At 39.5% G+C, this 72,089-nt stretch overlaps 3 non-coding genes across 3 annotated transcripts; 2 read left to right on the top strand and 1 right to left on the bottom strand.

The window, feature by feature from the left end:
* The first annotated feature begins 5,837 nt into the window (after nucleotides 1–5,837).
* LOC130953738 (small nucleolar RNA R71) lies at nucleotides 5,838–5,945 on the top strand. Its single transcript, XR_009075900.1, has one exon. It is a non-coding gene; the product is annotated as a small nucleolar RNA R71 (small nucleolar RNA).
* A 16,793-nt stretch (nucleotides 5,946–22,738) lies between these two features.
* Nucleotides 22,739–22,846, top strand: LOC130952742 (small nucleolar RNA R71). Its single transcript, XR_009074919.1, has one exon. It is a non-coding gene; the product is annotated as a small nucleolar RNA R71 (small nucleolar RNA).
* An 11,878-nt stretch (nucleotides 22,847–34,724) lies between these two features.
* LOC130953209 (small nucleolar RNA R71) lies at nucleotides 34,725–34,832 on the bottom strand. The gene has a single exon (XR_009075381.1). It is a non-coding gene; the product is annotated as a small nucleolar RNA R71 (small nucleolar RNA).
* Between the last annotated feature and the right edge of the window lie 37,257 nt (nucleotides 34,833–72,089).

A 72,089-nucleotide genomic window follows, 5' to 3' on the forward strand; every position in this document is an offset into this window, starting at 1 on the left:
TCTTTTTTTTTCATGAAGGATCAATTGTGTCCCTAAATCGGTGCATCAAGGTTTGATGAACACCAAACTTGTTTCCTGTTAAGGGGTAAATGTGAGATGCTAGCAATTAATCACAATTGATGCCTTCATCACAGAATATGATTTTTTTCATTTGTAAAGTTTTAGAAAATAACAATCGTATGATCATTGATGCATGAATTTTTAAATTTTCATGAGGAGAAAAGAAATGAATTGAATCCTCTGATAGTGTCCACCCTTGCAGACACCAAACTTAGTGTTTGGCCGTATGCTTTATCAAGACACTTAAGCATATAGCACAAAATTGTTTGTAACACTGGTTTAGTGTGCTTGAAGGCACACCAAACTCAGAATTCTCAGCATATGTTTCAAAACAGTGCATGCATTCAATAGGTATATTCATGAAAAGAAAAAAAAATTCATGCTCAAATGATCATAGCTTATTGAATTTAAAATGACATGAATCTTAAATCATGGGTTGCCTCCTGGTGCACGAAATTGTGATCAATACTTTTACACAAAACAATCCCCGGTAATGAATCCCAAAAACTTGGTGCTCAATACCATGGCATAACACAACTTCGCACAACTAACCAGCAAGTCCACTGTGTCGTCCAAGTAATACCTTACGTGAGTAAGGGTCGATCCCACGGAGATTGGTGGTATGAAGCAAGCTATGGTCACCTTGTAAATCTCAGTCAGGCAGACTCAAATGGATATGGTGATGAACGAAAATAACATAAAAGATAAAGATAGAGATACTTATGTATATCATAGGTGTAAGAGCTTCAGACAAGCGTATGAAGATGCCTTCCCTTCCGTCTCTCTGCTTTCCTACTGCCTTCATCCAATCCTTCTTACTCCTTTCCATGGCAGCTCGTGTAGGGTTCACTGTTGTCAGCAGCTACCTCCCATCCTCTCAGTGAAAGCAATTGCATATGCTCCGTCACAGCATAGCGGAATTCATCTGTCGGTTCTCAATCAGACCGGAATAGAATCCATTGATTCTTTTGGCGTCTGTCACTAACGCCCCGCCCTCAGGAGTTTGAAGCACGTCGCAGTCATTCAGTCATTGAATCCTACTCAGAATACCACAGACAAGGTTAGACCTTCCGGATTCTCTTGAATGCCGCCATCAGGTCCTGCCTATACCACGAAGATTCTGATTAAAGAATCCAAGAGATATTCACTAGAGCCTTGGTTGCTTATAGAACAAAAGTGGTTGTCAGTCACCTTGTTCATGAGTGAGAATGATGATGAGTGTCAATCATCACCTTCATCAAGTTGAAGAACAAGTGATATCTTGGAACAAGAACAAGCGGAATTGAATGGAAGAACAATAGTAATTGCATTAATACTCGAGGTACAGCAGAGCTCCACACCTTAATCTATGGTGTGTAGAAACTCCACCGTTGAAAATACATAAGAACAAAAGTGATCATTGGTTTCGGCCCCAGAGAGGGAACCAGAAGAACCAAGATCTGATCTAAGAACTAGATGTCCGAAGATAGATAATACAATAGTAAAGGTCCTACTTATAGAAAACTAGTAGCCTAGGGTGTACAAAGATGAGTAAATGACATAAAAATCCACTTCCGGGCCCACTTGGTGTGTGCTTGGGCTGAGCAATGAAGCATTTTCGTGTAGAGACTCTTCTTGGAGTTAAACGCCAGCTTTTATGCCAGTTTGGGCGTTTAACTCCCAATTAGGTGCCAGTTCCGGCGTTTAACGCTGGAATTTCTGTAGGTGACTTTGAACGCCGGTTTGGGCCATCAAATCTTGGGCAAAGTATGGACTATCATATATTGCTGGAAAGCCCAGGATGTCTACTTTCCAACGCCGTTGAGAGCGCGCCAATTGGGCTTCTGTAGCTCCAGAAAATCCACTTCGAGTGCAGGGAGGTCAGAATCCAACAGCATCTGCAGTCCTTTTCAGTCTCTGGATCAGATTTTTGCTCAGATCCCTCAATTTCAGCCAGAAAATACCTGAAATCACAGAAAAACACACAAACTCATAGTAAAGTCCAGAAAAGTGAATTTTAATTAAAAACTAATAAAAATATAATAAAAACTAACTAAAAGATACTAAAAACATACTAAAAACAATGCCAAAAAGCGTATAAATTATCCGCTCATCACAACACCAAACTTAAATTGTTGCTTGTCCCCAAGCAACTGAAAATCCAATAAGATAAAAAGAAGAGAATATACTATAGACTCCAAATTATCAATGAAACATAGCTCCAAATTAGATGAGCGGGACTAGTAGCTTTTTGCCTCCAAACAGTTTTGGCATCTCACTTTATCCTTTGAAATTCAGAATGATTGGCTTCTTTAGGAACTCAGAATCCAGATAGTGTTATTGATTCTCCTAGTTAAGTATGATGATTCTTGAACACAGCTACTTATTGAGTCCTGGCCGTGGCCCAAAGCATTCTGTCTTCCAGTATTACCACCGGATACATACATGCCACAGACACATAATTGGGTGAACCTTTTCAGATTGTGACCCAGCTTTGCTAGAGTCCCCAATTAGAGGTGTCCAGGGTTCTTAAGCACACTCTTTTTGCCTTGGATCACAACTTTATTTCTTTCTTTTTCTTTCTTTTTCTCTTTCTTCTCTTTTTTTTTCGTTTTCTCTCCTTTTTTTTTTGTATTCACTGCTTTTTCTTGCTTCAAGAATCATTTTTATGATTTTTCAGATCCTCAGTAACATGTCTCCTTTTTCATCATTCTTTCAAGAGCCAACAATTTTAACATTTATGAACCACAAATTCAAAAGACATATGCACTGTTCAAGCATACATTCAGAAAACAAAAAGTATTGTCACCACATCAAACTAATTAAGCTAGTTTTAAAGATGAATTTGAAATCCTGTACTTCTTGTTCTTTTGTGATAAAAACAGTTTTCATTTAAGAAAGGTGATGGATTTCATAGGATATTCATAACTTTAAGGCATAGACACTAAGACACTAATGATCATAAGACACAAACATGGATAAACATAAAGCATAATTTTCGAAAAACAGAAAAATAAAGAACAAGGAGATTAAAGAACGGGTCCACCTTAGTGATGGCGGCTTGTTCTTCCTCTTGAAGGTCTTATGGAGTGCTTGAGCTCCTCAATGTCTCTTCCTTGTCTTTGTTGCTCCACTCTCATGATTCTTTGATCTTCTCTAATTTCAGACAGGAGGATGGCATGTTCTTGGTGCTCCACCCTTAGTTGTCCCATGTTGGAACTCAATTCTCCTAGGGAGGTGTTCAGTTGCTCCCAATAGTCTTGTGGAGGAAAGTGCATCCCTTGAGGTATCTCAGGGATCTCATGATGAGAGGGGTCTCTTGTTTGCTCCATCTTCTTCTTAGTGATGGGCTTGAGGTTATGCCTTCTCAGTTGAACCGGCTTTGGATGCCATAAATGGTTATGGAAAAACAAAAAGCAATGCTTTTACCACACCAAACTTAAAAGGTTTGCTCGTCCTCGAGCAAAAGAAGAAAGAAGAGAGTAGAAGAAGAAGAAATGGAGGAGAGGGAGATGGCTTTGTGGTTCGGCCAAAAGTGGAAGAAGTGGTGTTTTATGAAGGATGGATGTGAGCGGTGAAGAGAAAGAGATGTTGAGGTGATTGGTGAATGGGTGAAGAAGAAGGGAGAGAGTGTTGGGGTTGGTGGGGATCCTGTGGGGTCCACAGATCCTGAGGTGTCAAGGAAAAGTCATCCCTGCACCAATTGGCACTCAAAATCACGTTTTGAGGCATTTCTGGCGTTAAACGCCGGGCTGGTGCCCATTCCTGGCGTTTAACGCCAGGTTCTTGCCCTTTTCTGGCGTTTAATGCCAGTCTGGTGCCCCTTTCTGGCGTTAAACGCCCAGAATGGTGCCAGACTGGGCGTTAAACGCCCATCTGCTAGGCTTACTGGCGTTTGAACGCCAGCAGCATCTTCCTCCAGGGTGTGCTGTTTTTCTTCCTGTTTTTCATTCTGTTTTTGCTTTTTCAATGGATTTTGTGACTTCTTATGATCATCAACCTACAAAAAACATAAAATAACAAAAGAAACTATATAAAATATAATCATTGGGTTGCCTCCCAACAAGCGCTTCTTTAATGTCAGTAGCTTGACAGAGGGCTCTCAATGAGCCTCACAGATACTCAGAGCAATGTTGGAACCTCCCAACACCAAACTTAGAGTTTGAATGTGGGGGTTCAACACCAAACTTAGAGTTTGGTTGTGGCCTCCCAACACCAAACTTAGAGTTTGACTGTGGGGGCTCTGTTTGTCTCTGATTTGAGAGAAGCTCTTCATGCTTCCTCTCCATGATGACAGAGGGATATCCTTGAGCCTTAAACCCATAGGATTTTTCATTCACTTGAATGATCAGTTCACCTCTATCAACTTCAATCACAGCCCTTGCTGTGGCTAGGAAGGGTCTGCCAAGGATGATGGATTCATCCATGCACTTCCCAGTCTCTAGGACTATGAAATCAGTAGGGATGTAATGGTCTTCAACTTTTACCAAAACATTCTCTACAAGTCCATGAGCTTGTTTTCTTGAGTTGTCTGCCATCTCTAGTGAGATTCTTGCAGCTTGTACCTCAAAGATCCCTAGCTTCTCCATTATAGAGAGAGGCATGAGGTTTACACTTGACCCTAAGTCACACAGAGCCTTCTTGAAGGTCATGGTGCCTATGGTACAAGGTATGGAAAACTTCCCAGGATCTTGTCTCTTTTGAGGTAATTTCTGCCTAGACAAGTCATCCAGTTCTTTGGTGAGTACAGGAGGTTCATTCTCCCAAGTCTCATTTCCAAATAACTTGTCATTTAGCTTCATGATTGCTCCAAGGTATTTAGCAACTTGCTCTTCAGTGACATACTCATCCTCTTCAGAGGAAGAATACTCATCAGAGCTCATGAGTGGCAGAAGTAATTCCAATGGAATCTCTATGGTCTCATTTTGAGCCTCAGATTCCCATGGTTCCTCATTGGGGAACTCATTGGAGGTCAGTGCACGCCCATTGAGGTTTTCCTCAGTGGCGTTCACTGCCTCTTCTTCCTCCCAGAATTCGGCCATGTTAATGGCTTTGCACTCTCCTTTTGGATTTTCTTCTGTGTTGCTTGGGAGAGTACTAAGAGGGAGTTCAGTAACTTTCTTGCTCAGCTGTCCCACTTGTCCTTCCAAATTCCTAATGGAGGACCTTGTTTCATTCATGAAACTTTGAGTGGTTTTAATTAGATCAGAGACCATGGTTGCTAAGTCAGAGGGGTTCTGCTTAGGATTCTCTGTCTGTTGCTGAGAAGATGATGGAAAAGGTTTGCTATTGTTAAACCTGTTTCTTCCACCATTATTATTGAAACCTTGTTGAGGTCTCTCTTGATTCTTCCATGAGAGATTTGGGTGATTTCTCCATGAAGAATTATAGGTGTTACCATAGGGTTCTCCTAGGTAATTCACCTCTTCCATTGAAGGGTTCTCAGGATCATAAGCTTCTTCCTCAGATGAAGCCTCCTTAGTACTGTTTGGTGCATTTTGCATTCCAGACAGACTTTGAGAAATCAAATTGACTTGTTGAGTCAATATTTTATTCTGAGCCAAAATGGCGTTCAGAGTGTCAATCTCAAGAACTCCTTTCTTCTGACTAGTCCCATTGTTCACAGGATTCCTTTCAGAAGTGTACATGAATTGGTTGTTTGCAACCATTTCAATTAGCTCTTGAGCTTCTGTAGGCGTCTTCTTCAGATGAAGAGATCCTCCAGCAGAGCTATCCAAAGACATCTTGGATAGTTCAGAGAGACCATCATAGAAAATACCTATGATGCTCCATTCAGAAAGCATGTCAGAAGGACATTTTCTGATTAATTGTTTGTATCTTTCCCAAGCTTCATAGAGGGATTCTCCATCCTTCTGTCTGAAGGTTTGGACTTCCACTCTAAGCTTACTCAATTTTTGAGGTGGAAAGAACTTTGCCAAGAAGGCATTGACTAGCTTTTCCCAAGAGTCCAGGCTTTCTTTAGGTTGAGAGTCCAACCATATTCTAGCTCTGTCTCTTATAGCAAAAGGGAATAGCATCAGTCTGTAGACCTCAGGGTCAACCCCATTAGTCTTGACTGTGTCACAGATTTGCAAGAACTCAGCTAAAAACTGATGAGGATCTTTCATTGGAAGTCCATGGAACTTGCAATTCTGTTGCATTAGAGAAACTAATTGAGGCTTAAGCTCAAAGTTGTTTGCTCCAATGGCAGGGATAGAGATGCTTCTCCCATAGAAGTCAGGAGTAGGTGCAGTAAAGTCACCCAGCACCTTCCTTGCATTGTTTGCATTGTTGTTATTTTCGGCTGCCATGAGTTCTTCTTCTTTGAAGAATTCGGTTAGGTCCTCTAAAGAGAGTTGTGCTTTGGCTTCTCTTAGCTTTCTCTTCAAGGTCCTTTCGGGTTCAGGGTTAGCTTCAACAAGAATGCCTTTGTCTTTATTCCTGCTCATATGAGAGACAAGAAAATATGGAATCCTCTATGTCACAGTATAGAGATTCCTTGAGGTGTCAGAGGAAAAGAAAAGTAGAAGATAGAAGTAGAAAATTCGAACTTATCAAAGAAGATGGAGTTCGAATTTTGCATTAAGGAATAGTGTTAGTCCAAAAATAGAAGGATGTGAGAAGGAGGGAAGTAATTTTCAAAAATTAAGTAAAAGATTTTGAAAACATTTTGAAAAACACTAATTGATTCTCAAAAACTAAGAATAGAAAAAGAATCAAGTGATTTTTGAAAAAGATTTGAAATTAGAAATCAAAAAGATATGATTGAAAACTTATTTTGAAAAAGATGTGATTAAAAAGATATGATTTGAAAACAATTTTTAAAAGATATGATTTGAAAACAATTTTAAAAGATATGGTTTGAAAACAATTTTAAAAGATATGATTTTAAAAATTAATGACTTGCCTAACAAGAAAAGATATGATTTAAACATAAAACCTTCCTCAACAGAAAAGGCAAAAAATGTTCAATCAAATCATTAATTGTTAGTAAGTATCTTTGAAAAAGGAAAGAAATTGATTTTGAAAACATTTGATTGAAAATATATGATTTGAAAAAGATTTGATTTTGAAAAACTTTGAAAACTTGAAAAAAATTGATTTTGAAAACAAAATCTTCCCCCTTTGCCATCCTGGCGTTAAACGCCCAGAATGGTGCACATTCTGGCGTTTAACGCCCAAACTACTACCCTTTTGGGCGTTAAACGCCCAGCCAGGCACCCTGGCTGGCGTTTAAACGCCAGTCTGTCTTCTTCACTGGGCATTTTCGAATGCTCAGTTTTTTTCTGTATAATTCCTCTGCTGTATGTTCTGAATCTTCAATTCTCTGTATTATTGACTTGAAAAGACACAAATTAAAAATATTTTTGGATTTTTAATAATGAGGAATAATAAAAATGCAATTAAAATCAAATAACAATGCATGCAAGACACCAAACTTAGCAGTTTGTATATATGGGAAACAACAAAACACTCAAGTCAATAGAATTCAAAGATCAAAACAAGAAAATCATCAAGAACAACTTGAAGATTAATGAAGACACATGCATGAATGCAGTAAGAACAGAAACATGCAATTGACACTAAACTTAAGATGAGACTCTAGACTCAAACAAGAAATATTTTTGGATTTTATGCTTTTGTAATTTTTTTTTTGTTATTTTTCGAAAATTAGGTGAAAAGGAAAATAAAGGTATCAAAATTCTTAATGAGAATTCCAGGAATCATGCAATGTTAGTCTAAAGCTTTAGTCTAAAGGAATTAGACATAGCTAGCTAAGCTTCAGCAGAACATTGCATTCAAGAGCTAAATTGATGATGATCAATCAGCTTTGGTGATGATAAGAACATCACCTTTAAACACTAGAATTCATTCTTAAGAACTCTGAAGAAAAATACCTAATCTAAGCAACAAGATGAACTGTCAGTTGTCCATACACAAGAACAATCCCCGGCAACGGCGCCAAAAACTTGGTGCACGAAATTGTGATCAATACTTTTACACAAAACAATCCCCGGTAATGAATCCCAAAAACTTGGTGCTCAATACCATGGCATAACACAACTTCGCACAACTAACCAGCAAGTGCACTGGGTCGTCCAAGTAATACCTTACGTGAGTAAGGGTCGATCCCACGGAGATTGGTGGTATGAAGCAAGCTATGGTCACCTTGTAAATCTCAGTCAGGCAGACTCAAATGGATATGGTGATGAACGAAAATAACATAAAAGATAAAGATAGAGATACTTATGTATATCATAGGTGTAAGAGCTTCAGACAAGCGTATGAAGATGCCTTCCCTTCCGTCTCTCTGCTTTCCTACTGCCTTCATCCAATCCTTCTTACTCCTTTCCATGGCAAGCTCGTGTAGGGTTTCACTGTTGTCAGCAGCTACCTCCCATCCTCTCAGTGAAAGCAATTGCATATGCTCCGTCACAGCATAGCGGAATTCATCTGTCGGTTCTCAATCAGACCGGAATAGAATCCATTGATTCTTTTGGCGTCTGTCACTAACGCCCCGCCTCAGGAGTTGAAGCACGTCGCAGTCATTCAGTCATTGAATCCTACTCAGAATACCACAGACAAGGTTAGACCTTCCGGATTCTCTTGAATGCCGCCATCAAGTCCTGCCTATACCACGAAGATTCTGATTAAATAATCCAAGAGATATTCACTAGAGCCTTGGTTGCTTATAGAACAAAAGTGGTTGTCAGTCACCTTGTTCATGAGTGAGAATGATGATGAGTGTCAATCATCACCTTCATCAAGTTGAAGAACAAGTGATATCTTGGAACAAGAACAAGCGGAATTGAATGGAAGAACAATAGTAATTGCATTAATACTCGAGGTACAGCAGAGCTCCACACCTTAATCTATGGTGTGTAGAAACTCCACCGTTGAAAATACATAAGAACAAAAGTGATCATTGGTTTCGGCCCCAGAGAGGGAACCAGAAGAACCAAGATCTGATCTAAGAACTAGATGTCCGAAGATAGATAATACAATAGTAAAAGGTCCTACTTATAGAAAACTAGTAGCCTAGGGTGTACAAAGATGAGTAAATGACATAAAAATCCACTTCCGGGCCCACTTGGTGTGTGCTTGGGCTGAGCAATGAAGCATTTTCGTGTAGAGACTCTTCTTGGAGTTAAACGCCAGCTTTTATGCCAGTTTGGGCGTTTAACTCCCAATTAGGTGCCAGTTCCGGCGTTTAACGCTGGAATTTCTGTAGGTGACTTTGAACGCCGGTTTGGGCCATCAAATCTTGGGCAAAGTATGGACTATCATATAATGCTGGAAAGCCCAGGATGTCTACTTTCCAACGCCGTTGAGAGCGCGCCAATTGGGCTTCTGTAGCTCCAGAAAAGCCACTTCGAGTGCAGGGAGGTCAGAATCCAACAGCATCTGCAGTCCTTTTCAGTCTCTGGATCAGATTTTTGCTCAGATCCCTCAATCTCAGCCAGAAAATACCTGAAATCACAGAAAAACACACAAACTCATAGTAAAGTCCAGAAAAGTGAATTTTAATTAAAAACTAATAAAAATATAATAAAAACTAACTAAAAGATACTAAAAACATACTAAAAACAATGCCAAAAAGCGTATAAATTATCCGCTCATCACCTCCCATGGAGCGCTCTTTTATTGTCACTAGCTTGACATTGGGGATTTCTTTCATGGTGGTTGGTGCTTGTAGTGCCTCAACTTGTCTCCCCTGACTGTGATCCTCCTCTTTGTTCTCTGGTGTTCAATTTCAGCGTGCTCTAATGAGAGTATGTTGCTAACAGTGTAATAGTCATCAGTCTGTTGGCTTGCTCCCAGCTGTTGATATATCAGTTGCACTTTGTCACCTTTGGAATCTTCCTGTTCTTCCAACCCCTTTTTGTTTTGTTTCTGCGTTTCATCCTTTCTTTTGTTGATCTTTCTTCTCTGGCCATAGGCTTACCTTGGGAATCTCTATTCTCAGTGGCTAATACTCCAATATTCTCTTGGACTTCTTCATCAGTCTGCACAATCTTTTGCCTTGGGATGTTGCTGTAAATCACCTTGTCACTCTCTTCCTTTAACTGTGATTCTTCCTTGTCAAGTTCCATATAGTCTCTCTTCTCATTACTAAACTGTGCTTCTGGTAACACCTTCAGAGTGACACTCTTATCATGCATTCTGAGAGTTAATTCTCCTTCCTCCATGTCTATGATAGCCCTAGCAGTGGCCAAGAATGGCCTTCCCAGTATAATAGAGTCACCATCATCCTCATCTGAATCTAGAACCACAAAATCAGCAGTGTATATGAAATTGTCCACCTTGACCAAAAGGTTTTCAATCACACCCGTGGGGTATACCATTGACTTATCTACCAGTTCTAGAGACATCTGTACCGGTTTAACTTCCTCTATACGCAGTTTTCTCACCAAGGAAGACGGTATTAAGTTAATACTTTCTCCTAGATCGCACATTGCTTTAGTGATGGTCAATCCCCCAAAGGTGCAAGGCAACAAGAAGCTCCTTGGGTCCTCAAGCTTAGGAGGAAGCCCTTTTTGAATCAAGGCCCTGCATTCCTCAGTAAGCAGTATGGTTTCTTTCTCATCCCAACTTCTTTTCTTATTGATAAGCTCCTTCAAGAACTTGGCATACAGAGGCATTTGCTCAAGTGCTTCAGCCAAGGGAATATTGATCTCCAGCTTCTTGAAGATTTCCAAGAATTTGTGAAAATATTGGTCCTTAGTTTTTTTGTTGAACCTTTGGGGATATGGCAGTGGAGGTGTGATGCTCTTTTCTACTTGCTGCTGTCCCTGAGTCACTTCTTTTAAACTGTGTGGTTGGTTGTCCTTCTCTTTGAGTTTCTCAGTGCTCTTGCTTGGCATCACTTCTTAATCCTTGGCTTCATCTGCCTTTGTTTGCTCCTCCTCTTCTGTTGGCCTCTTACTGCTTGCTGCTTGCTTCTTTGTAGTGTCATTGTTGCTCATCAATGTTCTCCTGCTTCTTAATTGTATTGCCTTGCATTCCTCCTTAGGATTTGGGATTGTGTTACTGGGCAGTGAGCTTGAAGGTCTCTCAGTAGAAATTTGCTTGGAGATTTGCCCGATCTGCCTCTCTAGGCTCTTCATGGAAGCTTCATGGTTTTTGGTTGTCATTTCCTGGTGTTTCAACATTTTGTCTATCAAGGTCTCCAAGTTAGTGAGTCTTTGGGATTCAGGTGGTGCTTGTGGTGGGTTGTGAGATGTGAGTGGTGGATGGTAGGCATTTTGGTTGGTGGGTTGGTTATTGGATTGGTACTGGTTGAGGTTGGGGTGGTTGTTTTGAGATTTTCTGTAAGTGTTTTGGTTAGTTTGCTACTGGTTATAGTTTTGATTGTTTCTTGAATTATTTTGGTTTGAGTTCCTCTGCCATGTTTGTTGGTTTTGGTTGTGACTATCTCTCCATCTGAGGTTGGGGTGATTCTTCCATGAGGGGTTGTAAGTATCACCATAGACTTCATTTGGACTAGAATGCATGTACTGGACTTGTTCTTGCTGTTGCTCCTCTTGAATTTCTTCATTCTGCCCCAATGTGTTTGATGGTTGGCTAGTGTTAATTGCTGCAACTTGGAGGCTATCAATCCTCTTAGTCATTTGCTCAAATTGTTGTTGAATTTGCTGCTGCATTATTTTGTTTTGAGCCAAGATTGAATCCACTCCTTCTAGCTCCATTACTCCTCTCCTTTGTGATGGTTGGCGGTTTCTTTGATGAGCGAAGAAATATTGGTTGTTAACCACCATATCAATGAGATTTTGAGCCTCCTCTGCAGTTTTCATGAGTTGCAAAGAACCTCCAGCTGAATGATCCAAAGCTTCCTGGGATTTCAATGTTAAGCCCTCATAGAAATTCTACAGCTTATCCCACTCAGTGAACATTTCAGGAGGACATTTCCTCGTTAGAGCCTTGTATCTCTCCCATGCCTCATGGATGGGTTCAGCCTCCATTTGTGTAAATATTTGTACCTCTGTCTTCAACCTTATGATCCTTTGAGGTGGATAAAATTTGGCAAGGAACTTGGTTACCAAATCATCCCAATTGTTGATGCTGTCTCTTGGAAAAGATTCCAACCATTGAGTGGCCTTGTCCCTGAGAGAAAATGGGAATAGCAATAGCTTGTAGCTGTCAGGAGGCACACCATTAGTTTTGACAGTGTTACAAATCCTCAAGAAAATGGACAAGTGTTGGTTGGGGTCTTCAAGTGGTCCTCCACCAAAAGAGCAATTATTTTGAACCAAAGTGATGAGTTGTGGCTTTAGTTTAAAATTGTTTGCATTGACATTTGGAGCTAAGATGCTGCTTCCACAGTGTCTGGGATTTGCAAAAGTATAGGAGGCCAAAACTCTCCTCTGGGGTGGGTTGTTATTGTTGTTGTCTGCTCCACCTGGTGGATTGGTTGAATGTTCCTCCATATCTTGGAATTCTTCTTCGGATTCCTCTTCTCCAACAATATTTTTCCCCCTTTCAGCTCTTCTTAACCTCCTAAGAGTTCTTTCGTCTTGTTCATGAAAGGTGGGTGTGGTTCTCCTTGTACCTGACATACAAGCAGAACATAAGAAACGCACAAACCAGTGATACTTCAATCTACTGCTAGAATGAAGTTTTAGTTAGCTTAAGCAAAAATTCAAACAGTTAGTGGGTTAATAAAAAATTAAAGAAAAAGTGCTTGATCTTGATCTCCACTTCACTTAATCATTGTCAATCTAATCAATCCCTGGCAACGACGCCAAAAACTTGATGTGCGGAAAATGTTCCGACACAAAACTCACCGGCAAGTGCACCGGGTCGCATCAAGTAATAATAACTCACGGGAGTGAGGTCGATCCCACAGGGATTGAAGGATTGAGCAATTTTAGTTTAGTGGTTGGTTTAGTCAAGCGAATCAAGAATTGGTTGAGAGATTTGTGATTAACAGAATTTAAATTGCATGGAAAGTAAAGGGAATGGGTAAATTGCATGAAATTAAAGAGAACTGAAATTTAAAGTGCTGAATCTTAAAGAACAGGAAATTAAATGGCAGAAACTTAGAACGCAAGAAATGTAAATTGCAGAATCTTAAATTGCATGAAATGTAAATGGCTTGAATTATAAAGGGAATTGGGAATTGGATTTACAGAAATTAAACAAGGAAAAGTAAATTGTCACAAACAGAGAAGTAGAAGATAACTTGGATTGAATCGGATCTAAAAACAGAAATGTAAATGAGATTGAAAAGCATTAAACAGAGAATGTAAAATTGGAATTCAGATCTCAGGACCCAAGAGACTAGATAACCAAGTCTAGATCTCAATGCCTTCCTAGATCCACCAAGAACAATTTCAAAGGAAATGAAGATTGCAGAGAAAGTAGATGAAGAAACAATTAACCGAAACAGAAATTCAATTGTGCAGTAAAATTAAACAAGATCCCAAGGTGAGATTGAAACAGAAGTTCTTCAATTCTCCATCCAAGATCCGAAGCAAGAAAAGTAAAGAGTATTCAAGCAAGAACAAGGAAGAAGAGAGATCAATTCTCTTCCCAAATTCCCTTGAATTAAAACAACAATGCTAAAATGTAAAGTGAGCTCTCTACTAAGTGTACTACGAATTCTCCAAGGGAAAACTCTCTATGAAAACTAAAAAGAAAAGCTCTCCTTAAAACTTAAATCCTAAGCTATTTATACACTTTCTTCAAATGGTCTTCAAGCCTTGAATTGGGCCTTTGCTCTTGATGGAATTGGGTTGATAGAGGCCTTGGTTGATTGCTCTTGGAGTTGGGGAGAGAACCAAAGTGAACCGGGTTTGGAATCATGAAAGCTTGAGTAAAAGTTTGAGTAAAAGTTTGAGGCAAACTTTTACTCAAACTTTTTACATCAGCCACCCCATCCTTGCTGCTACCAACGTTTGAGCCAAAGTTTGGGGTCAAACTTTTGCTCAAACGTTGGCCCCCTTATGCACACTCATGGCGCCAACGTTTGCCAAAAAGTTTGAGGCAAACGTTGGCGCAAACTTTTGCTCTCCAGGGTGTTGATTTGTGAGGCCAACGTTTGCCAAAAAGTTTGAGGCAAACTTTTGCTCAAGCTTTTTGCTCCCTGGTTCGTTTTCACTTATTCCAAAAGTTTGAGCTAAAGTTTGAGGCAAACTTTTGCTCAAACTTTTTGTTCTCTCTTCCTCCTAGCCATTCCTTCTTGCTTCAACCTTTCTCCAAGCTTTCTTCACCTATCATTAATCAACCAAACACATCAAAGCTATGCTCAAAATCATGAGATATTCATTCTTTCATAATATATGATAATAATGGCATAAAACCTCATGAAATTGCATTAATTCATCTATGGTTGATTAAATCAAAAGACACATAAAAATCTACCCAATTGGCTTGCTTATGGCTCAAGAAAGTGCATAATTCAATTGAAAACAAAAGAAAAAGGCTAGTGAAACTAGGCTAAGATGACTTGTCATCAGTACCCCCCCCCCCCCAACATTGCACGCTACAAGAGAATCCACACAAGGCCTCAATGCTCAGCTCAACTTGTGAGCTGAGCATCCTCCTGGAACCAAATTCTTCATGGGCTGAAAATTGAATTAAAAATCCAACTTAATTCATTTCTTCACCAAATCAAAAGCCCATCCAAATTCCAAAATCCAAGAATAGAAAGTGTATAAATAGGAGCTAGTTTGATGTAATTAGGACCTCTAGAATCACTTTTGAATTTTCCTTTTTACTTTCATTTTCATTTTAAGCTTTGACTTTTGAATTTAGATCTTGGAGAATTAGGAAGGAGAATTGATCTCTCTTCTTCCTAGTTCTTGCTTGAGCACTCTTTAATTTTCTTGCTTTGGATCTCGGGTGAAGAATTGAAGAATTTCTGCTTCAATCTCACCTTGTGATCTCTTGTTTTACATTTCTGCATAATTGAATTTCAATCTCTATTTACTGCTTCATCTTCTACTCTTTCTGCAATCTACTTTCCTTTATTTCTTTTGTAATTGTTCTTGTTGGATCAAGGAAGGATTTGAGACCTAGACTTGTTATCTAGTCTCTTCCACTCCTGAGATCTTTAACCTCTTTTAAATTGCTGCAAATTAAGCATTGCTCATTTTCTGTTCTTAAAGTTTCAAAGCATTCTTACTCTTCTGTTTGAGATCTACTTTAATTCAATTCATCTTCTACTTGTCTGTTCCTTGCAATTCACTTGTTCTTTTTTAAATTCTGCAATCCCAATTCCCAATCCCTTTTATTAATTCAAGCAATTTACATTTCTTTCACTTTAAGTTTCAGTCATTTATATTTCTTACAATCTAAGTTTCTGCTCTTTATATTACTTGCATTTTAAGATTCAGCTTCTTTACTTTTGATTGCTCTTTAATTTACTGCAATTGCCCTTCTCCCTTTACATTTCAAGCAATTTAGCTTCTGTCAATCACAAATCACACAACTCAACTTTTATTTGCTTGACTAAATCAACCACTAAGCTAAAATTGCTCAATCCTTCAATCCCTGTGGGATCGACCTCACTCCCGTGAGTTTTATTACTTGATGCGACCCGGTGCACTTGCCGGTGAGTTTTGTGTCGGATCGTTTTCCGCACATCAAGTTTTTGGCACCGTTGCCGGGGATTGAAATAGATTGACAATGATTAAGTGAAGTGGAGGTCTAGATCAAGCACTTTTTCTTTTCTGTTTCTTTAATTTTTAATTAACCCACTAATTGTTTGAAGATTTGCCTCTATTAACACACTAACTGTTTGAAATTTTGTCTCAACTAACTGCACTCAATTTTCAAAAAGTATCACTGTGTGTTCCTTGTATTGGTTTGCATGTCATAGGAAAGAAGAGAGGTTCCAAATTCTGAGGGTCAAGATGAACAGACTATCAGAAGGTTAAAAAGAGAAGTCAGAGGGAAGGCTATTGTTGAAGAAGAAATCTATGCGGAAGAAGAATATCATGACATGAAGCCACAACTCATTACACTAATCAAGAACAATTGTTCCTATGGTGGAAATCCATTGGAGGATCCTAAGCAGCACATATCCACTTTTCTGAAGACTTGTGGTGCTGACAAACCCGATGGTATAGATCAGGACACCTATAAGCTCTTGTTATTCCCCTTCTCACTAAGGGATGAAGCTGCACAATGGCTTGAAACCTTTCCCCAAGGAAGTATCACTAGTTGGGACGATTTGGTTACCAAATTTCTAGCCAAATTTTCCTCATCCCAACAGATCATCAAGCTGAAAGAGGGGGTACATCCATTTATACAAGGAGGGGAAGAACCACTCTTCAAAGCATGGGAAAGATATAAGAAAGCAAGTGACAAAGTGGGTCTCCAAGCTTTCTATGAAAGATTAACCCCAGAAACAAGAGAAGCGGTGGACTACTTCTCAGATGGCTGGTATGCGAAATTGTGATCATCAATGGTGCCATCAACATGGTACGCTCATTGCAATCTCAACTCTTTATCACAACTCCGCACAACAAACCAGCAAGTGCACTGGGTCGTGCAAGTAATAAACCTTACGCGAGTAAGGGTCGATCCCACGGAGATTGTTGGTATAAAGCAAGCTATGGTCACCTTGTAAATCTTAGTCAGGCAGACTCAAATGGGTATGGGTGATATATGAATAAAACATAAAGATAAAGATAGAGATACTTATGCAATTCATTGGTGTGAACTTCAGATAAGCGAATGGAGATGCTTGGTCCCTTCCGTCTCTCTGCTTTCCTACTGTCTTCATCCAATCCTTCTTACTCCTTTCCATGGCAAGCTTATGCAAGGGTTTCACCGTTGTCAGTGGCTACCTCCCATCCTCTCAGTGGAAATATTCAACGCACCCTGTCACGGCACGGCTATCCATCTGTCGGTTCTCAATCAGGCCGGAATAGAATCCAGTGATTCTTTTGCGTCTGTCACTAATGCCCCGCCCTCAGGAGTTTGAAGCACGTCACAGTCATTCAATCATTGAATCCTACTCAGAATACCACAGACAAGGTTAGACCTTCCGGATTCTCATGAATGCCGCCATCAGTTCTAGCCTATACCACGAAGACTCTGATCTCACGGAATGGCTGGCTCGTTTGTCAGGCAAGCGCTCGGTTGTCAGGCGATCAACCATGCATCGTGTATCAGGAATCCAAGAGATATTCACTCAATCTAAGGTAGAACGGAGGTGGTTGTCAGTCACACGTTCATAGGTGAGAATGATGATGAGTGTCATGGATCATCACATTCATCAAGTTGAAGAACAAATGATATCTTGGAACAAGAACAAGCTGAATTGAATAGAAGAACAATAGTAATTGCATTAATACTCGAGGTACAGCAGAGCTCCACACCTTAATCTATGGTGTGTAGAAACTCCACCGTTGAAAATACATAAGAACAAGGTCTAGGCATGGCCGTGAGGCCAGCCTCCCAAAGAGGGTTCAATCATAAAAACATGATCAAAAGATTGAAAATACAATAGTAAAAGGTCCTATTTATAGGGAACTAGTAGCTTAAGAATTACAAAGATGAGTAAATGACATAAAAATCCACTTCCGGGCCCACTTGGTGTGTGCTTGGGCTGAGCAATGAAGCATTTTCGTGTAGAGACTCTTCTTGGAGTTAAACGCCAGCTTTTGTGCCAGTTTGGGCGTTTAACTCCCACTTTGGTGCCAGTTCCGGCGTTTAACACTGGGAAATCTGAAGGTGACTTTGAACGCCGGTTTGGGCCATCAAATCTTGGGCAAAGTATGGACTATCATATATTGCTGGAAAGCCCAGGATGTCTACTTTCCAACGCCGTTGAGAGCGCGCCAATTGGGCTTCCGTAGCTCCAGAAAATCCACTTCGAGTGCAGGGAGGTCAGAATCCAATAGCATCTGCAGTCCTTTTCAGTCTCTGAATCAGATTTTTGCTCAAGTCCCTCAATTTCAGCCAGAAAATACCTGAAATCACAGAAAAACACACAAACTCATAGTAAAGTCCAGAAAAGTGAATTTTAACTAAAAACTAATAAAAATATACTAAAAACTAACTAGATCATACTAAAAACATACTAAAAACAATGCCAAAAAGCGTATAAATTATCCGCTCATCACAACACCAAACTTAAGATGTTGCTTGTCCTCAAGCAACTAAAAATCAAATAAGATAAAAAGAAGAGAATATGCAATGAATTCCAAAAACATCTATGAAGATCAGTATTAATTAGATGAGCGGGGCTTTTAGCTTTTTGCCTCTGAATAGTTTTGGCATCTCACTCTATCCTTTGAGATTCAGAATGATTGGCTTCTTTAGGAACTCAGAATCCGGATAGTGTTATTGATTCTCCTAGTTAAGTATGATGATTCTTGAACACAGCTACTTTATGAGTCTTGGCCGTGGCCCAAAGCACTCTGTCTTCCAGTATTACCACCGGATACATACATGCCACAGACACATAATTGGGTGAACCTTTTCAGATTGTGACTCAGCTTTGCTAGAGTCCCCAATTAGAGGTGTCCAGGGTTCTTAAGCACACTTTTTTTTGTCTTGGATCACAACTTTATTTCTTTCTTTTTCTTTCTTTTTCTCTTTCTCCATTTTTTTTCGTTTTTTTTTTCTTTTTTTTCGCTTCTCCCCGTTTTTTTTTTGTATTCACTGCTTTTTCTTGCTTCAAGAATCATTTTTTTTTATGATTTTTCAGATCCTCAGTAACATGTCTCCTTTTTCATCATTCTTTCAAGAGCCAACATTCATGAACCACAAATTCAAAAGACATATGCACTGTTTAAGCATACATTCAGAAAACAAAAGTGTTGCCACCACATCAAAATAATTAATCTGTTATAAAATTCAAAATTCATGCAATTCTTCTCCTTTTCAATTAAGAACATTGTTTATTTAAGAAAGGTGATGGATTCATAGGACATTCATAACTTTAAGGCATAGACACTAAGACACTAATGATCATAAGACACAAACATAGACAAACATAAGCATGAAAATTTTGAAAAACAGGAAAATAAAGAACAAGGAGATTAAAGAACGGGTCCACCTTAGTGATGGCGGCTTGTTCTTCCTCTTGAAGGTCTTATAGAGTGCTTGAGCTCCTCAATGTCTCTTCCTTGTCTTTGTTGCTCCTCTCTCATGATTCTTTGATCTTCTCTAATTTCATGGAGGAGGATGGAATGTTCTTGGTGCTCCACCCTTAGTTGTCCCATGTTGGAACTCAATTCTCCTAGGGAGGTGTTAATTTGCTCCCAATAGTCTTGTGGAGGAAAGTGCATCCCTTGAGGCATCTCAGGGATCTCATGATGAGAGGGGTCTCTTGTTTGCTCCATCCTTTTCTTAGTGATGGGCTTGTCCTCATCAATGAGGATGTCTCCTTCTATGTCAACTCCTACTGAATAACAGAGGTGACAAATAAGATGAGGAAAGGCTAACCTTGCCAAGGTAGAGGACTTGTCCGCCACCTTATAGAGTTCTTGGGCTATAACCTCATGAACTTCTACTTCTTCTCCAATCATGATGCTATGAATCATGATGGCCCGGTCTAGAGTAACTTCGGACCGGTTGCTAGTGGGAATGATTGAGCGTTGGATAAACTCCAACCATCCTCTAGCCACAGGCTTGAGGTCATGCCTTCTTAGTTGAACCGGCTTTCCTCTTGAATCTCTCTTCCATTGGGTGCCCTCTTCACAAATGTCAGTGAGGACTTGGTCCAACCTTTGATCAAAGTTGACCCTTCTCGTGTGAGGATGTTCATCTCCTTGCATCATGGGCAAGTTGAATGCCAACCTCACATTTTCCGGACTAAAATCTAAGTATTTCTCCTGAACCATTGTAAGCCAATTCTTTGGGTTCGGGTTCACACTTTGATCATGGCTCTTGGTGATCCATGCATTGGCATAGAACTCTTGAACCATTAAGATTCTGACTTGTTGAATGGGGTTGGTGAGAACTTCCCAACCTCTTCTTCGAATCTCATGTCGGATCTCCGGATATTCACTCTTTTTGAGTTTGAAAGGGACATCGGGGATCACCTTCTTCAAGGCCACAACTTCATAGAAGTGGTCTTGATGCACCCATGAGATGAATCTCTCCATCTCCCATGACTCGGAGGTGGAAGCTTTTGCCTTCCCTTTCCTCTTTCTAGAGGTTTCTCCGGCCTTGGATGCCATAAATGGTTATGGAAATACAAAAAGCAACATTTTTACTACACGAAACTTAAAAAGTTTGCTCGTCCTCGAGCAAAAGAAGAAAGAATAGAGGAGAAGAAGAAGAAAATGGAGGAGATGGAGGAGGTTGTGTGGTTCGGCCAAAAGGGGGAAGAAGTAGTGTTTAGGGTGTGTGAAAATGAAGGAGGGAAGATGGGTTTATATAGGGGTGAAGGGAGGGGTAGGGTTCGGCCATTATGGGTGGGTTTGGGAGGGAAAGTGGTTTGAATTTGAATGGTAAGGTAGGTGGGGTTTTATGAAGGATGGATATGAGTGGTGAAGAGAAAGATGGGATTTGATAGGTGAAGGGTTTTTGGGGAAGAGGTATTGAGGTGATTGGTGAAGAAAGAGGATGGTGGGGTTGGTGGGGATCCTGCGGGGTCCACAGATCCTGAGGTGTCAAGGAAAAGTCATCCCTGCACCAAATGGCATGCAAAAATGCGTTTTGAGCCAATTCTGGCGTTAAACGCCGGGCTGGTGCCCATTTCTGGCGTTTAACGCCAAGTGCTTGCCCTTTTCTGGCGTTTAACACCAGTCTGGTGCCCCTTTCTGGCGTTAAACGCCCAGAATGGTGCCAGACTGGGCGTTAAACGCCCATCTGCTAGCCTTACTGGCGTTTAAACGCTAGCAAGTCCTTCCTCCAGGGTGTGCTGTTTTTCTTCCTATTTTTCATTTTGTTTTTGCTTTTTCAATAGATTTTGTGACTTCTCATGATCATCAACCTACAGAAAACATAAAATAACAAAGGAAAATAGATAAAATATGACATTGGGTTGCCTCCCAACAAGCGCTTCTTTAATGTCAGTAGCTTGACAGAGGGCTCTCATGGAGCCTCACAAATGCTCAGAGCAATGTTGGGACCTTCCAACACCAAACTTAGAGTTTGAATGTGTGGGTTCAACACCAAACTTAGAGTTTGGTTGTGGCCTCCCAACACCAAACTTAGAGTTTGACTGTGGGGGCTCTGTTTGACTCTGATTTGAGAGAAGCTCTTCATGCTTCCTCTCCATGGTGACAGAGGGATATCCTTGAGCCTTAAACACAAAGGATTCTTCATTCACTTGAATGATCAGTTCACCTCCATCAACATCAATCACAGCCTTTACTGTGGCTAGGAAGGGTCTGCCAAGGATGATAGATTCATCCATACACTTCCCAGTCTCTCGGACTATGAAATCAGCAGGGATGTAATGGTCTTCAATCTTCACCAAAACATCCTCTACAAGTCCATAAGCTTGTTTTCTTGAATTGTCTGCCATCTCTAGTGAGATTCTTGCAGCTTGCACCTCAAAGATCCCTAGCTTCTCCATTACAGAGAGAGGCATGAGGTTTACACTTGACCCTAAGTCACACAGAGCCTTCTTGAAGGTCATGGTGCCTATGGTACAAGGTATGGAGAACTTCCCAGGGTCCTGCCTCTTTTGAGGTAATTTCTGCCTAGACAAGTCATCCAATTCTTTGGTGAGCAAAGGGGGTTCATCCTCCCAAGTCTCATTTCCAAATAACTTGTCATTTAGCTTCATGATTGCTCCAAAGTATTTAGCAACTTGCTCTTCAGTGACATACTCATCCTCTTCAGAGGAGGAATACTCATCAGAGCTCATGAAAGGCAGAATCAAGTCCAATGGAATCTCTATGGTCTCATTTTGAGCCTCAGATTCCCATGGTTCCTCATTGGGGAACTCAGTGGAGGCCAGTGGACGTCCATTGAGGTCTTCCTCAGTGGCGTTCACTGCCTCTCCTTCCTCTCCAAATTCGGCAATGTTGATGGCCTTGCACTCTCCTTTTGGATTTTCTTCTGTATTGCTTGGGAGAGTACTAGGCGGGAGTTCAGTAACTTTCTTGCTCAGCTGTCCCACTTGTGCCTCCAAATTCCTAATGGAGGACCTTGTTTCAGTCATGAAACTTTGAGTGGTTTTGATTAGATCGGAGACCATGGTTGCTAAGTCAGAGTGGTTCTGCTTAGAATTCTCTGTATGTTGCTGAGAAGATGATGGAAAAGGCTTGCCATTGCTAAACCTGTTTCTTCCACCATTATTGTTGTTGAAACCTTGTTGAGGTCTCTGTTGATCCTTCCATGAGAGATTTGGATGATTTCTCCATGAAGAATTATAGGTGTTTCCATAGGGTTCTCCCATGTAATTCACCTCCTCCATTGAAGGGTTCTCAGGATCATAAGCTTCTTCTTCAGATGAAGCATCCTTAGTACTGCTTGGTGCATTTTGCATTCCAGACAGACTTTGAGAAATCAAATTGACTTGTTGAGTCAATATCTTGTTCTGAGCCAGAATGGCATTCAGAGTATCAATCTCAAGAACTCCTTTCTTCTGACTTGTCCTATTGTTCACAGGATTCCTTTCAGAAGTATACATGAATTGGTTATTTGCAACCATTTCAATGAGCTCTTGAGCTTCTGTAGGCGTCTTCTTCAGATGAAGAGATCCTCCAGCAGAGCTATCCAAAGACATCTTGGACAGTTCAGAGAGACCATCATAGAAAATACCTATGATGCTCCATTCAGAAAGCATGTCAGAAGGACATTTTCTGATTAATTGTTTGTTTCTTTCCCAAGCTTCATAGAGGGATTCTCCATCCTTTTGTCTAAAGGTTTGGACTTCCACTCTAAGCTTACTCAATTTTTGAGGTGGAAAGAACTTTGCCAAGAAGGCATTGACTAGCTTTTCCCATGAGTCCAGGCTTTCTTTAGGTTGTGAGTCCAACCATGTCCTAGCTCTGTCTCTTACAGCAAAAGGGAATAGCATAAGTCTGTAGACCTCAGGGTCAACCCCATTAGTCTTGACAGTGTCACAGATTTGCAAGAATTCAGCTAAGAACTGACGAGGATCTTCCAATGGAAGTCCATGGAACTTGCAATTCTGATGCATTAGAGAAACTAATTGAGGCTTAAGCTCAAAGTTGTTTGCTCCAATGGCAGGGATAGAGATGCTTCTCCCATAGAAGTCGGGAGTAGGTGCAGTAAAGTCACCCAGAACCTTCCTTGCATTGTTGTTGTTTTCGGCTGCCATGGGTTCTTCTTCTTTGAAGATTTCTGTTAGGTCCTCTACAGAGAATTGTGCCTTAGCTTCTCTTAGCTTTCGCTTCAAGGTCCTCTCAGGTTCAGGGTCAGCTTCAACAAGAATGTCTTTGTCTTTGTTCCTGCTCATATGAAAGAGAAGAGAACAAGAAAATGTGGAATCCTCTATGTCACAGTATAGAGATTCCTTGAGGTGTCAGAGAAGAAGAAAATTAGAAGGAAGAGGTAGAAGAATTCGAACTTAATCAGATAGAGTTCGAATTGTGCATTGAGAAGGAGAGGTACTCCATAAATAGAAGGATGTGAGAAGAGAGGAAGAAATTTTCGAAAATTAAGTGAAAGATTTTGAAAACATTTTGAAAAATTGATTGATAATTTTCGAAAACTAAAAGTGGGAAAGAAATCAAGTGATTTTTGAAAAAGATTTTGAAAAAGATATGATTGAAGACTGTTTTTGAAAAAGATGTGATTTAAAAGTTATGATTTGAAAAACAATTTAAAAAGATTTGATTTTAAAAATTAATGTCTTGCCTAACAAGAAAAGATATGATTCAAACATTAAACCTCTCTCAACAGAAAAGGCAACATACTTGAAATGTTGAATCAAATCATTAATTGTTAGCAAGTATCTTTGAAAAGGGAAAGAAATTGATTTTGAAAAAGATTTGATTGAAAAGATTTGATTTGAAAAAGATTTGATTTTGAAAAACTTTGAAAACTTGGAAAAAATTGATTTGAAAACAAAAACTTCCCTCTTGTGCCATCCTGGCGTTAAACGCCCAGAATGGTGCACATTCTGGCGTTTAACGCCCAATGCACTACCCTTTTGGGCGTTAAAGCCAGATTTCCTTCTTCACTGGGCGTTTTGAACGCCCAGCTTTTTCTGCATAATTCCTCTGCTGCATGTACTGAATCTTCAGTTCTCTGTATTATTGACTTGAAGATAGAACCAAGATCAAATAAACAATGCATGCAAGACACCGAACTTAAAATAAGACACTAGACTCAAACAAGAAACATAAAATGTTTTTTTTTGGTTTTTATGATTTTGTAATTTTTTTGTGCTTTTTCGAAAATTATATAAAAAAAAGAAAATAAAGGTTTCAGAATTCTTAATTAGAACTCCAGGAATCATTGCAATGCTAGTCTAAGACTCCGGTCCAGGAATTAGACATGGTTTCACAGCCAGCCAAGCTTTCAAAGAAAGCTCCGGTCCAAAACACTAGACATGGCCAATGGCCAGCCAAGCCTTAGCAGATCATTGCTTCAACAGCAAGGTTGATAGAAATCAACAAGCTCTTGTGATGATAAGTTGAAACCTCGGTACAATAAGATTAGACATGGCTTCACAGCCAGCCAGATTTCAACAGATCACCATGAAACTCTAGAATTCATTCTTAAAGAAATTCAGAAAAAAAATACCTAATCTAAGCAACAAGATGAACCGTCAGTTGTCCATACACGAAACAATCCCCGACAACGGCGCCAAAAACTTGGTATGCAAAATTGTGATCATCAATGGCGCCATCAACATGGTACGCTCATTGCAATCTCAACTCTTTATCACAACTCCGCACAACTAACCAGCAAGTGCACTGGGTCGTCCAAGTAATAAACCTTACGCGAGTAAGGGTCGATCCCACGGAGATTGTTGGTATGAAGCAAGCTATGGTCACCTTGTAAATCTTAGTCAGGCAGACTCAAATGGGTATGGGTGATATATGAATAAAACATAAAGATAAAGATAGAGATACTTATGCAATTCATTGGTGTGAACTTCAGATAAGCAAATGGAGATGCTTGGTCCCTTCCGTCTCTCTACTTTCCTACTGTCTTCATCCAATTCTTCTTACTCCTTTCCATGGCAAGCTTATGCAAGGGTTTCACCGTTGTCAGTGGCTACCTCCCATCCTCTAAGTGGAAATGTTCAACGCACCCTGTCACGGCACGGCTATCCATCTCTCGGTTCTCAATCAGGCTGGAATAGAATCCAGTGATTCTTTTGCGTCTGTCACTAACGCCCCGCCCTCAGGAGTTTGAAGCACGTCACAGTCATTCAATCATTGAATCCTACTCAGAATACCACAGACAAGGTTAGACCTTCCGGATTCTCTTGAATGCCGCCATCAGTTCTTGCCTATACCACGAAGACTCTGATCTCACAGAATGGCTGGCTCGTTTGTCAGGCGAGCGCTCGGTTGTCAGGCGATCAACCATGCATCGTGTATCAGGAATCCAAGAGATATTCACTCAATCTAAGGTAGAACGGAGGTGGTTGTCAGTCACACGTTCATAGGTGAGAATGATGATGAGTGTCACGGATCATCACATTCATCAAGTTGAAGAACAAATGATATCTTGGAACAAGAACAAGCTGAATTGAATAGAAGAACAATAGTAATTGCATTAATACTCGAGGTACAGCAGAGCTCCACACCTTAATCTATGGTGTATAGAAACTCCACCGTTGAAAATACATAAGAACAAGGTCTAGGCATGGCCGTGAGGCCAGCCTCCCAAAGAGGGTTCAATCATAAAAACATGATCAAAAGATTGAAAATACAATAGTAAAAGGTCCTATTTATAGGGAACTAGTAGCTTAAGAATTACAAAGATGAGTAAATGACATAAAAATCCACTTCCGGGCCCACTTGGTGTGTGCTTGGGCTGAGCAATGAAGCATTTTCGTGTAGAGACTCTTCTTGGAGTTAAATGCCAGCTTTTGTGCCAGTTTGGGCGTTTAACTCCCACTTTGGTGCCAGTTCCGGCGTTTAACGCTTGGAAATCTGAAGGTGACTTTGAACGCCGGTTTGGGCCATCAAATCTTGGGCAAAGTATGGACTATCATATATTGCTGGAAATCCCAGGATGTCTACTTTCCAACGCCGTTGAGAGCGCGCCAATTGAACTTCTGTAGCTCTAGAAAATCTACTTCGAGTGCAGGGAGGTCAGAATCCAACAGCATCTGCAGTCCTTTTCAGTCTCTGAATCAGATTTTTGCTCAGGTCCCTCAATTTCAGCCAGAAAATACCTGAAATCACAGAAAAACACACAAACTCATAGTAAAGTCCAGAAAAGTGAATTTTAACTAAAAACTAATAAAAATATACTAAAAACTAACTAGATCATACTAAAAACATACTAAAAACAATGCCAAAAAGCGTATAACTTATCCGCTCATCAATGGCCTACTCAAAGCGACAACAACCGCCCAAGGAACTGCAAGTTTCAATGACAAAGGAGTCAACAATCAACACTCATTTGAGAAACCACAGAATGCAATTTCAGAAAAGGAAGTGATGAATCTTGAAGGAGTGAAGGCAGTCATGAATCAAAACAAGCAACTACACCATCAAACTCAGCAACAACTGGAGCTGATAGCTAGAAAAATTGATTGTCTATATTCTGCTACAGTGAATGCACAATTTCCACCATGGAAGCCACATTCTTATCTAAGAATGGGGGAGTACCAACATCAAGAACAAAGAAGTTTCAACCATGGCAAATTCATGAACACAAACAACCAAAATCACCTATCCAATAATGCCAATCAAAACCAATGCTCACAAAACATGCACCCTCAATCTCATAACAACTCACAAAACCAACAGAATACCTCTGTACCACACACATTTTACCCACACAATACATGTGGAATTCCTTCGCAAGGTTTTCCACAGCCACCAGTCCATCTCATACATTTAAACCACTCTCAGAGGATCACTAACTTGGAGATCTTAATAGAGAGAATGATGAAGCACCAAGAGGTGACAACAAAGAACCAGGAAGCTTCAATCAGAAGAATTGAGAGGCAGATGGAACAACTAGCTAAGCACTTTACAGAAACGGGTGAGAAGAGGGCAAACACTTTCCCCAAAGCCACTGAAGACAACCTGAAAGATAATGAAAAAGTTGCTAGGTGGGAGAAATGGAAAACAATCATAGAAGGAAGTGAGAAGGCTATGGAAAAAGAAACAATCATCAAAGAGAAGCACCATAGAGAAGTTCCTCAAGAAGAAATAGAGGAAAGAAAGCCCATAGTGAGAGGAGGAGACCAAAGGCAACATAATTTTCAACTTCCATGATCAACAGAATGGAGGATGTCAAGTTAGTGACAATAAAGAAGCGCTTGTTGGGAGGCAACCCAACCTGAGGCAGTTTTCTTTTCGTAGCTATTTTAATAAAAAGGTTAATTAGCTTTATCTATATTGCAAGAAGCTAAGTTTGGTGTTGTACACCAAAACAATATAAGGGAGAATGAAGTATTCTAAGTTTGGTGTTCCACCAAAATCCCATCATAAAACGTATTCTCACCTCCTGCATAATGCTAGCTTCAAGCATTTTGTTAAACTAGTTAACTATTTTGCTATTTCCTAGTTTTCAGTTTTGTTACTTTTAGCAAAGAAAAAAAGAGTTCACATATGGTTAGTTTGATGCATGAGAACCACTGGCAAGGTACTAAGTTTGGTGTTCCCACACCAAAGTAAGTTCATAAGCCCACAAATAATTAATGCATGCTAACCGTTTTTCAAGTGCTTGGGGAACAAGCAACTTTTAATATCACTGCAGAGCATCATACAAGCTTTTGGAAAAATTAAGCATCATCAATCAAAGAGATGAAAGAGGAATGTGAAGACCAGCAATGATGATGATGAGGATGGAGAAAACAAGTAAACTCCAAAAGGTTGTATTATTAAGTGATCATTTTACATCAGATATTGCTGTGATTAAAAGTGATTTTACACCTCTGTTTGTTTGCATAGTATAGTTTTTCTGTAATTCAATAATTGAGATGCTTGAATAATCACAACCCTATACTCTCCAAACTTGCTTGCACTCAATTTCTCAAGAAGGCATCACATGACAGTTCTTTGAAAAGAAGGATTGAGGAATTAAACAATTTTGAGGCAAGTAAAAGATTAGGAGAAGTGGTGGTTCTAGTTGTGTGATTATGCATTGAGGTTGCATGCTTATAAAAACTTGCATGGGAGCTCATAGGCAGGACATAGAGTTCAAAGAAGTATTGTGGATATTCTCAAACATTTATTGATCCAAGAAGCAGCAAACAAAAGAAAATATAAAAAAACAACAAAAAGAACATGGCCCAAGGCTCTGAGCATCAATTACTAGGCAGAAAAAAAAAGAAGAAACAAAAACTCAAAGAGTTGTTATCCTAGTAAATGCTTATGGTCGAATTGTGTCAAAGAGAGAGGCTTGAGCAAATAAATCCTTAGGGGTGCTTTAACACCTAATACCTTAAAACCAACTGGTTTAGGAGTATTGATTGAAAGCTTATCTAAGAGCCGCTTTGAGATATGACACTTAGAGTCAAGGCCAAAGCACATAAACTATAAGCTGCTTCAAGGTGATTACCTATAGAGAGATATCCATGATACCATTTGGATGAAAGTCCTAAGACCTAAGACTTCCAAGATGTGGGGACTAGTAAGCACTGAAACCCTTGCATGAGCATATAATTTAGAGTTCACCCCACTGTCACTTAATCACTTCACTCACATGATAGCACATATTATTCTTTAAATCCATTCTGATTGAAAGAACCTTTGAGCATAATTCTTTTCTTGCTTGGGGACAAGCAAGTTTTAAGTTTGGTATTGTGATGACAAGTCATCTTAGCCTAGTTTCACTTGCCTTTTTCTTTATTTTCATTAGGTTTTATGCACTTTCTTGCATTCTAAGTAAGTAATTTGGAATGAAAATGCATGACTTCTTTAAATCAAACAACCACCATTTAATTGATGCTAAATCATGAGGTTTGGGCTAAAAATTAATTGATTTTTAATGATTTATAAACCTTGTGAATTTGGTGATACTTTGATTGGTTGTTTTGATTTCTTGTAGGTGAAGAAAAGAAGAAAAGAAGAAACCATGGCTTAAGAAGTGTGATTCAAGGAAAAGAAAAGTGTGGCAAAGAACATAAGGAAGTGTGGCATATGAAAGGAGCACAAAGGAAAAATCCAAGGAGGCAATGTTTCAATGCTCTGCTCACTTTGTGAGCTGAGCACAATTTGAAGCAAAGAAATAAGGAAGGGAAAAACAATGCTCAGCTCACCAAGTGAGCATTATCGGGAATTCATCAAAATAAAATCAAAGGAAATAAGTTGCCAATGCTTGCTCCAAGGTTTGAACCCATGACCTAAGGGAAGGGGGGAAGCGCTCCTCAAAAAGAAAACAAACCAAAAAATGGCCAAATGCATCCTCCAAGGTTCGAACTCAGCACCTTGAGGAAGCAAGGATCAAGGGCACTACAAGGAACCCAAGGAAATTCCACCAGCGCATGCTTCCCTCAAGTTTCGAACCAAGGACCTCCCTTGGAAGAGCCAATGCTCAGCTCACTTAGTGAGCAGAGCACTACACTTGGTGGATCACTCAACACAAGACACGGACCAAGGGAGGGCAGCGCGCAACAAATAACACGGTCCAAGGAAGGAACGTGCGCACAAGGCCTCAATGCTCAGCTCAACTTGTGAGCTGAGCATTCCCCTGGTACCCCCCTCAACATTGCACGCTACAAGGGAATCCACACAAGGCCTCAATGCTCAGCTCAACTTGTGAGCTGAGCATCCTCCTGGAACTAAATTCTTCATGGGCTGAAAATTGAATTAAAAATCCAACTTAATTCATTTCTTCACCAAATCAAAAGCCCATCCAAATTCCAAAATCCAAGAATAGAAAGTGTATAAATACGAGCTAGTTTGATGTAATTAGGACCTCTAGAATCACTTTTGAATTTTCCTTTCTACTTTCGTTTTCATTTTAAGCTTTGACTTTTGAATTTAGAGCTTGGAGAATTGGGAAGGAGAATTGATCTCTCTTCTTCCTTGTTCTTGCTTGAGCACTCTTTAATTTTCTTGCTTTGGATCTTGGGTGAAGAATTGAAGAACTTCTGTTTCAATCTCACCTTGTGATCTCTTATTTTACTTTTCTGCATAATTGAATTTCAATCTCTATTTAATACTTCATCTTCTACTCTTTCTGCAATCTACTTTCCTTTATTTCTTTTGTAATTGTTCTTGTTGGATCAAGGAAGGATTTGAGATCTAGACTTGTTATCTAGTCTCTTCCACTCCTGAGATCTTCAACCTCTTTTAAATTGCTGCAAATTAAGCATTGCTCATTTTCTATTCTTAAATTTTCAAAGCATTTTTACTCTTCTGTTTGAGATCTACTTTAATTCAATTCATCTTCTACTTGTCTGTTCCTTGCAATTCACTTGTTCTTGTTTAAATTCTGCAATCCCAATTCCTAATCCCTTTTATTAATTCAAGCAATTTATATTTCTTGTACTTTAAGTTTCAGTCATTTATATTTCTTGCAATCTAAGTTTCTGCTCTTTATATTACTTGCATTTTAAGAATCAGCTTCTTTACTTTCGATTGCTCTTTAATTTACTGCAATTGCCCTTCTCCCTTTACATTTCAAGCAATTTAGCTTCTGTCAATCACAAATCACACAACTCAACTTCTATTTGCTTGACTAAATCAACCACTAAGCTAAAATTGCTCAATCCTTCAATCCCTGTGGGATCGACCTCACTCCCGTGAGTTTTATTACTTGATGCGATGATGAGCGGATAATTTGTACGCTTTTTGGCATTGTTTTTAGTATGTTTTTAGTATCTTTTAGTTAGTTTTTAGTATATTTTTATTAGTTTTTAATTAAAATTCACTTTTCTGGACTTTACTATGAGTTTGTGTGTTTTTCTGCAATTTCAGGTATTTTCTGGCTGAAATTGAGGGATCTGAGCAAAAATCTGATCCAGAGACTCAAAAGGACTGCAGATGCTGTTGGATTCTGACCTCCCTGCACTCGAAGTGGATTTTCTGGAGCTACAGAAGCCCAATTGGCGCGCTCTCAACGGCGTTGGAAAGTAGACATCCTGGGCTTTCCAGCAATATATGATAGTCCATACTTTGCCCAAGATTTGATGGCCCAAACTGGCGTTCAAAGTCACCTCAAGTAATTCCAGCGTTAAACGCCGGAACTGGCACCTAAATGGGAGTTAAACGCCCAAACTGGCATAAAAACTGGCGTTTAACTCCAAGGAGAGTCTCTACACGAAAATGCTTCATTGCTCAGCCCAAGCACACACCAAGTGGGCCCGGAAGTGGATTTTTATGTCATTTACTCATCTTTGTACACCTTAGGCTACTAGTTTTCTATAAGTAGGACCTTTTACTATTGTATTTGATATCTTCTGATCTTTGGAACCTTTTTCTTTAGATCTTTTGATCACTTTGGGAGGCTGGCCATTCGGCCATGCCTAGACGTTGTTCTTATGTATTTTCAACGGTGGAGTTTCTACACACCATAGATTAAGGTGTGGAGCTCTGCTGTACCTCGAGTATTAATGCAATTACTATTGTTCTTCTATTTAATTCCGCTTGTTCTTTGTCCAAGATATCACTTGTTCTTCAACTTGATGAAGGTGATGATTATCACGGATCATCACCATTCTCACTCATGAACAAAGTGACTGACAACCACTCTTGTTCTACAAGCATACGAGGCTTAGTGAATATCTCTTGGATTCCTGATACACGATGCATGGTTGATCGCCTGACAACCGAGTGCTCGCCTGACAAACGAGCCAGCCATTCCGTGAGATCAGAGTCTTCGTGGTATAGGCAAGAACTGATGGCGGCATTCAAGAGAATCCGGAAGGTCTAACCTTGTCTGTGGTATTCTGAGTAGGATTCAATGACTGAATGACTGTGACGTGCTTCAAACTCCTAGCAGGCGGGGCGTTAGTGACAGACGCAAAAGGATCGATGGATTTTATTCCGGCCTGACCGAGAACCGACAGCTGATTAGCCTATGCTGTGACAGAGCATCAGAAACATTTTCACTGAGAGGATAGGAGGTAGCCATTGACAACGGTGAAACCTTACATGAGCTTGCCATGGAAAGGAGTAAGAAGGATTGGATGAAGACTGTAGGAAAGCAGAGAGACGGAAGGGAAGGCATCTTCATACGCTTATCTGAAGCTCTCACCAATGATATACATAAGTATCTCTATCTTTATCTTTATGCTTTATTCGTTTATCACTATACCCATTTGAGTCTGCCTGACTGAGATTTACAAGGTGACCATAGCTTGCTTCATAGCAACAATCTCCGTGGGATCGACCCTTACTCACGTAAGATATTACTTGGACGACCCAGTGCACTTGCTGGTTAGTTGTGCGAAGTTGTGTTTATGCCATGGTATTGAGCACCAAGTCTTTGGAGCCATTACCGGGGATTATTTGAATATGGACAAAGTAGTGATCACAATTTCGTGCACTAAGTTTTTGGCGCCGTTGCCGGGGATTGTTTGTGTATGGACAACTGACGGTTCATCTTGTTGCTTAGATTAGGTATTTATTTTTTTCGAAATTCTTGAAGATGAATTCTAGAGTTTCATGATGATTTGTTGAAATCTGGCTGGCTGAGAAGCCATGTCTAATCTCATTGGACCGAGGTTTCAACTTATCATCACAGAAGTTTGTTGATTTTTTATCAATCTTGCTTTTGGAGCAATGATCTGCTAAGGCTTGGCTGGCCTTTGGCCATGTCTAGTGTTTTGGACCGAAGCTTTCTTTGAAAGCTTGGCTGGCTGTGAAGCCATGTCTAATTCCTGGACCGGAGTCTTAGACTAGCATTGCACTGATTCCTGGAATTCTCACTAAGAAATTTGATATCTTTTTCCACTTAATTTTCGAAAATCACAAAAAAAAAAATTCACAAAATCATAAAAACCAAAAATATTTGATGTTTCTTGCTTGAGTCTAGTGTCTCATCTTAAGTTTGGTGTCAATTGCATACATTCATTCATGTGTCTTAAGCATCTTCAAGTAATTCTTGATGATTTCTTACTCTGATCTTTGAATTTTTTTTTGACTGGAGTGTTTATGTGTCTCATATAGTGTCAGTAGTATACAAACTGCTAAGTTTGGTGTCTTGCATGCATTGTTATTTGATTCTTGTTGCATTAAAAATCCAAAAATATTTTTAAGATGTGTCTTTTCAATTCAATAATACAAAGAATTGGAGATTCAGAACATACTGCAGAGGAATCACACAGAAAAAGCTGAGCATTCAAAAATGCCCAGTGAAGAAGACAGACTGGCGTTTAAACACCAGCCAGGGTACTTGGTTGGGCGTTTAACGCCCAAAAAGGGTGCATTTTGGGCGTTAACCGCCAGAATGGATACCATTCTGGGCGTTTAACGCCAGGATGGCACAAGGGGGAAGATTTTGTTTTCAAAATCAATTTTTTTCAAGTTTTCAAAGTTTTTCAAAATCAAATCTTTTTCAAATCATATCTTTTCAATCAAATGTTTTCAAAATTAATTTCTTTCCTTTTTTAAAGATACTTACTAACAATTAATGATTTGATTGAACATCTCAAGTTTGTTACCTTTTCTGCTGAGAGAGGTTTAATGTTTGAATCATATCTTTTCTTGTTAAGCAAGTCATTAATTTTCAAAATCAAATCTTTTAAAAAATTATTTTCAAAACATATCTTTTAAAATTGTTTTCAAATCAAATCCTTTCAATCATATCTTTTCTCACATCTTTTTCAAAATAAGTTTTCTATCAAATCTTTTTAACTTCTAATTTCAAAATCTTTTTCAAAAATCACTTGATTTCTTTTCCACTTTGAATTTTCGAAAATTATCAATCAATTTTTCAAAATGTTTTTGACATCTTTTTAATTAATTTTCGAAAATTTTCTTCTCTTCCTCCCACATCCTTCTATTAATGGAGTATCACTCCTTCTTAATGCACAATTCGAACTTCATCTAATTAAAGTTCGAATTCTTCCCCTTCTTCTTTCTTCTATTTTTCTTTTCCTCTGACACCTCAAGGAATCTCTATACTGTGACATAGAGGATTCCACATTTTCTTGTTCTCTTCTCTTTTATATGAGCAGGAACAAAGACAAAGGCATTCTTGTTGAAGCTGACCCTGAACCTGAAAGGACCTTGAAGCGAAAGCTAAGAGAAGCTAAGGCACAACTCTCTGTAGAGGACCTAACCGAATTCTTCAAAGAAGAAGAAGATATGGCAGCCGAAAACAACAACAATGCCAACAATGCAAGGAAGGTGCTGGGTGACTTTACTGCACCTACTCCCGACTTCTATGGGAGAAGCATCTCTATCCCTGCCATTGGACCAAACAACTTTGAGCTTAAGCCTCAATTAGTTTCTCTAATGCAACAGAATTACAAGTTCCATGGACTTCCATTGGAAGATCCTCATCAGTTTTTAGCTGAGTTCTTGCAAATCTGTGACACAGTCAAGACTAATGGGGTTGACCCTGAGGTCTACAGACTGATGCTATTCCCTTTTGTTGTAAGAGACAGAGCTAGGACATGGTTGGACTCACAACCTAAAGAAAGCCTGGACTCTTGGGAAAAGCTAGTCAATGCCTTCTTGGCAAAGTTCTTTCCACCTCAAAAATTGAGTAAGCTTAGAGTGGAAGTCCAAACCTTCAGACAGAAGGATGGAGAGTCCCTCTATGAAGCTTGGGAAAGATACAAACAATTAATCAGAAAATGTCCCTCTGACATGCTTTCTGAATGGAGCATCATAGGTATTTTCTATGATGGTCTCTCTGAACTATCCAAGATGTCTTTGGATAGCTCTGCTGGAGGATCTCTTCATTTGAAGAAGACGCCTACAGAAGCTCAAGAGCTCATTGAAATGGTTGCAAATAACCAATTCATGTACACTTCTGAAAGGAATCCTGTGGACAATGGGACTAGTCAGAAGAAAGGAGTTCTTGAGATTGATACTCTGAATGCCATACTGGCTCAGAACAAGATATTGACTCAACAAGTCAATTTAATTTCTTAAAGTCTGTCTGGAATACAAAATGCACCTGGCAGTACTAAGGATGCTTCATCTGAGGAAGAAGCTTATGATCCTGAGAACCCTTCAATGGAAGAGGTGAATTACCTAGGAGAACCCTATGGAAACACCTATAATTCTTCATGGAGAAATCACCCAAATTTCTCATGGAAGAATCAAGAGAGACCTCAACAAGGTTTCAACAACAATGGTGGAAGAAACAGGTTTAGCAATGGCAAGCCTTTTCCATCATCTTCTCAGCATCAGACAGAGAATTCTAAGCAGAACCCCTCTGACTTAGCAACCATGGTCTCTGATCTGATCAAAACCACTCAAAGTTTCATGACTGAAACAAGGTCTTCCATTAGGAATTTGGAAGCACAAGTGGGGCAGCTGAGCAAGAAAGTTACTGAACTCCCTCCTAGTACTCTCCCAAGTAATACAGAAGAAAATCCAAAAGGAGAGTGCAAAGCCATAAACATGGCCGAATCTGGAGAGGAAAGAGAGGAAGTGCACGCCACTGAGGAAGGCCTCAATGGGCGTGCACTGACCTCCAATGCGTTCCCCAATGAGGAACTATGGGAATCTGAGGCTCAAAATGAGACCATAGAGATTCCATTGGACTTACTTCTGCCCTTCATGAGCTCTGATGAGTATTCTTCCTCTGAAGAGGATGAGTATGTCACTGAAGAGCAAGTTGCTAAATACCTTGGAGCAATCATGTAGCTAAATGACAAGTTATTTGGAAATGAGACTTGGGAGGATGAACCTCCTTTGCTCACCAAAGAACTGGATGACTTGTCTAGGCAGAAATTACCTCAAAAGAGACAAGATCCTGGGAAGTTTTCAATACCTTGTACCATAGGCACCATGACCTTCAAGAAGGCTCTGTGTGACTTAGGGTCAAGTGTAAACCTCATGCCTCTCTCTGTAATGGAGAAGCTAGGGATCTTTGAGGTACAAGCTGCAAGAATCTCACTGGAGATGGCAGACAACTCAAGAAAACAAGCTCATGGACTTGTAGAGAATGTCTTGGTAAGAGTTGAAGACCATTACATCCCTACTGATTTCATAGTCCTAGAAACTGGGAAGTGCATGGATGAATCCATCATCCTTGGCAGACCCTTCCTAGCCACAGCAAAGGCTGTGATTGATGTTGATGGAGGTGAACTGATCATTCAAGTGAATGAAAAATCCTATGTGTTTAAGGCTCAAGGATATCCCTCTGTCATCATGGAGAAGAAGCATGAAAAGCTTCTCTCAAATCAGAGACAAACAGAGCCCCCACAGTCAAACTCTAAGTTTGGTGTTGGGAGGCCACAACCAAACTCTAAGTTTGGTGTTGAACCCCCACACTCAAACTCTAAGTTTGGTGTTGGGAGGTTCCAACATTGCTCTGAGTATCTGTGAGGCTCCATGAGAGCCCTCTGTCAAGCTACTGACATTAAAGAAGCGCTTGTTGGGAGGCAACCCAATGATTACATTTTATATATTTTCTTTTGTTATTTTATGTTTTTTGTAGGTTGATGATCACAAGAAGTCACAAAATCCATTGAAAAAGCAAAAACAGAATGAAAAACAGGAAGAAAAACAGCACACCCTGGAGGAAGAATTCACTGGCCTTTAAACGCCAGTAAGGCTAGCAGTTGGGCGTTTAACGCCCAGTCTGGCACCATTCTGGGCGTTTAACGCCAGAAAGGGGCACCAGACTGGCGTTAAACGCCAGAAAAGGGCAAGAACCTGGCGTTAAACGCCAGGAATGGGCATCAGCCCGGCGTTTAACGCCAGAAATGGCTCAAAACGTGATTTTGAGCAACATTTGGTGCAGGGATGACTTTTCCTTGACACCACAGGATCTGTGGACCCCACAGGATCCCCACTTACCCCACCACCACTCTCTCTCTTCTTCCCCCATTCACCAATCACCTCATTACCTCTTCCCCAAAACCCCTTCACCTATCAAATCCCATCTTTCTCTTCACCACTCACATCCATCCTTCATAAAACCCCACCAACCTCAACCTTCAAATTCAAACCACTTTCCCTCCCAAACCCACCCATAATGGCCGAACCCCATTCCCCCATCTCTCCTATAAATACCCTTCTTCACTCCTTCATTTTCACACAACCTAAACACCACTTCCCCCCTCCTTGGCCGAATACATAAGCCATCTCCTTCTTCCTCATTTCTTCTTCTTCTACTTTCTTCTTTCTTCTTTTGCTCGAGGACGAGCAAACTTTTAAGTTTGGTGTGGTAAAAGCGTTGCTTTTTCGTTTTTCCATAACCATTTATGGCATCCAAGGACGGAGAAACCTCTAGAAAGAGGAAAGGGAAGGCAAAAGCTTCCACCTCCGAGTCATGGGAGATGGATAGATTCATCACAAGGGTGCGTCAAGACCACTTCTATGAAGTTGTGGCCTTGAAGAAGGTGATCCCCGAGGTCCCCTTTTCACTCAAAAAGGGTGAATATCCGGAGATCCGCCATGAGATCCGAAGAAGAAGTTGGGAAGTGCTTACCAACCCCATTCAACAAGTCGGAATCTTGATGGTTCAAGAGTTCTATGCCAATGCATGGATCACCAAGAACCATGACCAAAGTGTGAACCCGGATCCAAAGAATTATCTTACTATGGTTCGGGGGAAATACTTGGATTTCAGTCCGGAAAATGTAAGGTTAGCATTCAACTTGCCCATGATGCAAGGAGATGAGCATCCTTACACTAGAAGGGTCAACTTTGATCAAAGGTTGGACCAAGTCCTCACAGTCATATGTGAAGAGGGCGCACAATGGAAGAGAGATTCAAGAGGGAAACCGGTTCAATTGAGAAGGCATGACCTCAAGCCCGTGGCTAGAGGATGGTTGGAGTTTATCCAACGCTCAATCATTCCCACTAGCAACCGGTCCGAAGTTACTCTAGACCGGGCCATCATGATTCATAGCATCATGATTGGAGAAGAAGTGGAAGTTCATGAGGTTATAGCCCAAGGACTCTATAAAGTGGCGGACAAGTCTTCCACCTTGGCAAGGCTAGCCTTTCCTCATCTCATTTGTCACCTCTGTTATTCAGTTGGAGTTGACATAGAAGGAGATATCCCCATTGATGAGGACAAGCCCATCACCAAGAAAAGGATGGAGCACACAAGAGACCCCTCTCATCATGAGATCCCTGAGATACCTCAAGGGATGCACTTTCCTCCACAAGACTATTGGGAGCAAGTAAACACCTCCCTAGGAGAATTGAGTTCCAACATGGGACAACTAAGGGTGGAGCACCAAGAACATTCCATCCTCCTCCATGAAATTAGAGAAGATCAAAGAATCATGAGAGAGGAGCAACAAAGACAAGGAAGAGACATTGAGGAGCTCAAGCACTCCATAAGACCTTCAAGAGGAAGAACAAGCCGCCATCACTAAGGTGGACCCGTTCTTTAATCTCCTTGTTCTTTAATTTTCTGTTTTTCGAAATTTAGTGCTTATGTTTATCTATGTTTGTGTCTTATGATCATTAGTGTCTTAGTGTCTATGCCTTAAAGTTATGAATGTCCTATGAATCCATCACCTTTCTTAAGAATTGTTCTTAATTGAAAAAGAAAAGAATTGCATGAATTTTGAATTTTATAACAGTTAATTATTTTGATGTGGTAGCAACACTTTTGTTCTCTGAATGTATGCTTGAACAGTGCATATGTCTTTTGAATTTGTGGTTCATGAATGTTGGCTCTTGAAAGAATGATGAAAAAGGAGACATGTTACTGAGGATCTGAAAAATCATAAAAATGATTCTTGAAGCAAGAAAAAGCAGTGAATACAAAAAAAAAAAGAAAAAAAAACGAAAAAAAGAGGGAGAAAAGAAAACGAAAAAAAAAACCAAAAAAAGAAGAAGAAAAAGAAAGAAATAAAGTTGTGATCCAAGGCAAAAAGAGTGTGCTTAAGAACCCTGGACACCTCTAATTGGGGACTTTAGCAAAGCTGAGTCACAATCTGAAAAGGTTCACCCAATTATGTGTCTGTGGCATGTATGTATCCGGTGGTAATACTGGAAGACAGAGTGCTTTGGGCCACAGCCAAGACTCAATAAGTAACTGTGTTCAAGAATCATCATACTTAACTAGGAGAATCAATAACACTATCTGGATTCTGAGTTCCCAAAGAAGCCAATCATTCTGAGTTCCAAAGGATAGAGTGAGATGCCAAAACTATTCAGAGGCAAAAAGCTAAAAGCCCCGCTCATCTAATTAATACTGATCTTCATAGATGTTTTTGGAGTTCATTGCATATTCTCTTCTTTTTATCCTATTTGATCTTCAGTTGCTTGGGGACAAGCAACAATTTAAGTTTGGTGTTGTGATGAGCGGATAATTTGTACGCTTTTTGGCATTGTTTTTAGTATGTTTTTAGTATCTTTTAGTTAGTTTTTAGTATATTTTTATTAGTTTTTAATTAAAATTCACTTTTCTGGACTTTAATATGAGTTTGTGTGTTTTTCTGTAATTTCAGGTATTTTCTGGCTGAAATTGAGGGATCTGAGCAAAAATCTGATCCAGAGACTCAAAAGGACTGCAGATGCTGTTGGATTCTGACCTCTCTGCACTCGAAGTGGATTTTCTGGAGCTACAGAAGCCCAATTGGCGCGCTCTCAACGGCGTTGGAAAGTAGACATCCTGGGCTTTCCAGCAATATATGATAGTCCATACTTTGCCCAAGATTTGATGGCCCAAACCGGCGTTCAAAGTCACCTTAAGTAATTCCAGCGTTAAACGCCGGAACTGGCACCTAAATGGGAGTTAAACGCCCAAACTGGCATAAAAACTGGCGTTTAACTCCAAGGAGAGTCTCTACACGAAAATGCTTCATTGCTCAGCCCAAGCACACACCAAGTGGGCCCGGAAGTGGATTTTTATGTCATTTACTCATCTTTGTACACCTTAGGCTACTAGTTTTCTATAAGTAGGACCTTTTACTATTGTATTTGATATCTTCTGATCTTTGGAACCTTTTTCTTTAGATCTTTTGATCACTTTGGGAGGCTGGTCATTCGGCCATGCCTAGACCTTGTTCTTATGTATTTTCAACGGTGGAGTTTCTACACACCATAGATTAAGGTGTGGAGCTCTGCTGTACCTCGAGTATTAATGCAATTACTATTGTTCTTCTATTCAATTCCGCTTGTTCTTTGTCCAAGATATCACTTGTTCTTCAACTTGATGAAGGTGATGATTATCACGAATCATCACCATTCTCACTCATGAACAAAGTGACTGACAACCACTCTTGTTCTACAAGCATACGAGGCTTAGTGAATATCTCTTGGATTCCTGATACACGATGCATGGTTGATCGCCTGACAAACGAGCCAGCCATTCCGTGAGATCAGAGTCTTCGTGGTATAGGCAAGAACTGATGGCGGCATTCAAGAGAATCCGGAAGGTCTAACCTTGTCTGTGGTATTCTGAGTAGGATTCAATGACTGAATGACTGTGACGTGCTTCAAACTCCTAGCAGGCGGGGCGTTAGTGACAGACGCAAAAGGATCGATGGATTTTATTCCGGCCTGACCGAGAACCGACAGCTGATTAGCCTATGCTGTGACAGAGCATCAGGAACATTTTCACTGAGAGGATGGGAGGTAGCCATTGACAACGGTGAAACCCTACATGAGCTTGCCATGGAAAGGAGTAAGAAGGATTGGATGAAGACTGTAGGAAAGCAGAGAGACGGAAGGGAAGGCATCTTCATACGCTTATCTGAAGCTCTCACCAATGATATACATAAGTATCTCTATCTTTATCTTTATGCTTTATTCGTTTATCACTATACCCATTTGAGTCTGCCTGGCTGAGATTTACAAGGTGACCATAGCTTGCTTCATAGCAACAATCTCCGTGGGATCGACCCTTACTCACGTAAGGTATTACTTGGACGACCCAGTGCACTTGCTGGTTAGTTGTGCGAAGTTGTGTTTATGCCATGGTATTGAGCACCAAGTCTTTGGAGCCATTACCGGGGATTATTTGAATATGGACAAAGTAGTGATCACAATTTCGTGCACCATGCGACCCGGTGCACTTGCCGGTGAGTTTTGTGTCGGATCATTTTTCGCACATCATCTACCTCTGCATCATCCTCGTTTTCACTTGGGGAGGATTCTTTTATCTCAAAGAATTCGCTTGCAGATGCAAGTTCATTACTAAGAGAACTTGACTTGTGATTATCATCATCAAGGAGACTTGCGTCTTGGGTTATTCCGTTCAGTTCTTCATAAGATAATTGCTTTGGGGGTTGTGCACTATCCTCCTTAGCATCAATTGTAATGTCCTTGATGGAAGTCTCCACAACCATGGATTCTCCTGGAAGTTTAGTGTCTCCTAAGTCTTCAATCAACTCTTCTTCTTCTATAATGACAGCTTCCTTTACTTGTTCCAGTATGAAGTCATGTTTTGTACTGTCTACTAGAGTTTTTAGTATCTCCTTCATGCTACGTTCTTCATTAGATTCCCCACATGAGACTATGGGAGTTCCTTGAGTGTCCGAACGTCTGGAAGATAATTGATTTATTGCTTGCTCCAGTTGATGAAGGGTTGTATGAAATTGATCTACTGATTTTTCGAAGCGAGCCTATGATTCCTGAGGTGATGGATATGGACATGGTACATAGAGAAGTGGTGGCTCTTGGGAGTAATTGGATTGGAATTAGGGCGGATAAGGATTATACGGTGGTGAATGGTGAAAAGGAGCTTGTGAGTGTGGTGGTTCGAAGCTATGTTGAGAGGATGGTCTATAAGCACAGGGGTGGAGATTCCACTTCCTCATGAATTTATCTTGAATCGGGATCTTTTGGCTCAACTTTATCCCAGTTTTGCCGAGGGAGCAACTCCATTTTTCACCTTGAATTGGTCAAAATACGCGGATTTTCTTACTTTTCGTGGAGGATTAGATCCAGTAACTGGCGGTTTATGGCTGACTGATATTGCGCACCATCATTTAGCTATTGCGATTCTTTTCCTGATAGCTGGTCACATGTATAGAACCAACTGGGGGATTGGTCATGGTATAAAAGAGATCTTAGAATACAAGGGGGTCCACCGTATCTATCAGCTTGGTATGCATTGTAGAATGGTCTTTGTCCATGATATCTAGGAAGGTGTTGTTGCCTAAAGGGTCGATCAGATCCTCTTGGCTCGATCCATCTTTGATTGCTTTGACCGTGATGCATAGTCTTGTTATAGCTTCCATTCCTTTCAACAAAATTAGAACCAAACTCAAAGCGAGAGGGGTGAGAACTCATAGTAGTTATTAGAATTAAGAAGGGAAACCAGAAACAAATAAACAAGTAAAAGAAAAATATTTACAATAACCAATAATAAGGCACACGTTTGCAATTCCCCGGCAACGGCGCCATTTTGACGATCGGATTTCCTATCGGTAAAGAAATTCACAAATGTAATCATGTTGTAAGTATAGCTTCTAAACCAACAGAAATTCCTTTTGTTCAAACGTTTTGGTTGTCACAAGTAACAAACCCAATAAAATTTATAAACCGAAGTATTCAAACCTCGGGTCGTCTTCTCAAGGAATTGCAGGAAAGTATGATTTATTATTGGTTATGAAAAAATATTTTTTGGGTTTTGAAAAGGTTTTGAGCAAGAGAAATAAATTGCAGGAATTAGTAAATTAATAACTAATAAAACTCTTGGCAAGGTATGAAAATGAGAAGTCATATCCTAGTTATCCTTATCAATGATGATGAGAATTATATTTTTGCTCCCACTAAGTCAACCTCTAACTATAAAGGCCAGTCAAGTTGACAAATCAATTTAACACCTAAAGTCCTAGTCAACTCCTAAGGAAAGACTAGAGTTATAGGAATCTAAATCAATCAGAAAAAGATAACAATTATCAATCATGATGAGTTTGATAACTCAAGAGTCACCAATTAATCAACTAGAGCCAAGAATATAAGAAACTAAATAAAAATCATATGTCTGAAATACCTCAATTATTAATAAAAGAAATCACATCCAACATGGGAAAAATTCATGAATTAATTTGAGAAAATAAATAAAAAGAAACATTGAACCTGTGATTAAAGAAGATGAAATCCTAATCCTAATCCTAAGAGAGAGAAGAGAACCTCTCTCTCTAAAAACTACATCTAAATCTTAAAACTATGTATAAATGTATGTTGTATTCTCTATATTGATGAATGGATGGATTCCACAATTTATAGCCTTTAATCTGTGATCTCTGGGTTTGGATCTGGACCAAAAAGGGTCCAGTAGTCATTGGGGCCGACTTTTGTAATTTCTGCAGATCGCGCACGTCACGCGTTTGGGTGGGTCACGTGGTCCCGTTGGTGCACGAAATTGCAATAACGCTTTTGCAATCCCGCACAACTAACCAGCAAGTGCACTGGGTCGTCCAAGTAATACCTTGCGTGAGCAAGGGTCGATCCCACGGAGATTGTCGGCTTGAAGCAAGCTATGGTTATCTTGTAAATCTTAGTCAGGATATCAGAAATTATCAGGATTGATTGTAAAAAGCAAAAGAACATGAAAAAGGTACTTGTTTTGCAGTAATGGAAAATAGGTTGGGGCTTGGAGATGCTCCATCTTCCGAATCTCTGCTTTCCTACTGTCTTCTTCATCAAACACGCAAGGCTCCTTCCATGGCAAGCTGTATGTAGGGTTTCACCATTGTCAGTGGCTACCTCCCATCCTCTCAGTGAAAATACGTCCCTGATGCTCTGTCACAGCATAGGCTAATCATCTGTCGGTTCTCAATCAGGCCGGACTAGAATCCAGTGATTCTTTTGCGTCTGTCACTAACGCCCCGCCCTCAGGAGTTTGAAGCACGTCACAGTCATCCAGTCATTGAATCCTACTCAGAATACCACAGACAAGGTTGAGACCTTCCGGATTCTCTTGAATGCCGCCATCAGTTCTAGCTTATACCACGAAGATTCCGATTAAAGAACCCAAGAGATAACTACTCAATCTAAGATAGAACAGAGGTGGTTGTCAGGCACATGTTCATAGTTGAGAATGATGATGATTGTCACGGATCATCACATTCATCCGGATTAAGAACAAGTGTTATCTTGGAATCGAAGCAAGCATGATTGAATAAGAAACAGTAGTAATTGCATTAATCCATCAAGGCACAGTAGAGCTCCTCACCCCCAACCATGGGGTTCAGAGACTCATGCTGTGGAAGTATACATGAAACGTGTAAAAAGTGCTATGAGGTCATAAGGTACGGATACAATGTCAAAAGATCCTATAAGTAGTAAAAGCTAGTATCCTAAGGTTTACAGGAATAAGTAAATGACAGAAAAATCCACTTCCGGGCCCACTTTGTGTGTGCTTGGGCTGAGCAATGAAGGAATTTCGTGTAGAGACCTTTTCTGGAGTTAAACGCCAGCTTTCATGCCAGTTTGGGCGTTTAACTCCAAATTTTATGCCAGTTCCGGCGTTTAACGCTGGAATTTCTGTAGGTGACTTTGAGCGCCGGTTTCGGCCATCAAATCTTGGGCAAAGTATGGACTATTATATATTGCTGGAAAGCAGAGGATGTCTACTTTCCAATGCCGTTGAGAGCGCGCCAATTGGGCTTCTGTAGCTCCAGAAAATCCACTTTGAGTGCAGGGAGGTCAGAATCCAACAGCATCTGCAGTCCTTTTCAGTCTCTGGATCAGATTTTTGCTCAGGACCCTCAATTTCAGTCAGAAAATACCTGAAATCACAGAAAAACACACAAACTCATAGTAAAGTCCAGAAAAGTGAATTTTGATTAAAAACTAATAAAAATATACTAAAAACTAACTAAAAGATACTAAAAACATACTAAAAACAATGCCAAAAAGCGTACAAATTATCCGCTCATCACAACACCAAACTTAAATTGTTGCTTGTCCCCAAGCAACTGAAAATCAAAATAGGATAAAAAGAAGAGAATATACTATAGACTCCAAAATATCAAAGAAACATAGCTCCAATTAGATGAGCGGGACTAGTAGCTTTTTGCCTCCGAACAGTTTTGGCATCTCACTCTATCCTTTGAAGTTCAGAATGATTAGCATCTATAAGAACTCAGAACTCAGATAGTGTTATTGATTCTCCTAGTTAAGTATGTTGATTCTTGAACATAGCCAGTGTATGAGTCTTGGCTGTGGCCCAAAGCACTTTGTCTTCCAGTATTACCACCGGATACATACATGCCACAGACACATAATTGGGTGAACCTTTTTAGATTGTGACTCAGCTTTGCTAAAGTCCCCAATTAGAGGTGTCCAGGGTTCTTAAGCCCACTCTTTTGCCTTGGATCACAACTTTATTCCTTTTCTTTTTCTTTTTCTTTTCGAAATTTTTTTTTTTTTTTTTGCTTCAAGAATCAATTTGATGATTTTTCAGATCCTCAATAACAGTTCTCTTTTCTCCTCATTCTTTCAAGAGCCAACAATTTTAACATTCTTAAATCAACAAATTGAAAAGACATATGCACTGTTCAAGCATTCATTCAGAAAACAAAAAGTATTGTCACCACATCAAACTAATTCAACTAGTTTCAGAGATAACTTTTGAAATCCTGTACTTCTTGTTCTTTTGTGATTAAAGCATTTTTCTTTTAAGAGAGGTGATGGATTCATAGGACATTTATAGCTTTAAGGCATAAACTTAAATTTTATTAATTATGAACTAAGAACAAGACTCAAATATAGATATAAGATGAAACTAAAAAATATAAATAGAAAATAAAACAAAAAAAAAACGCAAACATAGGCTCCTAATGATAGAGGTTTTCACAGAGTTAGGACTCAACAACCTTGATTTTGAGAAGTGGATGCTCCCTCAGCTTGAGAGGAGAGCTTTTGGCGCTTCATCTCTTGGATTTCACGCCCCTGCTTCTCTTGTTCCTTCCATTGTCTTCTTGGTGATTGGATGTTCAATGGGTATGAGTTCATCTTCTTCTATCTTCACCCCAGCCTCTTTACAGAGCAAGGAGATCAAGCTTGGGTAAGCCAATTTGGTTACAGTGGAATTCCTATTTGCAATTGTGTAGATCTCACAAGCAATCATATGATGCACCTCCACTTCTTTTCCAAGCATAATGCAATGAATCATCACTGCTCTCTTGATGGTGACCTCAGAACGGTTGCTAGTGGGCAATATGGAACGCCCAATGAAGTCTAGCCAACCTCTTGCAATTGGTTTGAGGTCTCCCCTCTTGAGTTGGTTTGGGACACCTTAGAATTGGTATCCACTTAGTTCCAGGGAGGCATATGTCCTCTAGAACTTGATCCAACCCCTTATCTACTCTCACCATCCTCCTATTAAAGGAATCAGGATCATCTTGCAGTTGAGGCAACTTGAATATTTCTCTTATTTTGTCCAGATGGAAGTATATAACTTTTCCTCTGACCATGGTTCTATGGGTATGGTAAGCAGTTCCAGTCATTCTCTGCTTATCTGTTAGCCACAGATTTGAGTAGAATTCCTGAACCATGTTCCTTCCAACCTTTGTCTCAGGATTGGTTAGAACTTCCCATCCTCTGTTTCGAATTTGCTCTTGGATCCCCGGATATTCATCTTCTTTCAGATCAAATTTAACTTCCGGGATCACTGACCTCAGACCCATTATTTTATGATAATGGTCTTCATGTTCTTTGGTTAAGAACTTCTCTTCATTCCAAAGATTCTTTGGATTATTCTCTTTCTTGCCTCTTAAATTGGTTTGTTTTCCCTTAGGAGCCATGATATTGATGAATCTTGGCTTAGTGATCACGGAAAAGCACACCAAACTTAGAGGTTTGCTTGTCCTCAAGCAAAATAAAAGAGAGAAGAGAGGGGGAGGAATAGAAAATTCGAATGATGTGGGCAAAGGGGGTTCCAAACGTGAATTTATAAGGGAGGGGAGAAGAGATTTCGAAAAAATAAAAATTTGAAAGGAGATTTGAGAAGATATGAAAAGAAATTGAGAAAAGGGTGAGTTTTTGAAGAAGATTTGGGATTAATTTGAAATAGATTTGAAGAATGGTTTTGATTTGTGAAGATTTGAAGGTGAATAATGAAAGGTTGAAGTGCATTTATGTAGAAGAGTATGGTTAAAAAGAGGAAAGTTTGAAAAAAATTGAGTTGAAAACAAAAATGTGGTCCCCCCACCTTTCTGGCGTTAAACGCCCAGAATGGCACCCATTCTGGCGTTTAACGCCCATTTGCTACCCCTTTTGGGCGTTTAACGCCCAGCCAGGTGCCCTGGCTGGCGTTAAACGCCAGAAATCCTTTATCACTGGGCGTTTTTCCAAAACGCCCAGGATACTGCACACCTGGCGTTAAACGCCCAGAATGGTGCCCATTCTGGCGTTTAACGCCCAAAATGGTGCCATTACTGGCGTTAAACGCCCAGAATGGTGCCCATTCTGGCGTTTAACGCCCAAAATGCCCCTTACTGGCGTTTTTTCGCCAGTAAGCTCATTTTCTCTGCTTTTTGAGCTGAATCCTTCTGTAACTCTGTGAATTCCTTCATTTTTGATACTTGCCTCTGTAAGAACAATTCATACAACTTCCTAATGACTGGGTTGCCTCCCAGCAAGCGCTTCTTTACTGTCTTTAGCTGGACCTTCACTGAGAATCACTCAAGCCTCAGTTTTGAGCATTCCTGCTCAAAATTTCCTTCAAGATAGTGCTTGATTCTCTGTCCATTAACAATGAACTTCTTGTCAGAATCAATATCCTGAAGCTCAACATATCCATATGGTGATACTCCTGTAATCACATACGGACCCCTCCACCGGGACTTTAGTTTTCCTGGAAACAATTTGAGCCTGGAGTTGAAGAGCAGAACTTTTTGTCCTGGCTCAAAGACTCTGGTTGACAATCTTTTGTCATGCCACTTCTTTGCCTTTTCCTTATAAATTTTTGCATTTTCAAAGGCATTGAGTCTGAACTCCTCTAGCTCATTTAGCTGGAGCAGTCTTTTCTCACCAGCTAACTGTGCATCCATGTTCAGGAATCTGGTTGCCCAGTAGGCTTTGTGTTCCAGTTCCACAGGCAAATGACAGGCCTTTCCATACACCAGTTGGTATGGAGAGGTGCCTATAGTAGTCTTGAATGCTGTTCTGTATGCCCACAGAGCATCATCCAAGCTCTTTGCCCAATCCTTTCTTCGGGCCATCACAGTCCGTTCCAGGATTCTTTTTAGCTCTCTGTTAGAGACTTCAGCTTGCCCATTAGTCTGTGGATGATACGGAGTTGCCACTTTATGGCTAATTCCATATCTAACCATAGCAGAGTATAGCTGTTTATTGCAGAAATGAGTGCCCCCATCACTGATTAGCACTCTGGGGACGCCAAACCTGCTGAAAATGTTTTTCTGGAGGAATTTCAGTACGGTTTTGGTATCATTAGTGGGTGTAGCAATTGCTTCTACCCACTTAGATACATAGTCCACTGCCACCAGAATATAAGTGTTTGAGTATGATGGTGGGAATGGTCCCATGAAATCAATTCCCCATACATCAAACAATTCTATCTCTAATATCCCTTGTTGAGGCATGGCATATCCGTGAGGCAGGTTACCAGCTCTTTGGCAACTGTCACAGTTACGCACAAACTCTCGGGAATCTTTATAGAGAGTAGGCCAGTAGAAGCCGCACTGGAGAACTTTAGTGGCTGTTCGCTCACTTCCAAAATGTCCTCCATAATGTGATCCATGGCAGTGCCATAGGATCCTTTGTGCTTCTCCTCTGGGTACACATCTGCGGATCACTCCGTCAGCACATCTCTTAAAGAGATATGGTTCATCCCAAAGGTAGTACTTGGCATCTGAAATTAGTTTCTTTCTCTGCACATTGCTGTACTCCTTGGGTATGAACCTCACAGCTTTATAATTTGCCATATCTGCAAACCATGGAGCTTCCTGGATGGCAAAAAGTTGCTCATCTGGGAAAGTCTCAGAGATCTCAGTAGAAGGGAGGGATGCCCCAGCTACTGGTTCTATTCGGGACAGATGATCAGCTACTTGATTCTCTGTCCCTTTTCTGTCTCTTATTTCTATATCAAACTCTTGCAGAAGCAACACCCATCTGATAAGCCTGGGTTTTGAATCCTGCTTTGTGAGTAAGTATTTAAGAGCAGCATGGTCAGTGTACACAATCACCTTTGATCCCACTAAGTAGGATCTAAACTTGTCAATGGCATAGACCACTGCAAGTAATTCTTTTTCTGTGGTTGTGTAATTCTTCTGTGCATCATTTAGAACACGGCTAGCATAATAAATGACATGCAGAAGTTTGTTATGCCTTTGTCCCAACACTGCACCAATGGCATGATCACTGGCATCACACATTAATTCAAATGGCAATGCCCAATCTGGTGCAGAGATGACTGGTGCTGTGACCAGCTTAGCTTTCAGGGTCTCAAATGCCTGCAGACACTGTGTGTCAAACACAAATGGTGTGTCAGCAGCTAACAGGTTACTTAGAGGTTTAGCAATTTTCGAAAAATCCTTGATGAACCTTCTGTAGAATCTTGCATGCCCCAGAAAGCTTCTGATTGCCTTAACATTGGCAGGTGGTGGTAATTTTTCAATTACCTCTACCTTTGCCTTATCCACCTCTATTCCCCTGCTTGAAATTTTGTGCCCAAGGACAATTCCTTCAGTCACCATAAAGTGACATTTCTCCCAGTTTAAAACCAGGTTAGTCTCTTGGCACCTTTTCAGGACAAGTGATAGGTGATTAAGACAGGAGCTAAATGAGTCTCCATATACTGAAAAGTCATCCATGAAGACTTCCAGAAATTTCTCTACCATATCTGAGAAGATAGAGAGCATGCACCTCTGAAAGGTTGCAGGTGCATTGCACAGACCAAAAGGCATCCTCCTGTAGGCAAACACGCCAGAAGGGCAGGTGAATGCTGTTTTCTCTTGGTCCTGAGGATCTACTGCAATTTGGTTGTAGCCTGAGTAGCCATCCAAAAAGCAGTAATAATCATGACCAGCTAGTCTTTCTAGCATTTGGTCTATGAATGGTAAAGGAAAGTGATCCTTTCTGGTGGCTGTATTGAGCCTTCTGTAGTCAATACACATGCGCCACCCTGTGACTGTTCTTGTAGGAACCAGTTCATTTTTTTCATTATGAACCACTGTCATGCCTCCTTTTTGGGAACACTTGGACAGGGCTCACCCAGGGGCTATCAGAAATAGGATAAATAATCCCAACCTCTAGTAATTTAGTGACCTCTTTCTGCACCACCTCCTTCATGGCAGGATTTAGCCTTCTCTGTGGTTGAACACACTGGTTTGGCATTATCCTCCAACAGGATCTGTGCATGCATCTAGCTGGGCTAATGCCCTTAAGATCACTTATGGACCACCCAAGAGCTGTCTGTGTGTCCTTAGCACTTTAATCAGTGCTTCCTTTCCTGTGGATTTAAAGCAGAGAGCTTATAATCACTGGAAAAGTGTCACCCTCTCCCAGAAAGCATATTCAGGGATGATGGTAGTGGTTTGAGTTAGGCTTAGGAGGCTTATCCTCCTCCTGAGGAATTTTTGAAAATTCCTTTGCTCCTCTGGCTCTTCCTGATCAGTTTGAGCATCCTTGAAGATGTCCTCAAGCTCTGATTCTAGGCTTTCAGCCATATTGATCTCTTCTACCAGAGAGTCAATAATGTCAGCGTCCATGCAGTCCTTGGGTGTCTGGATGCTGCATAGCTTTTACAGCATTCAACTTGAACTCATCCTCATTGACTCAAGGTTACTTCCCTTTTGTACATCAATGAGAGTTCGTCCAGTTGCTAGGAAAGGTCTTCCTAGAATGAGAGTTGCACTCTTGCTCCTCCATTTCCAGCACCACAAAGTCAGTTGGAAAGGCAAATGGCCCAACCTTGACAATCATGTCCTCTATTATGCCTGATGGGTGTTTAATGGAGCCATCAGCAAGTGGAGGCATATCCTGGTTGGTTTGACTTCTCCAATCAACCCAAGCTTTCTGATAGTGGATGCAGGTATTAGATTGATGCTTGCTCCAAGATCACATAAAGCTGTCTTGGTGCAAGTGCCTTCTAATGTGCATGGTATCAGAAAGCTTCCAGGATCTTGAAGCTTTTCTGGTAAGCTTTTAGGATGACTGCACTGCATTCTTCAGTGAGAAACACTTTTTCAGTTTCTCCAATCCTTTATGACTTAAGATTTCCTTCATGAACTTAGCATAAGAGGTATTTGCTCAAGTGCCTCTGCAAATGGAATCTTTATTTCAAGAGTCCTTAAATAGTCTGCAAAGCGGGCAAATTGGTTATCCTGTTCCGCTTTGCGGAGTTTCTGAGGATAAGGCATCTTGGCTTGATATTTTTCAACCTTAGATGCTGCAGGTTTATTCCTTACAGAAGTGGTTGAAGAAGCCTTTTTAGAGGGATTACTGTCAGCACCCTCAGGTGTCTGATTCTCCCTTGGCGTTTGGACGCCAGGAATGGGTGGAAAATGGGCGTTTAACGCCAACTTTTCCCCCTTTTCTGGCGTTTGAACGCCAGAACTGGGCAAGGAATGGGCGTTTAACGCCAGCTTTCCTTCCCTTTCTGGCGTTTGAACGCCAATATTCCTCTCTGGGCTCTTACTGTCCTCAGAGGGATTTTGAACAGTGGTTTGGTTGTCCTCTGTCACTTGTTCCTTGTTTGGCTTTTTACCCTTTTGAGCAGTGTTATTCAGGGTCTTCCCACTCCTCAATTGAACTGCTTGACACTCCTCTGTTATTTGTTTAGATATTTGCTGTTTTGCTTGATTCAACTGTAGTTCTATGCTCTTATTAGCAACTTTAGTTTCATTGAGCATCTCTTTGAATTCTGCTAACTGTTCTGTCATTAGGAGTAGTTGTTGATTGAGCTCCATTAACTGCTTTTGAGGATGAGGGTCAGTGACTACTGTCATGACTTCCTCTTCTGGAGAGAACTCATTGCTAGAGTACAAATGTTGGTTTAGCAACAGTGTCTATAAGCTCTTGAGCTTCTTCAATTGTCTTCCTCATGTATAGATCCACCAGCTGAGTGGTCTAAAGACATCTGAGCTTTTCTGTAAGCCCATAGTAGAAAATGTCTAACTGGACCCACTTGAAAACATTTCAGAGGGACATTTCCTTAGCATACCTCTATACCTCTCCCAGGCATTTAAGGGATTCATATCCTCTTGTTTAAAGCCTTGGATGTCCAGCCTTAGCTGTGTCATCCTCTTTGGAGGGTAAAATGATTCAGGAATTTGTCTGATAACTGTTTCCATGTCTTTATGCTTGCTGTAGGTTGGTATTAACACCTTTTAGCTTGATCTTTTACAGCGAATGGAAACAGTAATAGTCTGTAGACATCCTGATCTACCTTTTATCATGTACTGGTCAGCAATTTGTAAGAAACTGTGCCAGAAACTCAGTAGGTTCTTCCTGTGGAAGACCGGAATACTGGCAATTTTGCTGCACTATGATAATGAGTTGAGGGTTTAGCTCAAAGCTGCTTGCTTTGATGGGAGGTATACAGATGCTACTCCCATATGCAGCTGTAATGGGGTTAGCATAAGACCCCAGAGTCCTCTTGGACTGATTAATTCCACTTAAGTCCATAATGGACAAAAGGGAAATGAGAATAATTGCAAAGAGATAAATTTTGTTTGTTTTTATTTTTTTTTTGAAATAACCGAAAAAAATAAAATACAATAAAATAAAACAAAAGGAAAATAAAACAAAATTCGAAAATTAAAAATAAAATAAGATCAAAGCAAATTGAGAACTGAATCAATTAGTGAAGAAAAGATTTTGAAAAACAGCAATTAAGAAGATATGATTGAAAAATTTTTTTGAAAAAGATTTGATTTTTTTGAAAAGAGGAAAGAGAAAAACAGCAAAAAGACACCAAACTTAAAATTTTTAGGAATCAAACACTAATTTTTTTTCGAAAATTTTAAGAGAAAAACACAAAGAGGACACCAAACTTAGAATTTTTATGAATCAAAAAGGGACTAAGACTATGCAAAAACGAAAATTTTAAAAGAAAAATAAAAGCATGCAATTGACACCAAACTTAGAATATGAAACTAGACTCAACTAAAAGACTCTAAACCAACAAAAATAAACATTCCTAATCTAAGCAACAAGATAAGCCGTCAGTTGTCCAAACTCGAACAATCCCCGGCAACGGCGCCAAAAACTTGGTGCACGAAATTGCAATAACGCTTTGCAATCCGCACAACTAACCAGCAAGTGCACTAGGTCGTCCAAGTAATACCTTGCGTGAGCAAGGGTCGATCCCACGGAGATTGTCGGCTTGAAGCAAGCTATGGTTATCTTGTAAATCTTAGTCAGGATATCAGAAATTATCAGGATTGATTGTAAAAAGCAAAAGAACATGAAAAAGGTACTTGTTTTGCAGTAATGGAAAATAGGTTGGGGCTTGGAGATGCTCCATCTTCCGAATCTCTGCTTTCCTACTGTCTTCTTCATCAAACACGCAAGGCTCCTTCCATGGCAAGCTGTATGTAGGGTTTCACCATTGTCAGTGGCTACCTCCCATCCTCTCAGTGAAATACGTCCCTGATGCTCTGTCACAGCATAGGCTAATCATCTGTCGGTTCTCAATCAGGCCGGACTAGAATCCAGTGATTCTTTTGCGTCTGTCACTAACGCCCCGCCCTCAGGAGTTTGAAGCACGTCACAGTCATCCAGTCATTGAATCCTACTCATAATACCACAGACAAGGTTGAGACCTTCCGGATTCTCTTGAATGCCGCCATCAGTTCTAGCTTATACCACGAAGATTCCGATTAAAGAACCCAAGAGATAAACTACTCAATCTAAGATAGAACAGAGGTGGTTGTCAGGCACATGTTCATAGTTGAGAATGATGATGATTGTCACGGATCATCACATTCATCCGGATTAAGAACAAGTGTTATCTTGGAATCGAAGCAAGCATGATTGAATAAGAAACGTAGTAATTGCATTAATCCATCAAGGCACAGCAGCTCCTCACCCCCAACCATGGGGTTCAGAGACTCATGCTGTGGAAGTATACATGAAACGTGTAAAAAGTGCTATGAGGTCATAAGGTACGGATACAATGTCAAAAGATCCTATAAGTAGTAAAAGCTAGTATCCTAAGGTTTACAGGAATAAGTAAATGACAGAAAAATCCACTTCCGGGCCCACTTGGTGTGTGCTTGGGCTGAGCAATGAAGGAATTTCGTGTAGAGACCTTTTCTGGAGTTAAACGCCAGCTTTCATGCCAGTTTGGGCGTTTAACTCCAAATTTATGCCAGTTCCGGCGTTTAACGCTGGAATTTCTGTAGGTGACTTTGAGCGCCGGTTTGGGCCATCAAATCTTGGGCAAAGTATGGACTATTATATATTGCTGGAAAGCCCAGGATGTCTACTTTCCAATGCCGTTGAGAGCGCGCCAATTGGGCTTCTGTAGCTCCAGAAAATCCACTTTGAGTGCAGGGAGGTCAGAATCCAACAGCATCTGCAGTTCTTTTCAGTCTCTGGATCAGATTTTTGCTCAGGACCCTCAATTTCAGTCAGAAAATACCTGAAATCACAGAAAAACACACAAACTCATAGTAAAGTCCAGAAATGTGAATTTAACAAAAAAACTAATGAAAACATCCCTAAAAGTAGCTTGAAATTGCTAAAAACTACCTAAAAACAATGCCAAAAAGCGTATAAATTATCCGCTCATCAAAGAGCAACACTCCAGATGACGGGTGATGAGCGGATAATTTGTACGCTTTTTGGCATTGTTTTTAGTATGTTTTTAGTATCTTTTAGTTAGTTTTTAGTATATTTTTATTAGTTTTTAATCAAAATTCACTTTTCTGGACTTTACTATGAGTTTGTGTGTTTTTCTGTGATTTCAGGTAAATTCTGACTAAAATTGAGGGATTTGAGCAAAACTCTGAAAAAGGCTGACAAAAGGACTGCTGATGCTGTTGGAATCTGACCTCCCTGCACTCGAAATGGATTTTCTGGAGTTTCAGAACTCCAATTGGCGCGCTCTCAACGGCGTTGGAAAGTAGACATCCAGGGCTTTCCAGCAATATATAATAGTCCATACTTTATTCGGAAATTGACGACGTAACTTGGCGTTGAACGCCAAGTTCATGCTGCTGTCTGGAGTTAAACGCCAGAAAAACGTCATGATCCGGAGTTGAACGCCCAAAACACGTCATAATTCGGAGTTCAACTCCAAGAGAAGCCTCAGCTCGTGGATTGATCAAGCTCAGCCCAAACATACACCTAGTGGGCCCCGGAAGTGGATTTATGCATCAATTACTTACTCATGTAAACCCTAGGAGCTAGTTTATTATAAATAGAACATTTAACTAATGTATTTGAAGTCTTTGATCATTCGGTCTTGTGACCACATGGGGGGCTGGCCATTCGGCCATGCCTGAACCTTTTGCTTATGTATTTTCAACGGTGGAGTTTCTGCACACCATAGATTAAGGGTGTGGAGCTCTGCTGTACCTCAAGTATTAATGCAGTTCTATTTCTTTATTCAATTCTCTCTTATTCTTATTCCAAGATATTCATTCGCACCCAAGAACATGATGAATGTGATGATTAGATAACCCTCATTATCATTCTCACTTATGAACGCACGTGATTGACAACCACTTCCGTTCTACATGCAACAGAGCTTGAATGTGTATCTCTTAGATTCCCCAACAGAATCTTCGTGGTATAAGCTAGATAGATGGCGGCATTTATGAGGATCCGGAAAGTCTCACCTTGTCTGTGGTATTCCGAGTAGGATCCTGGGAATCCAGAAAGTCTCACCTTGTCTGTGGTATTCCGAGTAGGATTCCGATAATGAATGACTGTGACGTGCTTCAGACTTGCAACTGCTGGGCGTGATGACAAACGCAAAAGAATCAAGGGATTCTATTACAGTAGGCGCGGGAACCAACCAGTGATTAGCCGTGCTGTGACAGAGTGCGTGAGCGTAGTTTTTACTGCGAGGATGGGATGTAGCCATCAACCATGGGTGATGTCTCCAGACGATTAGCCATGCGAGTGACAGCCGCAGAGGACCATTTTCCCAAGAGGATTGAAAGTAGCCACCGCTGATGGTGAACCCCTATACACAGCTTGCCATGGAAAGGAGTAAGAAGGATTGAGTTGAAGCAATAGGAGAGCAGGCGTCCTTGAGCCATACAGCATCTCCATGCGCTTATCTGAAATTCCCACCAATGAGGCTGCATAAGTATCCCTTTTATTATTTCTTTTCTTTTTATTATTTGATTTTCTGAATTCCATAATTTTATCCTCCTGACTGGGATTTACAAGGTGACCATAGCTTGCTTCATACCAACAATCTCTGTGGGATCGACCCTTACTCACTTAAGGTTTATTACTTGGACGACCCAGTACACTTGCTGGTTAGTTGAACGGAGTTGTGAATTCAACCAGTGCCATAATAATGATTTCTCTCACAATAGTTTTTGTGTACATACCAAAGAGCCAATATTGTTGATCACAATTTCGTCCACCAAGTTTTTGGCGCCGTTGCCGGGGATTGTTCGAGTATGGACAACTGACGGTTCATCTTGTTGCTCAGATTAGGTAATTTTCTTTTCAAAAATCTTTTTCAAAATTTTTCTTTTATTTTTCATTTTTCTAAACTTTATTTTCGAAAAAAAAAATTAATAAAAATATTTAAAAAATCATAAAATCATAAAAAAACCAAAAATATTTTGTGTTTCTTGTTTGAGTCTTAAGTCAATTTTTAAGTTTGGTGTCAATTGCATGCTTTAAAAATTTTTCTTGCATTTTTCGAAAATCCCATGCATTCATAGTGTTCTTCATGATCTTCAAGTTGTTCTTGATAAGTCCTCTTGTTTGATCTTGATGATTTCTTTTTTTGTGTTGTTTGTTGTTTTTCATATGCATTTTTTGTTTGTTAGAGTCCATGCATTAAAGATTTCTAAGTTTGGTGTCTTGCATGTTTTCTTTGCATCAAAAATTTTTCAAAAATATGTTCTTGATGTTCATCATGATCTTCAAAGTGTTCTTGGTGTTCATCTTGACATTCATAGTGTTCTTGCATGCATCTTGTGTTTTGATCCAAAATTTTTATGTTTTGGGTCATATTTGTGTTTTTCTCTCTCATCTTTAAAAATTCAAAAAAATAAAAAAAAATATCTTTTCCTTATTTTTCTCCAAATTTTCGAAAATTTGAGTTGACCAAGTCAAAAAAATATTTAAAATTTGTTATTTCTTACAAGTCAAGTCAAATTTTCAAAATTTAAAAATCTTATCTTTTCAAAATCTTTTTCAAAAATCATATCTTTTTCATTTTTTTTCTATTTTTCGAAAATTTTAAAAATTATTTTTCAAAAATCTTTTTCTTATCTTTACATCTAATTTTCGAAAATTCACTAATAATTAATGTGATTGGCTCAAAAATTTGAAGTTTGTTACTTTCTTGTTAAGAAAGGTTCAATCTTTAAGTTCTAGAATCTTATCTTGTAGTTTTGTTAGTGAAGTAAATAATTTTAAATTTTTGAATTAAATCTTTTTATCTTTTATTTGATCTTTTTCAAAAATTTATCTTTTTCAAAATTTGATTTCAAAAATATCTTATCTAACTTACTATCTTCTTATCTTTTTCAATTTTGATTTCAAATCTTTTTCAATCAACTAACTAACTTCTTGTTTGTTTCTTATCTTTTTCAAAACCACCTAACTACTTTTCCCTCTCTAATTTTCGAAAATATCTCATCCCTTTTTCAAACATTCTTTTTAATTAATTAATTGTTTCATGTTTAATTTTAATTACATTTATCTCTAATTTTCGAAAATCACTAACCCCTTTTCAAAAATTATTTTCGAAATATCCCTTCTCTTTTCTTCTTCTATTTAATTATTTAATTACTAACACTTCTCTCCACCTCTCTTCATCCAAAAATCCGAATCTCCCTCTTCATTCTTCTACCCCTTCTTTTTCTACTAACATAAAGGAATCTCTATACTGTGACATAGAGGATTCCTCGTTTTTTTTTCTTGTTTTCTTCTCTTTCATATGAGCAGGAACAAGGATAAAGGCACTCTTGTTGAAATTGATCCAGAACCTGAAAGGACTCTGAAGAGAAAATTAAGAGAAGCTAAATTACAACAATCCAGAAGCAACCTTTTAGAAATTTTCAAACAAGAGAAGGAGATGGCAGCCGAAAATAATAATAATGCAAGGAGAATGCTTGGTGACTTCACAAAGCCAACGTCCAAGTTTGAAGGAAGAAGCATCTCCATTCCCGCCATTGGAGCCAATAACTTTGAGTTGAAACCTCAGCTAGTTGCTTTAATGCAACAAAACTGCAAGTTTTATGGACTTCCATCTGAAGATCCTTATCAGTTTTTAACTGAGTTCTTGCAGATCTGTGAGACTGTAAAGACGAATGGAGTTGATCCTGAAGTCTACAGACTCATGCTTTTCCCTTTTGCTGTAAGAGACAGAGCTAGAGTATGGTTGGATTCACAACCCAAGGATAGCCTGGACTCATAGGATAAGCTGGTCACTGCCTTCTTGGATAAGTTCTTTCCTCCTCAAAAGCTAAGCAAGCTGAGAGTGGATGTTCAAACCTTCAAACAAAAAGATGGTGAATCCCTCTATGAAGCTTGGGAAAGATATAAGCAGCTGACCAAAAGATGTCCATCTGACATGTTTTCAGAATGGACCATATTAGATATATTCTATTATGGTCTCTTTGAATTTTCGAAAATGTCATTGGACCATTCTGCAGGTGGATCTATTCACCTGAAGAAAACGCCTGAAGAGGCTCAAGAACTCATTGACATGGTTGCAAACAACCAGTTCATGTACACTTCTGAGAGGAATTCCATGAACAATGGGATACCTCAGAAGAAAGGAGTTCTTGAAATTGATACTCTGAATGCCATATTGGCTCAGAACAAAGTGTTGACTTAACAAGTCAACATGATCTCTCAAAATCTGAATGGATTGCAACATGCATCCAACAGTACTAGAGAGGCAGCTTCTGAAGAAGCTTATGATCCTGAGAATCCTGCCATGGCAGAGGTTAATTACATGGGTGAACCTTATGGAAACACCTATAACTCATCATGGAGAAATCATCCAAATTTCTCATGGAAGGATCAACAAAAACCTCAACAAGGTTTTAACAATGGTGGACGTAATAGGCTGGGCAATAGCAAGCCATATCCATCATCCTCTCAGCAACAGACAGAGAATTCTGAACAAAATACTTCTAATTTAGCCAATATAGTCTCTGATCTGTCAAAGGCTACTTTCAGTTTCATGAGTGAAACAAGATCTTCCATTGGAAATCTGGAGGCACAAGTGGGCCAGCTGAGTAAGAAAGTCATTGAAACTCCTCCTAGTATTCTCCCAAGCAATACAGAAGAGAATCCAAAAGGAGAGTGCAAAGCCATTGACATAGTCAAAGTGGCCGAATGCACAAGGGAGGAGGAGGACGAAAATCCTAGTGAGGAAGACCTCCTGGGACGTCCCTCAAGCAAGAAGGAGTTTGCTATTAAGGATCCAAAGGAATTTGAGGCTCATACAGAGACCATAGAGATTCCATTAAATCTCCTTCTGCCATTCATGAGCTCTGAAGACTATTCATCCTCTGAAGAGGATGAAGATGTAACTGGAGAGCGAGTTGCTCAATATTTAGGAGCTATCATGAAGCTGAATGCCAAGTTGTTTGGTAATGAGACTTGGGAAAGTGAACCTCCCTTACTCATTAATGAACTGGATACTTGGATTCAGAAAATTCTACCTCCAAAGAAACAAGATCCTGGCAAATTCTTAATACCCTGTACCATAGGCACCATGATCTTTGAAAAAGCTCTGTGTGATCTGGGGTCAGGGATAAATCTTATGCCACTCTCTGTAATGGAAAAGCTGGGGATCATTGAGGTACAACCTGCCTTGTTCTCATTAGAACTGGCTGACAAGTCATTGAGACAAGCCTATGGAATAGTAGAGGACGTGCTGGTAAAGGTTGAAGGCCTTTACATCACTGCCGATTTCATAATCTTAGACACTAGGAAAGAAGAGGATGATTGCATCATCCTCGGAAGACCTTTCCTAGCCACAGCAGGAGCTGTGATAGATGTCAATAGAGGAGAATTAGTCGTTCAATTGAATGGGGAATACCTTGTGTTCAAGGCACATGGCCATCCCTCTGTGACAGAAGAGAGTAAGCATGAAGAGCTTCTCTCAGTTCAGAGTCAAGAAGGACCCACACAGTCAAACTCTAAGTTTGGTGTTGTGAGGCCACAACCAAACTCTAAGTTTGGTGTTAAGATCCCATATCCAAACTCTAAGTTTGGTGTTGGGACCACACTAAAATTGACCTGATCACCTTGTGGCTCCATGAGAGCCACTGTCAAGCTATTGACATTAAAGAAGCGCTTGTTGGGAGGCAACCCAATTTTATTTATCTAATTTCTATTTTATTCTATTTTATTATTATTTTGTGTTTTATTAGGTACATGATCATGAGGAGTCACGAAAAAAAATCAAAAAAATTAAAAACAGAGTCAAAAACAGAAGAAAAAAATTTTCACCCTGGAGGACGCATAGGCTGGCGTTCAACGCCAGTAAGATGCATCTGGCTGGCGTTCAACGCCAGAACAGAGCACCATTCTGGCGCTGAATGCCAGAACAGAGCACCATTCTGGCGCTGAACGCCAGAAACAAGCAACATCCTGGCGTTGAACGCCAGGAATGTGCCTAGAGGAGAAAAGCTGGCGCTGAACGCCAGTAACAAGCATGAAACTGGCGTTCAACGCCAGAAACATGCATTACATGGGCGTTAAACGCCCAGAACATGCACCAATGGGCGTTTGAACGCCAAAATGATGCATGAAGGCATTTTACATGCCTATATGGTGAAGGAATGGTATTTGTTTTTACCTCAGGATCTGTGCACCCCACAGGATCCCCACCTAACATATTCCTACCTTACCTTTTAATCCTAATCACACTCTCCTAATCCAAATCTACTCTTCCCCATGTCACATTTCCCAACTCCTCTTTCTCTTCCCAATTACCCCATTCACCATTCACATCAACCCACTCTTCCCCATAAACCCCACCTACCTTCATAAAATTCAAATTCAATTTCCCACCCATTCCCACCCAAATTGGCCGAACACCCACCCTCCCCTCTCCCTATAAATACCCTTCCCTTCTACTTCATTTTCACACAACACAACCCCTTCTTCTCCCACATAGCCGAACCTCCTTCTCTCCCTCTCTCCCATATTTTCTTCTTCTTCTTCTACTCTTCTTTTCTTTTTGCTCGAGGACGAGCAAAATTTTAAGTTTGGTGTGGTAAAAAGCATAAGCTTTTTGTTTTTCCATCACCAATGGCACCTAAGGCCGGAGTATCCTCTAGAAAAGGGAAAGGGAAGACAAAAGCTTCCACCTCCGAGTCATGGGAGATAGAAAGGTTCATCTCCAAGAGCCATCAAGACCACTTCTATGATGTTGTGGCAAAGAAGAAGGTGATCCCTGAGGTCCCTTTCAAGCTCAAGAAGAATGAGTATCCGGAGATCCGACATGAAGTTCAAAGAAGAGGTTGGGAAGTCTTAACCAACCCCATGCAACAAGTCGGAATCTTAATGGTGCAAGAGTTCTATGCCAATGCATGGATCACTAGGAACCATGACCAAGGTATGAACCCAAGTCCAAAGAATTATCTCACAATGGTTAGGGGGAAATACTTGGATTTTAGTCCGGAAAATGTAAGGTTGGCATTCCACTTGCTTATGATGCAAGGTGATGAACGCCCCTACACTAGAAGGGTCAACTTTAACCAAAGGTTGGACCAAGTCCTTATGGACATATGTGTGGAAGGAGCTCAGTGGAGAATAGACTCCAAAGGCAAGCCAGTCCAACTAAGAAGACTGGACCTCAAGCCTATAGCTAGAGGATGGTCGGAGTTCATTCAACGCTCCATCATTCCTACTAGCAACCGATCTGAAGTTACTGTGGATCGGGCCATCATGATTCATAGCATCATGATTGGAGAGGAAGTAGAAGTTCATGAGGTCATCTCCAATGAAATCTACAAAATAGCCGACAAGCCCTCACCTATGGCACGGCTAGCTTTCCCTCACCTTATTTGCCATCTATGTTACTCAGCTGGAGTTATCATAGAAGGAGATGTCTCCATTGAAGAAGACAAGCCCATCACCAAGAAAAGGATGGAGCAAGCAAGAGAAGCCTCTCACGGCCCTCAAGAAGTGCATGAGGAAGCTCACCATCAAGAAATCCCTGAGATGCCTCAAGGGATGCACTTTCCTCCAAACAACTATTGGGAGCAACTCAACACCTCCTTAGAAGATTTAAGCCACAACGTGGAGCAATTAAGGGTGGAACACCATGAGCACTCCATCATTCTCCAAGAAATAAGAGAAGATCAAAGAGCAATGAGGGAGGAGCAACAAAGGCAAGGAAGGGACATAGAAGAGCTAAAGAACATCATTGGTCCTTCAAGAAGAAGACACCACTAGAGGTGGATTCATTCCTTGTTCTTATTTCTTTCTGTTTTTGGTTTTTAGTATTATGTTTATCTATGTTTTGTGTCTTTATTTCATGATCATTAGTATGTAACCATGCCTTAAAGCTATGAATAAATTCCATTAATCCTTCACTTCTCTTAAAAGAAAAATGTTTTAATTCAAAAGAACAAGAAGTACATAAATTTCGAAAATAGCTCTTGAATTTAGTTTAATTATATTGATGTGGTGACAATACTTTTTGTTTTCTGAATGAATGCTTGAACAGTGCATATGTCTTTTGATCTTGTTGTTTATGAATGTTAAAATTGTTGGCTCTTGAAAGAATGATGAACAAAGAGAAATGTTATTGAGGATCTGAAAAATCATGAAATTGATTCTTGAAGCAAGAAAAAGCAGTGAAAAAGAAGAAGCATTCGAAAAAAAAAAAAAGAGAGAATATAGAAAAAGAAGGAGCAGTAGAAAAAGCCAATAGCCCTTAAAACCAAAAGGCAATGGTAAAAAGGATCCAAGGCTTTGAGCATCAATGGATAGGAGGGCCCAAGGAAATAAAATCCAGGCCTAAGCGGCTAAATCAAGCTGTCCCTAACCATGTGCTTGTGTCATGAAGGTTGATGAGCGGATATTTTATACGCTTTTTGGGGGTAATTTCATGTAGATTTTAGCATGTTTTAATTAGTTTTTAGTTAAATATTGTTAGTTTTTAAGAAAAAATCATATTTCTGGACTTTACTATGAGTGTGTGTATTTTTCTGTGATTTCAGGTATTTTCTGGCTGAAATTGAGGGAGCTAAGCAAAAATTTGACTTAGGCTGAAAAAGCACTGCTGATGTTGTTGGATCCTGACCTCCCTGCACTCGAAATGGATTTTCTGGAGCTACAGGAGTCCAATTGGCGCGCTCTCAACGGCGTTGGAAAGTAGACATCCAGGGCTTTCCAGCAATATATAATAGTCCATACTTTGCGCAAGGATAGACGACGTAACTTGGCGTTGAACGCCAAGTTCATGCTGCTGTCTGGAGTTAAACGCCAGAAAAACGTCATGATCCGGAGTTGAACGCCCAAAACACGTCATAACCTGGAGTTTAACGCCAAGAAAGGCCTCTACTCGTGGATAGCTTTAGTCTCAGCCCCAGCACACACCAAGTGGGCCCCAGAAGTGGATTTCTGCACCAATTATCTTAGTTTACTCATATTCTGTAAACCTAGGTTACTAGTTTACTATTTAAACAACTTTTACAGACATTTCTTGTACCTCATGACATTTTCAGATCTGAATTACATGCTTTTGACGGCATGAGTCTCTAAACTCCATTGTTGGGGGTGAGGAGCTCTGCAGCGTCTCGATGATTTATCACAATTCCTTTGTTTTCTATTCAAACACGCTTGTTCTTATCTAAGATGTTTATTCGCGCTTAATTGTGAAGAAGGTGATGATCGGTGACACTCATCACCTTCCTCAATCCATGAACGTGTGCCTGACAACCACCTCCGTTCTACATCAGACTGAATGAATATCTCTTAGATTCCTTAATCAGAATCTTCGTGATATAAGCCGGATTGATGGCGGCATTCATGAGAATCCGGAAGGTCTAAACCTTGTCTGTGGTATTCCGAGTAGGATTCCGGGATTGAATGACTGTGACGTGCTTCAAACTCCTGAGGGCTGGGCGTTAGTGACAGATGCAAAAGAATCAATGGATTCTATTCCAACCTGATTGAGAACCGACAGATGATTAGCCGTGCTGTGACAGAGCATAGGAACGTTTTCACTGAGAGGATGGGAAGTAGCCACTGACAACGGTGACACCCTACATAGAGCTTGCCATGGAAGGAATCTGCGTGTGAGAAGAGGATTTCAAGGAAGAGTTGAAGTCAAAGGACAAAGCATCTCCAAAACTCCAACATACTCTCCATTACTGCACAACAAGTAACGCTAGTATTCTTTATTATTCCAACTTACAATTTTAAGTAGTTTGGCTTTTTACAAGTAAAATCCAATTAACCTTATTGGCATCCTGACTAAGATTAATAAAATAAGTATTGATTGCTTCAAATCAATAATCTCCGTGGGATCGACCCTTACTCACGTAAGGTATTACTTGGACGACCCAGTGCACTTGCTGGTTAGTTGAACGGAATTGTGAAAAGAAAGTAATCAGTTACTTGAGTTAGTTCTTTTTGGCACATGCCAAAGAGTCATTAATTAAGGATCACAATTTCGTCCACCAAAGGTCCAAGCAAAAAGCTTGAGACTAAGTGGTTAAAGTCGTGATCCAAGGCAACAGAGTGTGCTTAAGAGCTCTGGACACCACTAACTGGGGACTCTAGCAAAGCTAAGTCACAATCTGAAAAGGTTCACCCAGTTATGTGTCTGTGGCATTTATGTATCCGGTGGTAATACTGGAAAACAAAGTGCTTAGGGCCACAGCCAAGACTCATAAGTAGCTGTGTTCAAGAATCAACATGCTTAACTAGGAGAGTCAATAACACTATCCGAAATTCTAAGTTCCTAGAGAGGCCAATCATTCTAAACTTCAAAGGAAAAAGTGAGATGCCAAAACTATTCAGAGGCAAAAAGCTACAAGTCCCGCTCATTTAATTATAATTAATATTCATTGATATTTCTGAATTTATAGTATATTCTCTTCTTTTTATCCTAATTGATTTTCAGTTGCTTGGGGATAAGCAACAATTTAAGTTTGGTGTTGTGATGAGCGGATAATTTATACGCTTTTTGGCATTGTTTTTAGGTAGTTTTTAGCAAGTTCAAGCTACTTTTAGGGATGTTTTCATTAGTTTTTTTGTTAAATTCACATTTCTGGACTTTACTATGAGTTTGTGTGTTTTTCTTTGATTTCAGGTAAATTCTGACTGAAATTGAGGGATTTGAGCAAAACTCTGAAAAAAGCTGACAAAAGGACTGCTGATGCTGTTGGAATCTGACCTCCCTGCACTCGAAATGGATTTTCTGAAGTTACAGAACTCCAATTGGCGCGCTCTCAACGGCGTTGGAAAGTAGACATCCAGGGCTTTCCAGCAATATATAATAGTCCATACTTTATTCGGAAATTGACGACGTAACTTGGCGTTGAACGCCAAGTTCATGCTGCTGTCTGGAGTTAAACGCCAGAAAAACGTCATGATCCGGAGTTGAACGCCCAAAACACGTCATAATTCGGAGTTCAACTCCAAGAGAAGCCTCAGCTCGTGGATTGATCAAGCTCAGCCCAAACATACACCTAGTGGGCCCCGGAAGTGGATTTATGCATCAATTACTTACTCATGTAAAGCCTAGGAGCTAGTTTATTATAAATAGAACATTTAACTAATGTATTTGAAGTCTTTGATCATTCGGTCTTGTGACCACATGGGGGGCTGGCCATTCGGCCATGCCTGAACCTTTTGCTTATGTATTTTCAACGGTGGAGTTTCTGCACACCATAGATTAAGGGTGTGGAGCTCTGCTGTACCTCAAGTATTAATGCAGTTCTATTTTCTTTTATTCAATTCTCTCTTATTCTTATTCCAAGATATTCATTCGCACCCAAGAACATGATGAATGTGATGATTAGATAACCCTCATTATCATTCTCACTTATGAACGCACGTGATTGACAACCACTTCCGTTCTACATGCAACAGAGCTTGAATGTGTATCTCTTAGATTCCCCAACAGAATCTTCGTGGTATAAGCTAGATAGATGACAGCATTTATGAGGATCCGGAAAGTCTCACCTTGTCTGTGGTATTCCGAGTAGGATCCTGGGAATCCGGAAAGTCTCACCTTGTCTGTGGTATTCCGAGTAGGATTCCGGTAATGAATGACTGTGACGTGCTTCAGACTTGCAAGTGCTGGGCGTGATGACAAACGCAAAAGAATCAAGGGATTCTATTCCAGTAGGCGCGGGAACCAACCAGTGATTAGCCGTGCTGTGACAGAGTGCGTGAGCGTAGTTTTCACTGCAAGGATGGGATGTAGCCATCAACCATGGGTGATGCCTCCAGACGATTAGCCATGCGAGTGACAGCCGCAGAGGACCATTTTCCCGAGAGGATTGAAAGTAGCCACCGCTGATGGTGAACCCCTATACACAGCTTGCCATGGAAAGGAGTAAGAAGGATTGAGTTGAAGCAATAGGAGAGCAGGCGTCCTTGAGCCATACAGCATCTCCATGCGCTTATCTGAAATTCCCACCAATGAGGCTGCATAAGTATCCCTTTTATTATTTCTTTTCTTTTTATTATTTGATTTTCTAAATTCCATAATTTTATCCTCCTGACTGGGATTTACAAGGTGACCATAGCTTGCTTCATACCAACAATCTCTGTGGGATCGACCCTTACTCACGTAAAGTTTATTACTTGGACGACCCAGTACACTTGCTGGTTAGTTGAACGGAGTTGTGAATTCAACCAGTGCCATAATAATGATTTCTCTCACAATAGTTTTTGTGTACATACCAAAGAGCCAATATTGTTGATCACAATTTCGTCCACCACTCTTCCACGCAGTCACGTCAGTCACGCATTCACGTCATCTGTGTTTTGCATTAGCCACGCGTACGCGCCATGCACGCGTTCGCGCAGATGCCACTTTTCGCAAAGCACGCATTCGTGTCGTCCACGCAGACGCGTCGCTGCCAGTTTCTTCAATAACTCCATTTTGTGCTTTCCTTCCATTTTTTGTATGTTTTCTTTCCATCCTTTAAGTCATTCCTGCCCTATAAAACCTAAAAGTACTCAACACACAAATCACGGCATCGAATGGTAATAAAGGATAATTAAATTTAATATTTTTCAAGCATAGAAAACATGTTTTCTCATATGTCATATCATAAGGAAGGAATTGTAAAACCATGCAAATTCATATGAATAAGTGGATGAAGAGTTGACAAAAACACTCAATCTAAGCACAAGATGAATCATAAAATAGGGGTTTATCAGTAGCACTTCCAAATGCAATGATCTCAACACATAATTAAATACCTTTCAAGATATAAAAATTTCTTATCGAGAATTCCACAATTTCTCTTAAATAATCAACCGAAACAGCGCGGGTCATGAAATTAACTTTAAAATCACTTTTCTGAATATCTTAGAGTAATGCTTAAATTATATAAATACTTTAAGAATGCAAAAATATGCCCATTGAACTAAAATTACATAAATATGCTTAAACTTTGAAAAATGGCATTTTCTGCAATTTACTTTAATTAAATTGATGTACTTTAAAATTACTCTAAATAATTATGAACTTCAATAAAAGAGACCCAGTCTTCACTGGTTACTTCATAAATTATTCAAAATATTGTACTAATTTTTAAATACCCAAAACTTCAGTAACATACGTAAATTGAGCATGGTTTTTTCATTTTCAAATTAAAACGTTTTTCATTCAATTAGAGACATATTCTTCCCAAAGCCGTCTTCCACTTTATACCCTTTATTGCAAACCAGTTATTTTTTCTCAAAATCAAACTCAACTAATTTCAATAATATTCATTTATTTATATATAAATAATTTTTATTCATTAAATCTTTCTTAAAAGCTAAGCCTATGCTTTTTTTACTCGAAACCTCCGTTCAAAATATTCATTTAGTTATAATTAATCCCAAATCAAAATTCAATCCATAAAACTCTGTTACATACTGTTATATAATTCAGATTTCAATTAATTATTCAACACATCTCAGTTCTAAATTCCTCAACATGGCCATATCACAACAACAATTCCAGTAGTAATTCAGCTAAAATTTCAACAGCCAACAATCACAGATTTCACCAATAGACATCAACAAATAACAATCCAACACCATATATCAATGAATTTTTAATTTTAACCGGTTAAAGAGTCAAACTCCACCTCTGTGAAGCGCAGAACACACACAATGTATCGGAGGGGGTTTCTAATCGGTCAAGCGGAGTAAAAACATCTAAAACTCGATGGTTCTTCCCTTCCCTTGGTTCGGCCAAACTGGTTTCTAGCAGGGACAGCTCCACTTTGTGATTTTACTGAACAAAACGCATGTCACTACATAGAGGAGGAATATACAGTCACTTCTATCGGATCAGAATTTTTGTGGGGGTCATGGATCTAAAGAAATCAAGTTCGAAAAGTTTGAAATAAAAAAATTCCTCCCATTTCTCTCATACATGCCTCAGCTATTCTTGAGGAGAGAGAGAATTTTGGGCTTTTTATATATCTTGATTAATGGCTAACTGTCACTTAATCAAGGAGAATGATGCATGTGTCGCGATACGTGGCGCATTAAGTGCTGCATATCGCGATTTTAAACCACCGTGTCAGTAAGGTTAATTTTTAAATATCATGGAAGGTAATTGGGCATGGTAAAAACTAAAATAATTATCTCAAATGGTGGTACCAAATTAAAATAAGGATTGAGTAAATTACTAATGTAAATGACATTCGTAAAGCCGAGCTTTTACAATTGTTCGGGCCCAATATCAAGTAACCGTCCTTCGGCAAATAAAATTAAATAATAATATAATATTAATATTACATTATATTCATTATATTTAAAGATCAAAGAAAAAAGCTTATCGTAAATGTTACGCGAACAAAACGTAAAAGTCGTATACGTGACTTTATTGAAAAACCAGGATGTTACATGGCGAGCAACCAAAAAAATACCAAAAAGACGACAAACTTCAAAAGATGGAAGACTACTGTAAAGATGATGAACTATCAAAAAGATGGCAAACTACCAAAAAATTACCAAATAGGTGGCAAATTATTAAGAGATGATAAGTTGCCAAAGGAAGGTGAACTATCAGAAGGTGACAGAAAAATATCTATTTCTCCATGAGAATAGGTAAATATCTCCCAAAGATGAAAAATAGCAAGATCGGAGTAAAAATCATAAAAATATAGTGCAAATTTAAAATAAGACCCCAAAAACCCTTAAGAGGAGTCCACATAGAGGTGTCACGTCAGCTGCCACATTAATTGCGCGGAAGCCACAAGGTAGCACATGAGAGGGCGCATGAGCCATGTTAACAGATGACTTGGCCCTATTCAATGTGCAGCCAATGCAACATAGAAAACAGGTCGGTCAGAGATTCATGTTGCGTGTCGGGTCATGCAAATCTAACAGTGGAGATTAAATATGTAGATATGAATTTTAGTGATGATAGTAGATGCTTTGGAAAATACAAGATGAAGAGGATTTGCTATCGGTGAGATGAAAAAGTACAAAAAAAAGTGGTGACAATGAAGGAAAAAACCACAAATAAGAAATGTGAAAAAAAAAACACAATGGTTTCTCTCCAGACAAAGAATAAGCTATATCGTCTTTGAGGATATCATATTTGTGACACTATGTTAGAAATGTAGGAGAGAGTAATAGAAAAATGATTTATGTATATTCAAGTTGTATAGAATGATATAATATACAAAAATATTTATAAGTGTTAAAAGAATTAAAATAATAAAAAAGGTAATGCCCTATAATAAATATTCAGATATACTAAATGATTTTAATAAATACTAATTAATTTTAATATATTCTAACAAAGGCTCGGGAGAAAAAATTGATTCGTATAATGAATTCAATGAAGAAGAAATAATTGCCTGTTATGGAGTATGGTCATTGTTTTTGATATATTCTTCTTCGTCCTTTGCTGATGCTACTTTCTCTTCTTATAATTTTCAGTTGCTGCCTTTGATAAATTTGAGCCAATAGAGCCCGCAACCTCATTGGTACCTGATTGGCTTTGCCTATTTTATTTTCACCATTAGTGCTACCTTGATTTTTCTATTTTGTTTCTCTTGTTTGACATCTTGTCTTGCACATATGCTTTCTTTCCATTTACGTACAAATCACCATTATTAACCTCTTCTATGTGATCTGGTAAATTCTTTCTTATCATACTTATCACACAAATTAGACACACAAAAACTTTTTGGACTATATTTCAATATCCCAACAATCATGTTTGTCATCATAATGAAACAATAATTGTTAATTATAAATATTTTGTTCAATTGTGTAGGGTATGAATTCGTAGCTAGATGAACATCACTTATATTATCATAGAAGACTGTTGGAATGATAGACATTGTATTTTTAATCCTGAAAGAAGTTTTTGGCTTGACAAGATTTCTGTATGTGCATCATCAATACACTTTTATATTCAATTTTTGCATTCAAGTGGTTGACTTTTACTATTTTTGGCATTGATGAGATATGGTCATTGCCTCCTTTAGAAATAGGCAAAATCCAAAACTCGACTTCGTATCATGAAGATCAAAACCCCAATCAAAGTTAGTGCAAGCAAAAATCCGAAATTCTTTACATTTGTGAAATACTATACCTCAATGTTTTAGTTTCTACAAGATACCTTAAGACACATTTTAGAGCTTTCCAATGCAAAATAAGTGATCATGCATGAATTGAATTAACTTATTTTTGAAAAAGATATAATGACCGATTTTCATGGAAGGAACACTAGTCCATAGGTAGTTAGATCCGTCATGGAACCTCTCTCTAAAAAGCGTCACTAAATTGCGACGATTATTCTAATCACTGAGTTTATCACTAAAGTACAACCGTTATTTCGGTCAATAAATTGATTGCAAAGGTTGCAACGACCAAATTTTCGGTCTTTGGTAGCGACCAACTCATTGATTGCTAATTAGGTCTTCAAGCTTTTGGTTTCCAAATCAGGTGCTAATAATACGTAACGTGGAAATCACAAAATCAATCAATAAATTGTTTGCCTTTTCTGCTTTGTCATTGTTAATTCGGGTGCTAAATTGGCTACTACTCCTCCTTTTAGGTATGTCACTAATAACAAAGTTTAACTTATTCTCACATATATCAGTATTAAAATCTAATTTTCAAATACGATTATAATTCAATAAAATATAAAATTAAACAAAATATAAAAAAATAATCAACGATAGGTCTATTTTCTTTTAAGTACCCAATAAAATTCATTGTGTCTACACATCTAATAATCAACATAATCATTTAATTATCCAAATGTCAAAATCATTAGCTAATCTGTCATGCTGTTATGAATATAAATCACCATTGTTCGGGTGATTGCTCATCATCACCATCCCTTATATTTGTTCTTTTACCCCTAATTGAATATTCGAAATCTCAAGATCCATTTTTTTCATCGTATGGTGTAGTCATTAGTTATTGATTTCAATATTTTTTTTTTTGTCTTTTCTAACCTTATTGTCAAGGCGCTGTTCTCCTTTTGCAATTTCTTAACTATTTAATCATGTTTTAACGATGATTAAAAATTAGAGCCACAATAAGTACCCATTTTATCAATCACGTTAGACTCTATTTCAAGCTTATAAATTCTTCCATTTTAACCATAGTTATGTCACATCACACATCTATCTCGGTGCACTACTTCTTTCTTTAGATCTCATTTGGGTTGCTTTTTTTTTTTTG

Source organism: Arachis stenosperma, chromosome 9 (genome assembly GCF_014773155.1).
Source record: "Arachis stenosperma cultivar V10309 chromosome 9, arast.V10309.gnm1.PFL2, whole genome shotgun sequence".
NCBI lineage: Eukaryota > Viridiplantae > Streptophyta > Magnoliopsida > Fabales > Fabaceae > Arachis > Arachis stenosperma.